General features: G+C 42.3%; 2 protein-coding genes, 1 long non-coding RNA gene and 1 other non-coding gene across 8 annotated transcripts; 1 reads left to right on the top strand and 3 right to left on the bottom strand.

The window, feature by feature from the left end:
* The first annotated feature begins 269 nt into the window (after positions 1–269).
* srrm2 (serine/arginine repetitive matrix 2) lies at positions 270–20,471 on the top strand. Of its 4 annotated transcripts, none has more exons than XM_008117543.3 (15): positions 270–731; positions 6,057–6,332; positions 7,227–7,331; positions 7,453–7,632; positions 8,198–8,275; positions 8,457–8,519; positions 8,869–8,895; positions 9,195–9,245; positions 9,328–9,417; positions 9,528–9,720; positions 9,831–14,737; positions 16,614–16,874; positions 18,884–18,955; positions 19,100–19,216; positions 19,333–20,471. In XM_008117543.3, exons 2-15 carry the CDS (start codon positions 6,094–6,096, stop codon positions 19,340–19,342), a joined length of 6,393 nt encoding a protein of 2,130 aa, XP_008115750.2. In that variant the 5' UTR covers positions 270–731; positions 6,057–6,093; the 3' UTR covers positions 19,343–20,471. The 4 variants fall into 4 exon arrangements, with proteins under 4 accessions (XP_008115750.2, XP_008115749.2, XP_008115748.2 ...); XM_008117542.3 differs by having other exon boundaries at positions 271–804; positions 18,830–18,955; XM_008117541.3 differs by having other exon boundaries at positions 271–731; positions 18,830–18,955.
* Positions 20,472–23,582: 3,111 nt separating this feature from the next.
* Positions 23,583–29,300, bottom strand: LOC103280016 (uncharacterized). Its single transcript, XR_009999804.1, has 2 exons — positions 29,232–29,300; positions 23,583–28,555 (listed from the first exon to the last, which is right to left on the bottom strand). It is a non-coding gene; the product is annotated as an uncharacterized LOC103280016 (long non-coding RNA).
* Positions 24,566–24,655, bottom strand: mir142 (microRNA mir-142). Its single transcript, NR_129862.1, has one exon. It is a non-coding gene; the product is annotated as a microRNA mir-142 (primary transcript).
* Positions 29,301–56,371: 27,071 nt separating the features above from the next.
* elob (elongin B) lies at positions 56,372–63,709 on the bottom strand. Of its 2 annotated transcripts, none has more exons than XM_008117544.3 (4): positions 63,491–63,709; positions 59,640–59,774; positions 58,012–58,120; positions 56,372–56,741 (listed from the first exon to the last, which is right to left on the bottom strand). In XM_008117544.3, exons 1-4 carry the CDS (start codon positions 63,560–63,562, stop codon positions 56,629–56,631), a joined length of 429 nt encoding a protein of 142 aa, XP_008115751.1. In that variant the 5' UTR covers positions 63,563–63,709; the 3' UTR covers positions 56,372–56,628. The 2 variants fall into 2 exon arrangements, with proteins under 2 accessions (XP_008115751.1, XP_003225276.1); XM_003225228.4 differs by lacking the exon at positions 63,491–63,709 and adding an exon at positions 63,290–63,447.
* Between the last annotated feature and the right edge of the window lie 7,495 nt (positions 63,710–71,204).

A 71,204-nucleotide genomic window follows, 5' to 3' on the forward strand; every position in this document is an offset into this window, starting at 1 on the left:
TTCCCCGCTTGTTACTTTGCTGGAGTGAAAGGATAGAGACGAGTCCACCAGCTGCCTGATGGGAATTGTAGTGTTTACAAGTAACCCGAAGCGCTTGTTGCGGTGCAATGGAAGTAGCGGGACTACTATTCCCGGCATGCATCAGGGAAAAGGGCTTCGAGGCGAATTGAGCGACGCACGCCGCAGAGCGTACTTACTTCCCCGAGCAACTGTCGCGAGATCATCCCTTGCGAGTTGCGCGTCCCCCCTCCCACCCCCGACTCTAATTTGGGACCGCGCGGTGGCCGACGGGAGCAAACGTTTCTTTTTGGCAGCCCTTTCGCTCGTGAGGCTTGGCGTATTCTGAATTACACCGCGGATCATTTGGCGTTTGGGTGTGGAGAACGGGACTCGAAGGGAAGAGGAGAGGCGGCGGGGGCGAGAAGCGAGGAAAAGCCATCCCCCCTTGAGGCAACGCTTCCTCGGAGCGCTTTGACAAAATGGCGGACGACCTTCGCGCTGCCCGCGAGGCCTGCCGGGACTCGTAGTCTTTACCGCCCTTCCTGTGAGCGTCCGAGGGCCTGGTTTCCAGACTGAAAGGACTACGTTTCCCATGATCCAACGGAGGCGGAGAAGAGGCAGACGGGAGCGAATTGGACGGCCGTGAGGGGACAGCGCAGGCTATCCCCTCCTTTCTCCGTCACCCTCCTCCGCCTGCGCCGCCGCGGCTTCGTGCTGCCGCGTCGGATGAGGTAGCGCGCGCGAGCCAGTGGCGCAGGCCGCGGCCTCCCTTGGGCGGGCAGCGCGAGGGAGGGAGGCTGGCAGGCAAGCTGGGCGAGAAGGCCTACTCCGCTGAGGAGGCCTTGGGCTTCCGGGCTGCGATTGGTAGTGACCGGGAGGAGGGGGATTGGGGCGAGGGGCGTCGAGTACGTCTAGTGGCGGGCTTTCTTTTTTGCCAGGCCTTGAGGTGGAGGGACCTGCGCCGTGGGGTTGTTTTCACTGAGGGGAGTGGGGTTAAAATGGAGTGGTTGCAGCCAGGCCGGAGAAGGTGTGGGTGGGAGCCTTTTAGGGCCATCAAGGGCCTGCAAGTCAACACCAAGGCATAAAGAATCTTAAGGGGATGGAAGGGGTTTGTAACCAAATATCAAGGCAGGAGGCATATTGCTTCTTAGAATAAAGACAATATCAGGACAGGAGACATCTTCCTTCTAAAAGTAAAGAGACCTAAGGGGAAGGAAAGGTTGCATCCAGACGTCAAGACAAGAGAAATATTCCTTCTAAGAAAAAGGAGGCTTAAGGGAAGGGGAAGATTGCAACCAAACATCAAGGCAATTTTCCTTTTTAGAGTAAAGACAATATCAGGACAAGAGCCATGTTCCTTTGAACAGTAAATACAATATCAAGACAGTGGACATTTTTCTTCTAAGAATAAAAAAGCTTAAGGGAGAAGGCAAGGTTGCAACCAAACATCAAGATGGGAGACATATTCCTTCGAACAATAGATATAATATCAAGACAGTAGATATATTCTTTCCAAGAGTAAGGAGGCTTAAGGGGCAGTGAAGGCTGCATATAAACATCAAGACAGGAGAAATATTCCTTCTAAGAGTAAGGAGACTTAAGGGGAAGGAAAGGTTGCAACCAAATATCAGGCCAATAGATATATCCCATCAAATAATAAAGAGGCTTAAGGAGGGGAAGGTCTCAAGATGGGAGACATGTTCCTTTTTAGAGTAAATACAATATTAAGACAGTGGACGTATTCCTTCTAAGAGTAAGGAGGTTTAAGGGGAGGGGAAGTTTGCAAGCAAATACCAAGATGGAAGACATGTTTTTTCTTAGAGTAAATACAATATCAGAACAGTAGGCATATTCCAGCAAAGAATCAGGAGGCTTCAGGGAAGGGGAAGGTTGCAACTAAACATCAGGCCAATAGATATATCCCTTCAAACAGTAAGGAGGCTTAAATGGAGGGGAAGGTTGCAACCAAAACCCAAGACAATAGATATATTCCTTCTATGAGCAAGGAGACTTTAGGAGAGGGGAAGGTTGCACTCAAACATCAGAACAGTAGACATATTCCTTTTAAGAGTAATGGGATTAAGGGGAGGGGAAGGTTGTAAACAAGCATCAAGACAGGAGATATATTCCTTCTAAGCGTAAGGAAACAAGGGGAGGGGGAGATTGCAACCAAACATCAAGATGGAGGACATGTTCCTTCTTTTAGTAAATACAATGTCAAGACAGGAGACCTATTCCTTCTTAAAGACAATATCAGGACAGGAGTCATGTTCCTTTTAAAAGTAAGGAGATTTAAGGGGAGGAAATGGTGCATCCAACCCAAATGTCAAGACAGGAGAAATATTCCTTCTAAGAGAAAGGAGGCTTAAGGGGAGGGGAAGGTTGCAACCAAATATCAAGACAAATAGACATATTCCTTCTAAGAGTAAGGAGGCTTAAGGGGGAGGAGAAGGTTGCAACCAAACATCAGGCCAGTAGATATATCCTTTCAAAGAATAAGGAGGCTTATTGCTTCCAACTGTCAAGCCAGGAGATATATTACTTCTAAGAGAAAGGAGGCTTAAGACGAGGAGGTTGCAACCAAATATCAAGATGGGAGACATATTCCTTCTTAGAGGAAATACAGTATCAAGACAGTGGACCTATTCCTTCCAAGAGTAAGGACGCTCAAGGGGAGGGGAGGGGAAGGTTGCAACCAAACAACAAGACAAGTGAGATGTTCCTTCTAAGAGTAAGGCACAAGGGAGGAGAAGGTTGCAACCAAACATCAAGATGGGAAACATGTTCCTTCTAAGAGTAAATACAATATAAAGACAGGAAACCTATTCATTCTTAGAGTTAATGTAATATCAGGACAGTAGGCATATTCCTTTAAGGAACCAGGAGGCTTCAGGGGAGGGGAAGGTTGCAGCTAAACATCAGGCCAGTAGATATATTCCTTCAAAGAATATGGAGGCTTAAGGGGGAGGGGAAGGTTGCAACCAAACATCAAGACGATAGACATATTCCTCTAAGAGTAAGGAGGCTTAAAGGGAGGGGAAGGTTGCAACCAAACATCAAGACAATAGACATATTCCTTCGAAGTGTAAGAAGGCTTAAGTGGAGGAGACTGTTGCAGCGAAATATCAAGACAGGAGACATATTCCTTCTAAAAATTAGGAGGCTTAAGGGGGAGGGGAAGGCTGCAATCAAACACCAAGACAGGAGATATATTCCTTCAATGAGTAAGCAAGCTTTTCTGGGGAGGAGGCAATTGTCACCTAGTGTGTTTATAGAGGTGTTGTTCCCTAGGCTTCAAAATGTCTTGGACTAACTCTGGCCTCTAATCTATATTTGAAAGGATCTCTATGTATGTAATCCTATTGTTTGTCTGAAACAAATATGTTATTTTCTGTTTCTCCAGTTCTGAATGGTTTCAGCCATTTATATTACATTTATATTTAAAATATTTTAACATGAGTAAGCCTTAGTGGCAGGCTGCAGTGACCATTTAATGCAGTTTCAGGTTCCTTCCACACTACCCTATATCCCAGGATCTTATACCAGGTTATCTGGTTTAAACTGGATTATATGTTCCATGCAATCATGCCGGCCACATGACCTTGGAGGTGTCTACGGACAACGCCGGCTCTTCGGCTTAGAAATGGAAATGAGCACCAACCCCCAGAGTCAGTCACGACTGGACTTAACGTCAGGGGAAAACCTTTACCTTTATATGTTTCCCAGATAACCTGGGATAAACAGATAGTCTGGGATCAGATCCTGGGATACAGGGGCAGTGTGAAAGGGGCATCGAACTGATATTGAAGAAAGTGGTTTTACTCTGCAGATGATTATATAGGAAATCCTGGGACCACTTTGAGGCCTGGGTGGCATTGATGCACATTAAGGGATTTGCATTCTTTCGTGGGAGTTTTTTGTCTGTCTCCACAGTTGGAAGTTATCTTCAAACTGCATTTAAATGGGATGTGTTAAGTGTAAAAGTATAACAACGTTGCGATTGTAGCCAAAAGGGATGATTTTAGAGATGTTTCTAGAGATGTCATCCTCAGGCTGATAAATGTCTCGGGCTACCTTGGCATCTAGTCTTTATTTAATAGGGTTTACTGTTCATTTGAAATAGCTATGTTTTCTTCCATTTTCCAGTTTTGAATACTGAATCAGTTCTCTCATTACTCATACAGAACCATAGAGTTGAACGAAACCCCAAGAACCATCCAGTCTAACCCCCTTCTGCCAGACAGGAGTACATCATCAAAGCTCCCCCAATAGATGGCCACCCCATCTCTCCTTCAAAATATCCAGATAAGGAGACTTGACCACACTCTGAGGCAGCATATTCCACAGCTAAACAGCTCTTACTATCAGGAAGTTTTTCCTAAAGTTTAGGTGGAATCTCTTTTCCTGTAGTTGGAACCCATTGCTCAGTGTCTTAGCCTCCAGAGCAGCAAAGTACATGTACATTTATAGTTTTTAAAAAGTTGTACTTTTGTGGGCAAGAGTAAGGAAAGTTAAGGTTGTAGCGAAACCAGTGATTTTAGAAGTGTTGTCTTCAGGGTGAGAAGTGTCTTAGGCTAGCTCTAAAATCTAGTCTATATATACATAATTCTTTTTTCATCAGAAACTGATATATTGTCTTCTGTTTCCCAGTTCTGATTATTTCCCCGTTTTGCCATTGTTAATATACATTTATATTTTATATATTTAAAATTGAGCAAATCTTATTTGCACTTTTAAGCATGGAGATGGATAGAGCAGATTTTAGCCAGGTGCAGAGAAAGATTATGCAGGCCGATCTTATATGCATTTATTCAGACAAGTCCCACTGAACTTCTAAGTCATTGTATATAAGAACTGCGACCTTAGTGAACTTGAAATGGCTAATGTGAGAAAAGAGTCCAGATATATGTATTTATGGTGTGTGTGTATGTTAGTGTATGTATATGCACACTAATAGATTTCAGGGCATCCAAAAATGTTTATATCTTTTAAAGATAATAGTAACTGGTAATTACTGAAGATTAAGTAAGTGTATTTATATTGAAGAATGAATGTTATAATGGTTTAAGCAGAGCTACACATTCCATCTTAAATTACAATTTTATGTAAGGTGTTCAGATTGCTATCTCTGTGTAGCACTGCATTACCAAGCAGAGCTGCATGTTCTACTGTGTTCAATCCTGTTAAGGATTCATAAATTTTTTACAGAAAAAGAAAAGTTCAAAATTGTAGACTGTTATGAGTGTATACAATTTTGGGGATATCCTTTATATACAAGGTAGGGTTTAGAAGAATAGAGGCTGAAGTATAAAGCTTCATGGATTTTTTTCTTCAGAGAAGTGCTAGTCAAGGGTCCCTGGAGAGTTTTCAGGGGAAAAAAAGACAGTTAATTGAGACAAATGTCATACTACTCCCAGGCATGCTTGGGATGAGAGTGGGATTGCTGTTCCCTTACGTTAGATACCACAAGCAGTGCTGCTCTAAGGGATTATGATCCTTTTTATTTGGAAAAAAAAGAGAGAACAGGTTTTGAAGTATTTGCCAGCAGAGATAGTAGCTTTGAGCTCAAACCCACATGTCTTTTAGACTGTTTATGGTGCTTGAGTTTAGGGAAAAATAATACTGTTGTAAATTGTGGAGTAGTGGTAAACTAGGAGACTGTGTGAGGTAAAGTTTCCCTAGGAAACATATGTTATAAATGTGGTTATAGGGCGAACCTATCAACACAGTTTGGGGGATAAGATGTGTTTAATGGGAAGGAAAAGCAAAGCAGGATATATGCTGAGACTTCTATCAGAAATAGAGAAGAAAGAAAGGTGTGTGCAGATGTTGGGCTAGATGCAGGCTGGAGCTATATGTTTTTTGTGAGATAGGATGCTTACTGGCTCTCTTAAGTTTTGTTCTTTGTTGTCTGTACATCTTATTTTTTCACGCTTCAGTCTGAGGTGGAGGAAGATTATATTTCCTAATACAAGGAATGCTTGGCAAAAGCTCTCAGTTGCTCTTCCTTTCTCTTCATTCCTGTCTTTTGACACACTCCCTGTATTTTATTTTAGGTATCAGAGGCACCAGTGGTGCTAGCCTGTGGGAGCCATGTACAATGGGATAGGACTCCCCACTCCCCGGGGCAGTGGCACCAACGGTTACGTACAGCGCAACCTGTCAGCTGTGCGACACAAGAAGGATCGCACTGACTACAAGTCAGAAGAAGAGTTGAGGAAGCTGGAGTCGTCCCTAGTTAAAAAACCTAACCAGGACATCCTGGACCACGAGCGCAAGCGGAAAGTTGAGCTGAAATGCTTAGAACTGGCTGAGCTAATGGAAGAGCAAGGGTAGGTGGTTACAGAACAGTAGAGGTGAAGACACTTGTAACATAATCATGGAAATGGATGGAAGGCTCAGTGAGAACAACAACTAGTAACTAGCATTTGAAGGAGACATCAAGCAATTAAAGGAGAAAATAGCTCACCAGGTTTAGGATCTTTGCAGTGGTCTGGGTTACTGAATTATTCAGAACTGTTAGAATGAAGCCTTTGAATATTATAAATTAGACAACCATGATGTTTTGGCACTGGCAATTCAATTGGGACATGCTCAAGAATCTCTGCATAATGGTTAAAATATATTTTAGGATAAAACTACTTAAACCATATCTTCTCTTCCCTTACCTAGCAAGCTTGTAGAGAAGTTTGTTTAGTAGGATGTGGAAAACCCATAGAACCTGCAGCAGTAGTTGAAGTGACAAGTTCTGATGATAGAAATAAAGAATTTTTCTTATTCTGGAGAAAATAATACTGTGTGTAGCAATCTCTTACTATCAGTGCTGAATAATTATGTAGCACAGCCATTCCAGGTCTGTTGCACAATATTCCTAGCCAGCTGGTATAATATTTTAAAATATCTTGTAAAGTCAAATAGCTGTAATCTTAAAACAACTTTGTGAGACAGGCTAGTAATACTCCTGCATTGCAGGTGGAGGAAGTGGAAACTAAAAATGGGGGTTTCCTGAAGGCTTATATTAAGGGAAAGACTTGATGGTTTATCTTTCATTTATGCCTTCTGTGATATTGTATGTAAAATTGTCAATGTGGTGCAAAGTGATTTTTTGTATCATTTGCTATTTATACATTTTTGAAACATTTTGTACTATTTCATGAAAGATGTGATAGGTTATGTGTGGATCTGATCTGCTAAAACTCCTAAATATTCTGATGTACACAATCTAGGTATGGAGCTGGGGAGATCCAGGAGAAAGTAGCCACTTTTCGGATGATGCTTCTTGAGAAGGATGTAGCAGTAGTCAAAGAGGGGGAACAACAGCAGAAGCCAACGTAAGTAAGGCCTCTTGGTTGTGATGTTATAGCAGGATTTGTTGTTCCTTTACTCTTCCCCTCACATGCCTCTCATAGTTGCCCATTTCTCCCTCTAATCATCGCTGTCATTCCTTTCCAGTGTCACTGAGACCCATCAGTTGGCTGAGGCCAATGAGAAGAAGAATGAGAGGCTTCGAGCTGCCTTTGGCATTAGTGATAACTATGTGGACGGCAGCTCTTTTGACCCCAACCGCAGGGCCAAGGAAGCGGCATCAGCTGCTGCAGCTAAGCAACAGCAGGAGCAGCAAAAGCAGTACAGGTAGGAGAGGAAATGAGTGGGTTGGATGTGACCGAGGAAAAGGTTCTAGCAGTTTTATTTTAAAGATGAAATATTTTTATATTTGATTTTTAGTTTCTAAAATTAATGCAGTTTCTCTAAACAGTTTTTAAAATGAATGAAACATATAGAATTCAGCATCTAAAGATGTTGAAGTTATGTCATTTGAGACATGACATATATTCCTCAGTTTATATTAGAAAAACTTTGTTTTAATTCAATTGTTAGTCAGGATTTGTGGGACCTACACAAAATTCTCATTGATCCAGTAGGTTTAGTTGAATTGATGTAGATCACAAAGTGTTTGGTCACCATGCTTGATTAAAAGTTTTTTATTTGGAGGTTGTTTCTGTGAGAGATATACTCAAGATTGATTATGTGGTTTTGTCATAGGCTGGTTCATTTAATTTTCTTGTGAGTTTAAGGTTCAGGAGAATTCTCATCTGGTGGCTTAGCTAATTGTTTGAGGGGAAGAATGAAGGAAGAACCTTTCATATAGAAATTTGTTGGGAACTTGACTCTTCACTTCCTGTCCTTATCTCCCCAGTCTTGTCAAAGAGTCCAGCAGTTCCCGATCACCGTCTCCAAAACAGAAAAAGAAGAAAAAGAAGAAAGACCGAGGCAGGTGTGTGGGAGAGTCAAGACACTCAAGTTCACTCTACAGTTCTGAAGTGGAGTGTAGAGAGTAGAGGGGCTGGGTGTAGGTTTGGCATTAGAGAGGGAGAAAGGCAAAGGAGCTTGGATTTGTGGGCTTACAGCTTTCCCTTTGAAATACGTGATATATTCCTTTTGGTTATTCTTTCAAGGTCTGAGAGCCGGTCACCTTCTCGAAGGGAGAGGAAGAAAAGTTCAAAGAAAAAGAAACACAGGTGAGGACTCCACTGGGAAAAAGTTGATGGACTTGTGGTGATGGTTGAGAATTATTTCAAACTCCTTTGTGGGTATGTGTATAGGGTGTTTTTATTTTTATGAAAATAATTGTGATTGAGGAATAGAATAGTTCAATCAAGTTTGTACTTTCATTATAAATTGTAGTCTCCTTTATTAGAATAGCATTTTGTGTAAGCAACCTGGGCTGGGGTGTTTGGAAGTCTCACTTCTAACTTTAGCAGCATTGTGGGACATGGTTTTGTCAAACCATTATTTCTGGATACGCCTCATATTTGTTTTTTCTATGACCACATGCTGTATGTGGAAAAACTCTTTTTCTTTTTTCAGGTCAGAGTCAAAGAAAAGGAAGCACAGGTAAGCTGTGGTAGTATACTCCTCAATGTAAAGAGTAAATTGCAGCTTTTTCTTTGTTTGCTCAGATTGTTAATCACTGTGTAAGTTAGGAATACCTAAACTGCTTAACTGAAAGGTGACATGGATGTAGTGGACTTCATGACTATATTGTTGATCTCTTGTTTGTGAGTTTGGAGCCAGTTTAGTGGTAAGGTAAGAAAGCTTTATAGCAGACAATGTAGGAACTGAGGGAGGAAACAGCTGGTTGTACATAAAGCTCTATTATTTGTAGAATGGTTCAAAGCAATTTTTTTCCTCAGGTCGCCAACTCCCAAGAGCAAACATAAATCTAAGGACAAGAAACGGAAGAGGTAATGTAGTTGTTTGTCCACTGTAAATCTCCCCTTCTTTCTGAGGCATATGTGCAACCTTTTTAAAAACTCACTTGCTTAGGTCCACTAGTGAATCTGCTTCTCAAAAAGGACGTCGGGATCGTTCTTCTTCAATACATCATTCTTCGTCTTCAGATGGTTCTCGCAGCAGGTATGTGCTGTTATGGGCATCCAAGAGATTGTAACCAGATATCAGGCTTTGGGCAGAGTCTTGAAGATAAGCTTAGTTCTAAATCTCTCTTTATTACCTGTCCTCTGCAGGTCAGGCAGCATCTCTACCCAGAAACGAGCTGCTTTAAGACATCAGAGCAAGTCTCCCTCAACATCTTCACGGAAGCAAGAAGAAAGTGAAGTAATTTCAAAGAGTCTGCCAGGTAGAGAGCGTTCATCTTCTTCTGAACCTGCCCGGCGGGGCAGGAGCACAAGTCCTCGAGAAAGTAGAGAAAAGCGGGAGGTAAGAATTTCTAATCTAATGATTTAGAAAATAACTGGCCTAACTCTATTGAAGTTGTATGTGAGAAACCATGGAGTCTAAGTTGTTATTTTTATATTTTTATTATTTAGAAAACCTCTTCCAAGCATTCTCCAGTACGTGAAACCCGCCAACGATCAGCCAGTCCTTTATCTCCTGTCAAAGAGAAGGAAAAAGATAAGGAGAGAAAGTCTGCTCGGCATGGGGGTCAGAAATCTACTCCTTCATTTGAGCAGGATTCAAGACTCAAACATCGCTCCCCAGGGCCAAATGATCCTCGGGAAAAAGTCTCAGGACACAATCGTCCTTCCTCTAAAGAGAGCAAGTCTCCTACCTATGCCTCTCCACCTCCTAAGAAGCAAGCAGAGGATCAGAATGGTACTCTTCCACTAACCAAGACTAAGATGTCCCCTGACAAGAAGGAGCAGCCAGTGCCGTCCTCATCTTCTCCTTCTAAAACCAAGTCAAGGAAAGTCTCTCATGAAGGTTCTCCATCTCGGCACTCCCGTTCTCCATCAGAGAGTGGTAGCTGCTCTTCTTCCTCCTCTTCTTCCCCATCCCCAGCAAGAAAGCCAGCCCCAGTTTCTCGTAGCTCTTCCCCAGAGGAGCCCCCCAAAAGGCAAGACAAAGAGAAGGCCTCTACCCAGAGACAGCGGTTGAGCTCATCCCCTGAAGTCTCCCACTCTGGGCACAAACAATCTTCCAAGATCACATCTCGACGTGAACTATCAGGCTCACCTCCATCCAAGAGCACCAGGTCAAGGACCAGTCGCAGAGACAAGTCTCTTTCCCCAACTCCCATTGCTCGCAGAGGTAGATCACGGTCTCGCACCCCACCTAAGAGAGGAAGATCACGCACACCTCCAAGGAGGGGAAGATCTCGCTCTCTTCAGAGACGTGCCCGATCCCGTTCACGGACTCCTCTGAGAAGGGCCCGTTCTCGCAGTCCACAATGGCGGGGCCGGTCAAGAACGCCCCATCGTTGGGGGAGGTCACGGTCACGCACTCCTCCCAGATGGGGACGGTCACGTACACCTCAGAGGCGTGGCTGGTCTCGTTCTAGAACTCCTCAAAGGCATGGATGGTCTAGAAGCAGAAACAGTGGGAAATGGGGAAGGTCAAGAACACCACCTAGAAGGGGGAGATCACGCTCACGTACCCCACCAAGAAGAGGCCGGTCTAGATCTAGGACTCCGCCCAGACGAGCACGGTCTCGATCTCGGACTCAGTCTAGAAGAGGCAGATCTAGAACCAGAACCCCTCCCAGAAGAGGAAGGTCAAGCTCTTCACCGAGAAGAGAGAAATCTATGCTTTCAGCAAGACGAAGCAGGTCTGTGTCATCTCCAGGCCGTAAAGCCTCTAGAATTTCTTCAAGGAGAAGTCGCTCTGATTCTTTTTCTAGAACAAGAGACAGAACCAGAAAACCACTAAGACGTAGCCGTTCAGGATCGTCCCCTGCATCAAGAAGCAGATTGCGAGCATCTCCCAGACGCAGTCGATCTGGTTCTGTACCAAAGGCAAAAAAGAAATCTCAGTTGTCTCCTAGAAGAAGTCGTTCTGGTTCCTCTCCAAGATCTAGGAAGAAAAAATCAAGAACACCTCTGAGGCGCAGTCGTTCTAGTTCTTCTCCAAGGTTGAAAAAGAAGTCAAGATTATCTCCAAGGCGGAGTAGGTCTCGTTCTTTTCCAAACCCAAAGCAGAAATCTAGATCACCTGCCCGACGTAGCAGATCCAGGACTCCTCCAGGACTCAAAAATAAACCCAGGCCATCTCCAAGGAGCAGATCTGGTTCATCTCCAAGAGTCACAAAGAAGCCCGATATTTCATCTGTGGTTGAAGAGAAGTCTAAGATACCTTCCAGAAGAAGTCGATCTGGTTCATCTCCAGGACAGAGGAAGCAATCTAAGTCACCTGTGAGAGGCAACAGATCTGGGTCCTCTTCAGATATGGAAGAGAGATTGCCAAGGAGGCGAAACAGGTCTGAGTCTTCTCCAGAAGAAAAAACAAAGTCAGGATCAGGGACATCACCAGGATTGAAGAAAGAGTTGAGTTCACCTCAAAGGCAAAGCCGATCTAGTTCCTCTCAGTCATCAACAAAGGAAAATTCCTTGTCACCCCCAACACGAACAGCCTCACCAGAAACAAAGTCGACATCTCCATTGCAGCCAAGCAGATCAGGGAAGTCTCTAGCAACAAAGGAAAAACTTCAATCTCCACACCTAAGACAGAGTGGATCGCCTCCAGCTTTGAGAGAGAAATCTCTTTCTCCAAGGCGAACTGCATCTGGATCTTCCTTTGAATCGAAGAAGAAACCCACTCCACCACTGGAGAAATGCAAACCTGACTCTTCAGATTTGAAGAAATCCAGATCACCACCAAGACGAAGGAGGTCTGGCTCTTCACCACTGGTAAAAGAACAGTCTAAATCACCTCCCAGGAGCAAGTCCAGATATTCTCCTGATGCAAAGAAATCTAAATCACCTTTGAAGCAGGTCAAATCTAGCATTTCACCTTCACCAGTGAAAGAGAAGTCTAAGTCGCCTACCAGGAGAAGTGGATCAAGATCATCTCCTGAACTCAATGGTAAATCTAAATCTCCCCAAAAGCAAAATAAATTTCAAGAAGCCAAGGCAAAATCCAGGTCACCTCCAAGACACAACAAATCTGGTTCCATGGCAGTAACCGCAAAAGTTACCTCACCATGTAAATCAGCTTCATCTCTCTCTGGAAAAGATAAATCACAGTCTCCCTCAAGGCAAGGCCACCGGGAGTCACCCCCAGGCATGAAGAAGCCAGAGATTTCATTGAGGCGAAGTAGATCTGGTTCATCCTCTTCATCTTCATCTTCCTCTTCCTCCTCATCCTCTTCTTCCTCTTCTTCTTCATCATCATCATCTTCTCCAGAAGATGACAAATCTCAATCACCCCCCAAACTGAGTCGTTCTGCAGCAGTGTCAATCAACAAAAGCAAACCTGCATTATCCCCAGTGCACAGGCAGTCAGATTCCTCCCCAGAAACCAAGAATGGCACATCTGCATCAGTTGCAAAGCACACCAAACTTGCAGCTTCTCCAGAATCAAGAGAGACTTCAGGAAGTCAGCTGATGGGTCCTAGATCGCCTTTAGAGAAGAAAGACATAATGAGGGATGTACCTCGAAGGAGTAGATCAGGGTCATATCCTGGAGTTAAGGAGAAGCCAAGAAGGCAGTCCAGTGACAGCAGTTCAGACTCCTCTCCAGAACGGAAAGAAAAATCTCTTAGCCGATCTGTGTCACCAGTGAGACCTGTAAAATCAAGGACACCCCCAAGATGTCGAACTTCAAGGTCACCAGTTAGACTTAGAGCAAAATCCAGAACTCCACCAAAACGTGGCCGGTCTGGATCACCACCAAGACCCAGAGTAAGATCCAGAACACCCACAAGACGACGTAGGTCTGGGTCATCTCCACGGCCGCGATTGAAATCTAGAACTCCTCCAAGGCGGCGCAGGTCTGGGTCATCTCCAAGGCCCCGAATGAAATCCAGAACTCCACCTCACCGTCGCTATAGATCTGGATCCTCTCCCAGGCCTCGAATGAAATCTAGAACCCCTCCCCGAAGGCGCAGGTCTGGATCATCTCCACGCCCCAGAGAAAAATCTAGAACACCGCTTACAAGACGACGACGGTCTGTATCACCACTGAGCCCCAAACGGAAATCTCAAACACCTCTGAGGCGTGGAAGATCCAGATCACGCTCCAGAGACAAGTCAAACACCAGCAGGAATCTACGTGGGTCTAAGTCATCATCCCACTGTGATAGAAGGAGAAGCTCCTTACGCCGGGGAAGATCTCGCTCCTCCTCACAGAGGAGCCGCTCCCCTTCACTCTCCAGGCGACGAGACAAGTCTAGGGGGTTGCTACGGCGGGAAAGGTCTGTTTCGTCCCCAGGGCGAAGTCAGTCACGTTCCCCATCTCGTCAGGACAAATCTCACTTCAAGCGGAAGGGTGAGCGCTCTATCAGCTCACCACGCAGGGGTAATTCTCGATCACCAGCACGAAGAGAGATGTCAAGGCTGTCCCCTCAGCAGTCTTCTGCCAGCCGAAATGCATCCCGTTCACCTCCAAGGTTAGATGCTTCACGTGTCACAGCAGCCTATAAAAGCACCGGGTCCAGAGCATCTCCTGATTTTCAAACATCCCCTGTGAGGAAGCATTCCAGATCAAGCTCCAGGGAAATTTGCACTTCTCCAGCAAGGAAATCCCGCTCCCCTCCTGTGCTGGAGAGATACCCTAAAGCTGACAGCCAAGAGAAATCAGCAGTCTCTTCCCTCTGGCACATAAAAAGCAACACTGCCGTTCCCCTGACTCCAAGTCCAGCTCATGACTCCCCCAAATCCCAAAAGATCCTTTCTCCTACACCATCCATGTTACGGGAATCCCCTGCAGTTTTGAAGAATGGTAGTTCCAGTACTCTCAGAGACATACCAGGAGATAAGAGTCAGACCATACAGTCTGCCCTGTTTAAGGATGATCCAGCTGCTGGTGCTCCTCTGTTGTCAGGGAGAAGCAGTCCTCATGCAGGTTCCCCTTCTCTATCCAAAGCTAGGTCGCCATCCCCCGCCTCTTCCTCCTCTGCTTCCTCCAGTCCCTTGCCAGCCCTGGTTTCTGTGCTTGGCCCAGTCCCCAAAGAAGAAGAGTTGGTTGCTGAAACCAATGTAGTAGAAAGGCCTGAAGGCCACCTCCCCATGCTTGAGGCTGAGCCACAGTCAGCTTGTGATGCCACAGAAGGGAATTCCAAGGGCAGTTGTACCACAGCCCCACAACTAGCCCCCCCTTGCCCACCACCCTCCATCCCCTCAAAGGCAAAGAGAAGTCCATCAGCTTCATCCACCACTTCCTCATCGTCCTCCTCATCTTCCTCCTCCTCTTCAACGTCTGATTCGGAATCCAGCTCATCTGAATCAAATCCTCAAGATAAAGCAACAAAGGCAATTGTGGCTGAGGTTGAACTGAAAAAGTAAGAAACTAATTTTCTTCCTCTCTCTTAAATAGCCTCTAGTTGTTACCTGCATCCCTTTAGCTCTGGAATTGTGCATCCACTCCCAACTTATACCGTGTTTCCCCGAAAATAAGACAGTGTCTTATATTAATTTTTGCTCCCAAAGATGCTCTAGGTCTTATATTCAGGGGATGTCTTATTTTTCCAAGAAGAAGAATTCACATTTATTGTTGAACAAAAAAATGAACGTTTGTTATATATTGTACAGTAGTTGTCATCATAAACCAGCATAACCAGACAAACTGTGAATCCTATCAAGTATTTCTTGTTACTACCAATATTTCCATGTACAACACTTGTACATTTATGGTATGTACGTTTACCGATCCTGCATGCTCTGGTGTTCTGTTCGTTGGGCATGCTTCCAAACAAAACCTTTGCTAGGTCTTACTTTCGGGGGAGGCCTTATATTTAGCAATTCAGCAAAACCTCTACTAGGTCTTATTTTCTGGGGATGTCTTATTTTAGGGGAAACAGGGTAAGTCAGATTCAACCAGGTGTTCATAAAAAAGGGATGATCCTGATACTTCTTTGCAAGTGGAAAATAAACACATACAATAATTTATCTTTCTAGCATCGTTGTGCAAACACATTCCAAACCAGTATTTTAAACAGAACCATAGAAGTCATTTCCCTCAGTGGCATACAAGTGGGATGACGGCACAGTGACGGTGCATTCTGTCTTTTCTGTTCCCTCTCACATAGAATTTCTTGTTTCTGGCAGCCAGGCAGTCTTTTGACTACAGGGTGCCCTCTACAAGTAAGGCATAATATGGTTAGAGTAGCTGTATATGTTCAGACTTGTAACAACAAAGCGTACAGATAATGCAATGCTCCCTGTGTTTACCTTGTATACTTGACAAGTTGACAGAAGCACTTTCTCCATTTTGTCTATTTATTGTCTACTTCTTGCATTCTCCCTCTCTTATGTAGAAAATCTGCTAAAGGAAAACCACTTTTCATTGTTTTTAAGGTGCCACATGGGGGTCTCTTTACTTCTAATGTGCTTGACATAACTGCTTCTCCAAAATGCTTTTGTCCACAATTTTTTTTCAATTCTGCAATTGTGACATTTGTCCACAAGAGGCCACCCTGCTGTCACTGTACAATTCCTGGCAGGAGTCACACTATAGTATTGCTTTCTGCTTCAAGTACCATAGCAAAGCTTCAGGCAATTCCCTTGTTCCATTGAAGCATCTGTGGTGAGACTGGCTGCAGTATATGTATATTTGTTTTTAACAGTTTGAAATACTTTCCCCAGATCCCAGTTCATTGTATTTAGATAATTTGGTGTGAGCAAGGAGGCAACACCAGAGAAATTGACATAAGTTCAAGTGACAAGAGGCTGACCACTGGAAACCTTGCACAAAATATCCTGATTTTTAGAATTTTCAATAGGTGCTGCAGACTCTGTTAAGACATGGTCTTAGTGACAGGATTACTGCTTCGCCTCAGTTTTTCCTACATTTGTCTAAGAACATCTTAGGTCTCCCACTCACTGGGTTTCCCTTCTGCCCTAGTTATCCATACATGTGACAGTTCCTTTCCCTATTTTGGAGATATCAGCACAGTCCAACAGCAACCCAGGTAGTGGAAAGACTTTAGATGTATTCATAGTGTGAGAGAAGCAACAACAGCTGTGTTGTAAAAGGTGCTTTGAAGTAAGGCTAAGATAGCTAGTTTCCCAGGCTTTCCCCATAACTTTTCTGTCTTAACATTTCTGTATCCTTATTTTTTTAAACTGAATCTTACATTAACGAAACAAAACCCCTTTTTTCATAAATTTGTCCTGCATATGTGAGCTTGATATTACTTCTGTCCTCCCCTGCCCCAGGCTGCCAAGCCCAGTGCTGAAGGAGAGTAACCAGGATGAGCAGCCTCCAGAAGTGGGCAAGCGTAAACGCCATTCCCGAAGCTCCAGCAGTTCCAGCAGTAGCTCATCTTCCTCCTCCTCCTCCTCCTCTTCTTCCTCCTCCTCCTCCTCAGCCTCTTCCTCTTCGTCGTCGTCCTCATCCTCACCATCACCTGCTAAGACTGGATCCCAGGTGTCAGCCAAGGCAGCCCCCAAAAAGAAGCCCTCTCCAGAGAAAAAGAAGTACGTATTTATTTATTGGATAGTAGATATGGTCTGTTGCCAAAAAATGATAACGTTCTCTTCGAGCGACTGCTGGCACTGCGTGCCCAATGCAAATATGTTAAAGACATTGGAGGTTATAGTGGTATCAAACACCCAAGATTGTTAAATGGATGTCAGAAGCTTCATGGGACTTTTTTCTTTTTGAGGGCGATAATACATAAGGAGGCTTTAATAAGATCATAAGATAGATATCACTTGGTAGTTAAAGGGACAGACTAGTTACAGATAAAACTAGGCATGAACATACCGTATTACACCTAAATTAAAGTCACTCCACTGGTTGCCAGCTAGTTTCTGGGGAAAGTACAAATTATTGGTTTTGACTTTTAGAGCTCTTCATGATTTGGGTCCAGGTTACGTAAATGATTACCTTCTCCCATGCAATCTGCCCCTTAGAACACTGATGTTATCTAGGGGCATCTCCTCCAGCTAGTTAGAACCCGACTGGCATCCATTACCCAAGGGACCTTTTCATTGGCTGCCCAGAGTCTGGAATATCCTATCTGAAGAGATTGGACAGCTAAATCGGCTGTCAGAATTTAAGATACTGAAGACTTTTCTCTTTCAGCAGGCCTGCCCAGTCAATTTTTAACTATAAATTTTAAATTCACATTCTATGTCTATTGTATTTTAATCTCTGTTCCATGTTTTTAAATATGTGTATTTTATAGAAATATTTCTATAAAATATGCATGTTACTGAATGTATTTTGTTATAATGATGTATTTTAATTGTGTTGTGCCCCACCTCAAGCCTTGAGGAGAGGTGGGTAATAAATAAAAAATCTTATCAGTGCCGTGATAAGCTGAATCCTTGACCTAGCATTTACTAACATTACTGTTAAGGAAGCTTGTATATGTTTGCCGGCTTATATTCTTCTTTTTCAGCCAGCCATCAGAGGAAGCTGGGTGGTGCTGCGCTCTTGACTTCACTGGATTGTTTTTGCATGGCCTGTACTGAAATCTGCTTTCTGAGATCTTGTATGTGTAAGGGGTCACAGTAGGCATGCCCACCATTCCTTCCCTTCCCTTTTTTTCTCCCTGGGTGTGTGAAGGCATCAGTTCCACAACACTTTTATCTCCCTATACTATTTTACAAGGAGAATTATTTTTAAATCTATGAAGTGAATCTGGGAAGTCAACTTTCTGACATTCACTCATTGTTCCTTTCAGAAAAGTCAGGGAAGTGAGGATTGCTTATGGAAAGAAGTCAACAAATATGAGAAATTTGGAGATGTGAGAACACATGTATGGGCAGCACATTATAAGATTTTGAAAGCATTTATTGATCACCAGTGTTGAAAGTAGCTCAAATTTATGCCCCTGTCTTGACATGCACAAAAAGTAGTTTTGATACTTGTGTAACAAAACTTATATTTTTAATGTAGCAGTACTTTTGAATTTTTAATCTTGGAGCCAATTTTGAATTGATAAGGGAAAGTAAGAAGTGAGCAGTAACATTTGGTTGGCAACTCCATCTAGTTTGACGATATTCTGTGCCAATCCTTGAAAGGCTGATGTGACAAAATTGTTCTTCGCAGCAGGTCTAGAGGTTTTTTTGCCTAGCCCCATAGCCTCAAGGGGGACTTCTTAGAACAGCTTGCTGCTCCTACTGCACTTTCTCCATCACTCTTTCTCAGAGGGGTTGATCAAATGAGTGGCAACAGTGAGAATTATGTGTGGTAATATCTATGCTAACTTCTGTACATGGTCACTATAAAAACAAGATGGAAGGGCAGGTCATTTTAGAGTAGGTTATTCTAGAGGACTCCAAAAACCTGAGCTGACAAAAATATTCTAGACACTTCTGGTTTCTAAACAGGTAATATGTGCCCATCCCAGAGACATGTGGGCTTTGATCTGTTGTCCTTTGCATGTCATTCTAACCACTTGATACTTTCTCTTTGTACCTAGGTCACGCAGCCCCCGAAAGCCTATTGACTCTCTGCGTGATTCTCGTTCCCTCAGCTACTCCCCAGCAGAACGGCGCCGTGCTTCACCTCCAGTGCAGCCACCCCTGACTTCAAGGGACCGACGTAGGTAGGTATCTTAATCCACCCTGGGTTTTTGTTGTGTGGTGGCACAGCAGGCCCTGATGATGGTAGATCTGTTTGAATAGGAGAAAAGTTAACTGGAGGAACTTTTGATATAGGACCTGCTTTCTGCTTTGCCCCCTTTATGCAGGGACAGGTCCAGGGATAGGTCCACACAGAGAAACAGACGAAGCATCAGCAGATCCCCAGGGCGGAAGCGGCGACGCAAATCCCCCAGCCCTCGAGCCCTCCGCCGCAGAACTTCAAGGTAATGTGTGCCTGTGGCTGGTGTATTCATGCTCCTGGGTTTGTCAGTTAGGGGGCCAGCCAGCTGTAGTGGTAAGGCCTGTTCCTAACTATCGTTTCCTCTGTTTACCTCCTCAGGTCCCCCTAAACTTCTTGGGAGAGTCTGGAAAGCCCTTGCCCATGCAACCATAGACTGCGCCATCCAGCCTCCCTCAGTGCTGTCCCAGGTGGGAGCCCCCTGCCTTCTGATGCCCATTGGAAACCAATGTGTTTGCATGGGAGGAGGGAGGGGGCTCTTCATTTGCCATTGGCTTTTTATTCTCATTAGTTCTTTTTCCTTCACTGTCCCCGTCTTTATTGCCCATCATTTGTTGGCAGCTACATTCCCCTCCTCCCTGGACATTTCTGCTCAGCACCCACCAGGATCTGCTGCCTCTGCGCTCCTCCTCCTCCTCCTCCTCCAACAGTTGGTGACGTTTATTTGACTCCCCCCCCCCCTCCTGTGAGCGTTTTTTTTTCTGTGCGTTTTACAGCTTAAAAACCCCTTTACTTCTGTGTTTTGAGAAAGGAGTCTTCTTTTCGTTGATTTAGACATAAAAAGGTTTTTAAAAAGAAAACACAAAAAGGGGTGGGTGGGTGGGTGGGTGGGGAGTAGGGAGATATGTGAGCTTATCTGTTTGATTTAGTGTTTCTCAGGCACCCTTGTCTGAAATGGCAGAGGGTTGTAGGAAATAAAACCCAGAAGGAGTGCATGTTGGTGTTGAAGATCTCCTAAAGTTCAGTGAGGGGCAAGTTTTGGGAAGGGCTCTTCAGTACCCCTCCCTCCGCTGCCTACAGGCGAGCTTTTTTTTGTTTTTGTTTTTGTTTTTTTTTAAGAGAAGGAAAAAGGATTTTTTTTTTTAGTAGCAGCCTGCAGCACTGGGGTTGACTTTTTGATGGTAGCAAAATTAAGGATCAGACCATTCCTATCCCCCAAAACAAACAGATTTTAATATGCTGTGCTCTTTTTTTCCTTTTCATCCCTCCCTCGAAGCAGACTCTTTCATATTGATCAGCTGAGCCAGGTCAGGAGGGGTCAAGAATAGGGACTGGAAACTGGGCAGTCAGTCATTTTATGAGGGGAAGTTGATGGAGATTTTGCTAGAAAGAAGCTGAGAAACCCTAAATCAGGGAGGGGTGGGAACAGAAGTTTCTTCATATTTCTTAAAAGCATTTAATTTTTTTTGATATGTACAGCAAGGAGATTTTTTCTGTCAAATAAAAAATTACGAAATGCACTCGTTGTTGTGTCCCTGAGACTTTTATACTGTATATGCTTTTTCACAGCATGACTTCATCAAAGGAGAATTCCAGTTATATGGGAACAGGTTTTTTTCTCCTTTTTTCTGCCGCGCAATCTTTTGTCTATGAGCATTTACTTTTCCAAATGCTGAGATTTTATTACAGAATGGAATAGAAACTGAGGTCCTCAGTTGCTACATAAGTATTTCCAATGTCACATTACTGTTTCTTCAGGGAAGAGTGAATGTTTTAAACTACACTGCCCCTTCCAGAGGTTAAGAATAAATGTATTATCTTAAAATTTAAAATATATACATAATTCACACCTCCCTCTACCTCAGCTTAGTCCAGCCAACTAACAAAATATAAACACCCCAGTAAGGATCCATTCTGTTCCTTTCAGTTGGCAGACCCGAGGAAGCAAACCTTGATTGAAATGGTATGATTAATGTGAACAGGGAAGGCCCAATAGTTCTAAAATGGCAGGGGACAAATTACAACCCTTTGATGTTGTACTGCATCCCAGCAGCCATAGTTCTTCAAAGCTTTGAGCCATTTCTTTAGGGGCAACAAGTATAAATCTCAGTAACAAGATCTCAGATGTGAATGAACAAAGTAGGACTGTTCATATTCCTGCTTAGTAAGGTATTGCTTTGGTTCTGATGTGGGGAAAAATCAGAATATTCTCTTCCCTCTGTTATTTCAAACACTCCTGTCTTACTGACTAAATATAATGCAAACTTACTATAATAATGCTTCTGAAAGGAAAATTATAAATTTACTTTCTTTGCAGCTAGATCACATTTGATTTGAGTTCCCCTTGTTACCAGATATTTCTGTCTCTGACATTGTTGTTTACAAGCTATTTCCTGGAATATTTTCTAGTTTGCTTTCTCTGGCGAGTCTCCCCTCATCCCTTCTCTTCTTCCGTCTTCTTCAGTTGAAGGGAGTGACTGCTTCAGGATTTTTGAGTGGATTCATTTGAGAGGTTTGGAGAAGAGAACAAAAAAAATCCTCTGTTTTTTATTTTGGAAGTTTCCTTTTGTTTTGTAAAAGTTCATGCATTTCTTGTAAGCAGAACTCCCCAGATTGAGCACACACTTTTTGTTTTATTTTGTCACTAAGACTATTTCAGTTGTTCTTTTCTGCATTGTTTTTAACTTGGCTTTTGGTATTCTCCATCTTGTCCACAACTTAGTTTCTTTGCTGAAGTACTTGGGTTTTAGGAAGTTATCCCTACACAATGCTTCTAAGTTTGATTGTACTTTGAACTTTGTTTATTCTGTTGCTCTTTGGTAATTATTCTGTGTCTGGAATACCTTGGGCAATGCTAAAAATGCTAGACCCTTCTCTTTTGCCATGTGAAAAGTATCTATTTTCTGTTGATTTTCTTCTCCAGCGTGGGCTAGACATAAAAGAATTTATTCACCCTTTCTGGTAAGCTCTACCTTCTGATGTTTTTATCCCACTTTATGGCCACATACATTCTAAAGGGCTGTTTTGTGTCACAAAGGAATTTTTTTTTACCTTTGCTCACTGCTCAAACGGGATTTTTGGAAACTCAAAATGAAGTTGCAAAGCTACTTTTTCTGACATGTATGTTGGCTTCCATAGAGTTGAACCCATGTAGTAAGTTGTGTAGGTTCATGAGTACTAGGAAAGTTTCTTTGCTCTTCTGCTGTCCTTCCTCCTGTCACCTCCATGCCCACACTCATTTTGTGTGCTCTTTGGTTTTTTATGTTGCCCCCCCTTTCCCATTGCACAGCAATGAAACTTCAAAGCAGTTGTGTGTTTTTAATGTGAAACAAAACTAGACAGCTTCACCAGGTTGGAATTACAGGGTTAGAAAACAGTTAATGTGTGGGCTCTCAGTAGGAAGGTGGAATTAATTCTGGACTGTTTTCTTTTTATTATAGTGAGCATATATCAATCTGTTAGTCTTTAAAATCTAATATAGAGAATTTGTAAGCATATTGATATGTCTAGGAATATTGTGTGGAAATAAGAGAATTGAAGCCTTTAAATAATATATTTATTTCCCTTGTTTAGATTTTTAAAATGATAAAATGTTTCAAGAATTCTCTTCACTTTCTTGGTAGTCCCTTTGACAGTCACCACCAGGTTTCTGCCTTGGGTAGCTTGGCCATTGCCTTTTCTCAAGGTGTACACATCTTATATTAGGGTGGATATTATGGGATTCTCCAAGCTGCAACTGCCATCAGATCTAGCCAGTATTTTAAATGACAAGGGATAAGCAAAGCTCCTACATATCAACTTCACCAAACTGTTGGGGACACAGATGGGAAATATAAAAGGCCTCAATGTTGTTGTGGTAGGAACATTGCCTCTCCAAGTGTTCTTAAGACTATAACTTCCATTAGTCTCACCAGAATACCATATAGTGAAGTTTGACAGGAGTTCAAGAACAACTGGAGAAAACACATTCTTCTTCCCTGCTTAACACAGTGAACCGGAATGCCTATTTTTTCTTTGTACTTAGTGTTCATAGTGAAGGGTTGAGTCAAGAGTAAGTCAGGAATTCAAAATTGTGTGGAATGTAGTATTTACCCCTTCTGTTCAAAATATAGCTTTGCTTTTGTTATTTAGGGTTTTGCTATTAGCTTCCAACTCTTCTCTGATGATTGATACTCAGTAGACTCCCCTTTTAAACAGAATATTAAAATTTATGTATTATAAAGATGCAGGCCAAGAAGGCCATAATGAGCAACCCCCCCCCCCCCCCACACACACACACACACAAAACCCTCCGGTTTGGTTTCATGGCACTTTACTTGCCAGCATTTATCAGGCCAGGTGTAGTGACAGTGTAGTTATGCGATGTGAGTGTGTGGAGGTTACATGGGTTGAACTATAAGTAATGGATTAGATCCCAAGGAGCTTAGTTGAACTTAGTGCCTGCTCTATTTAGTTCTAGTTGATAGTTTGTTTATTTCAGTAGGATCAAAGTGCAGCAGTCTCTGAATCCAACCCACTGTCTTTACATCAGGGCCCTAAATAATTGTAGTGCGGTATTTTAAAAATTAGCTATATTGGTGAAATCCTGGCCAATATCTCTCTACCCCTATGAATGAATACAACAATGTCACTGTGTTTGGATTTGCTTTTAATCATGGTTGTGGACATTAAATACAAATGTAACAGCAGTATCAACTCCCCCTATTTTCAGAAGCATATGCACAACTAATCCACATAAACAGTGATGGTAACCAGTCCCTCCAGTTAGGCTTGTCAAATTCAGAACTGGAGATGGTTCCTGTACCTTTAATATCTATATAGGAGACAAAATATTATCAGGTGCTGCTTGCTACATGGTTGTGTGATAAGAACAACCATGCAACCTTTAAGGCAGTGGTTTTCAACCTGTGAGTCCCCATGTGCTTTGACCTACAACTCCCAGAAATCCCAGCCATTTTACCAGCTGTTAGGATTTCTGGGAGTTGAAGGCCAAAACATCTGGGGACCCACAGGTTGAGAACCACTGCTTTAAGGCATCTCCAGTTTCACTGTGACAGACCACCCAGTCAACTCCCTGTTCTTTAAAAGTGTGTTGTTTGCATGGCTGTAAATGGAGGTTATTTAATGAAGGAAGTAAATATGACAAAATCCTGATTTTGGGCTCTCTTTCTGACTAAGCAAATGCAACAGACACCCTAGTTCCTTCCGCTTATTAAATGTAGATATATAGCAGGTTGGTCAGTGTCACTCATTGTTATGCTATGTGTGGAAGAGGTAATAGCAAATTGAGGTGAGGGAAAAAAGCAGAGGCAGAATAATTTTCAGACATATTTTTTGTGCCAGTAAATTGTATCTGTCTTGGAGTCTTGTCCCTCCTGCTCCATTTTATTTGAGTTCAGTGTTACACATTGCAAGCATAACCTATATCTGGGAACATCACTCGCACTATTTGAGGAGAATGTGATGTGACAACTGTGTAACAAAGGGCATGTGTATTTTAAACAAGATGTGATGCATGACATGGACAAACCTGTAAATTTTCCACTTTGTGTTCCCGACTTTCATTTTCCATTCTTGTGCTGGATTCTGCTTCTCTTGTGTTGCCTCCGTTGCTCACAGTACACTCATCCATAAAGTAGGAAACACTACACTTGGGCACAGGCGTTTAGTAGTGCTTTCTACTTTATGGATGAGTCCACTGTCCTTAAAAATACAGCTTCAGGTTCTCTTCTTGGCTCTTGTCATTGTCTATATTCATTTCTGATGGTTTCTGAGCTGGTTTTCCCCTATTCATCTCCCCTACCCCATCCCATTGGCAGCTCCCAACATAGGAAACAACAGGGAGCTGCTAGAAGGAAGGGAGGTTTGATGTGCTTTTTTTTTTGTGTGGGGTTTACAACATTCAAAATATCCATCATTACCCATGTAGGCTAACAGTCTACATTGGGTTTACGTTACCTTGGGGAATGCAGAACAAGTATTTACAACATACACAATATATACACAAAATAGTACAAGTTATGATGGGACCCAGTTTCCATCCACTAATACTTACTTGCCTTTCCTTCTTCCTCCCACACTTACTTTGCATAGACCTTGCTCTCCCTTCTGTAATAAAGTTAAAAGTTCCTTTATTGATTAAATTAGCATTAAATTGGCATGTATGCATTAACAAAAGAATATATGAAAAATGAAAGTATGTGTCATCCTACTTCTCAAATGGCTGTTTCTGCTGTTGGAGAAGCAGTGAATCTTAATTTGAGTGTCAATGAAATAAAATATGACTTTAACCTTTCTGCTTAGAGCAGAGTAGACTCCAAGTTTAATGGAATAGTTCACTTTAAATCCCCATGTTTTAACCTCACAGTTTAAGTTTTCTTTGGAGCCACTCACACAACATCTTTAACATTTTCACATATCTAAAACTAACCCACTGATGTGTTTGTTCAGCTCTCTTCTCCAGCTCTGCCCCTCTTGTCTTATCTACCTCCTGTAGTTGATAGAACAAATTCAAGACGTTTTAGTTCTTACAACACATTTCAGTTCTCGGGAGCTGGGATGAAAACCCAGGTATTTTAATTGGGAGGCTTGCACAAGCTGTGCTGATGGGGGATATTGGGAATTTAGCCATTAGCCTCCGCCAAAAAAAACTTGAAGTGCTCCTGAAAAATATCAAACCCTCCCATGCTTTGGGTTCCCAAAGCATGGGGGGGGGGGGGTTGGCCCAGGGACCCCACAGAATATTGTGGAAATACATCCAAAGACATTTTGAAGCATTTTAGGGTGAAAAAAATCCAAAAGTATTGATCCTAGAGGACCCCAAAATGTCCCTAAATTCATGGCACATCCATTGAACTATGACTCCAGAGACCGATAATCAAATTACAGTTTGGCCACGGGAACCCACTGCGCAAGTCACGTTCTCGGCCTCAGAGAAAGGCAATGGCAAAACTTATCTGAATTAATCTACCCAATTAATCTACCTGTGACAGGTTCACCTTTAGGTTCCAATAAGAACAACAAAATACTGCAGACTATTATATTAAGTCTTGGATCCCAAAACCTGTGAATCTAAGGGATCGTAACTAGTTCTGAGACTTAAGCATTATAATATTCTGTTGCAGTGTTATGCTTGCTTCAAATATGTATCACTGCATTTTGGTTTAATATAGGGAAAGAAGTCTGTGGCCTTCTGCATGTTGTTGGACTCCAGCTCCCATCAGCTCCACAATTCTGATAATGGCAGGGACAATGGGAGTTGGATTCTAACATTTGGAAAGTTTGCTGCCTTTGGTTTAAGTGGCAAGAGATCCAACCTCTCCTTACACAGTTTAAGGAAAGTACATCACAAATCCAGTTAATGCAGTCACTGAATTTCCTAACAAAGTATCATCATAACCTGATCATGTACTGTTTCTCTCACTAACATATAGTGTATTTCTGGTATATCTCTGGAGGGAATTCCCCAAAATATGCATGGTAATGGAGAAGTTCCTGCTTTTCCTAACACTCAGAGTGCAGTAAGTTAAAATGCGAGGATTAAGAAAAATAGTTACATATATGGGAAAGCAGCACAATAAAATCAGTATGTCCCACAATGTGTAATGCAACATATCAAATCCAGTGGCTGATCAAAACTAAAGTAGACCCACTGAATCAATGAAACTTAAGTTTATCTACTGGCAATTGATTTGAGCAAGTTCTAGCATAGAGAAGCAACTGGATTTCACTCACATGTATTTTTGAGTATTGATAATAGTGCAGGAGTTGGCTCCTGTCTGGATTTAATAAAGTACTTTGGTTTCATGGGTCACAATTCTGGAACTCATCTAATATGTGATAATAACCTGCAGCTCCCCAGTTTTGCAGACTGAGGCAGGCAGTAAGCCTGAGAGCTTTGCTACGAACCACCAAGTCATTTGCAACCATATTGGAACAGTCCCATCTTAACAATGCATTGGAATTTGGAAGGCAAAAAGAATACATAAGATTTTAGAGGGAATACTTGATTCTGCTTGCTGTTTTAGTGTCAAAAATGTGTACATTTACAGGCAGCTAAAAATGCCTTACCTAATATAATATAATTGTTTATATACAGCACAGTTGTTTCCTTTTAAAATAACTTTGTGCCAAACCGGTGCTTTCCAGAAGTATTGGATTAAAGCTTCCATCATCCCCAGCAGTCATGACTAATTGGAGAAGAATGATGTCCTACATTTTAAGAAAAGTTTCTGTTCCCATAAAATGTCAGGATAATTAGAGGCCCTACTAACAACAAATACAAAAATGATTCATATATTAGAAAACAAAGAGAATAAATGAGTAAGAAATTTAGTCGTAATTATATTCATCTGGAAGTACATTTCATAGCTTTAAATGCCACTTATTCCTGAGTGAGCACATGCTATTGTTCATTTCAGAGAACAGCGGTACAAAATGGTGGCGCATGTAGCTTGCTTACTATCCAATTTAGCTTCAGTCCTATCCACATGTCACTTGTGTGTTAAACCAAAGTAAAGGGTGGAACTTTTTAGGATACAATCTGATATCCATTTATTTGGGAGTAAATGCCACTGAGCATAATGCAACTTATTTCTAAGTAGACATGTGGAGGATTGCAGAGTGAGGAAGTTTTTTTTCTGTAACAAAGTTGAAACGTGTTCTACAAAGCAGTTTGTAAATTGGGTTGTGAGTTTTCCGGGCTGTATGGCCATGTTCCAGAAGCATTCTCTCCTGATGTTTTGCCCACATCTGTGGCCAGCATCCTCAGAGGTTGTGAGGTATATTGTGTATGTATCAATATACTTCACAACCTCTGAGGATGCCAGTATAGATGTGGGCGAAACGTGAGGAGAGAATGCTTCTGGAACATGGCCATACAGCCTGAAAACTCGCAAGAACCCAGTGATTCCAGCCATGAAGGCCTTCGACAACAGTTTGTACACTGCATTGCAATATTAATATGATTGTGCATTTGTTAACAACAGAGAAAAGGAAAGAAACATGGAGGGAAATCACTAATTTCTGTTAAAGAAATTACAGAATTTTTAAAAGCCTGCTGTTTTGAAGAACATTGAGCGTTTTCAAAGCCTATATGTAACTATTTCCCCACATGGATCTGCAGTTAATATTTTTATTTGCTTCCTGTTACAATCTTGTATTTTTCCTTCTCCCCCTTCTCCTTATAGAATTCATAACTGCTGGATTTTTCCTGCATTATTCATGTTCCTTTTACCAGTCTCCCATGATTTTACCAAGAAGGCCCTCTGCTTTTCTCTTGTTGAATTCTCTTTGGAATTAATTTTCAGGTACAGCAACAAGACTGCTGTTCCTACAGTGAGTATTCTGTAGATCTAGAGTTGTAAAAAAAGCCTTCTATTTTTTTTCTCCCATTCCACCCAGTTAGCTCCTACTTGAATTCCAGATATGGAGAAGGGATTTTCATGCCTTACCTATTGCCTTGGTCTGTATGTTTGTCTTAGAACAGGGTTCATGAAGGCAGAGAAATCGGGTTTCCTGGTATGGGATCCTAAGTCACCCACATTTCTTCAAGGGCCAAGTGTAAGTTTCATTGGTTTTCCATCTCCTGAAAAGCTGTACACTTCTGCATAGAGAGGAGGAGCAAGTGAAAGGTAGATCTGAAATTGGGAACCCTCAACCACATTTGCCGCCAGAAAGAACAATCCGTTTTTTTTCCAAACGCTAGAGGGTGCGCGCGCTATATTTCCCAGAACTCTCTTCTCGCCAGCCGAGTGCTTGAAGAGTCATGATTGTTCACCCACTGGCTGTTGCAGCCGCCATATTTCTTCATGCGTGAGCTGCGCGGCGGTTTGACTGACGCAACTTCCCCATTCTTGCTTCCCATTTTAAGTGTGCTTAAGACACAGTATGCAGCATTGGGATTGATGTCCATCTGCTGCCGCCCACCCCTTCCCCCAGTTCCTTTTGCATCCTTTGAAAGATGCAAATGAATTTCCCCCAAAAAGCAATTTTAGAGAACGTTAGAGTTTCTCCAGCTCTTCGCCCTGTCTTGAAAGCACCGAAGTCTCTTAAAGATCCTCCCAGATACAGGAATAGATCTCTAAAAATTTTTGACCCTGTAACATTCCTGAAATATGCCAGTGTGTGCTGCTCTTAAATAATCTAAGAGGTCTGGCCCCGTATCATTGCTAAACACCCCTACCCTAGTTCTCCATTCACAACTAATGTTGCAAGCCAAAATGTAGGCCCACTGTTCCCGACCCTTACTCAACAGCCCATAAGGATTACAGAAAATCTACCTTTTGGTTGGTTGTAATCTATCAGGCCAGCTCAGGAGACAGGTCGCCAGCTGCAGTAGAGAGATGGAAGCAATGGGGTTTGGCCCATTTATAGACGCCTTGCCCAACCCTGCCTACCGTGCGTCTCCTCCCACTCCGGGAGATCATCACATGACACTTGCTATCTTTCTCCTCCTTGCCCCAAACCACAGGAAATGTCAAGAGGCCTCTTCTCTAACTGGGGCAGGAAGTTGCAGCTACCCTACCCCCTGAACTTAGTTTTGTGTCTCCCCTCCACCCAAAGTTCGAAGGAGCTGTGGTTAAGCCTGTTTGGGAATGGGGGTTGGGGTCGCTTTTAGCTATGTTAGGGTCCAGTGAAAGGCATGGGGTAAGAGGGTCCCATGGGGGTGACTCAGACACCTGCATCCTCTTGTTAACAGCAGGCTTCACTTTCAAATGTGCATCTGTAGCAAAGGCCGGGCTATGGAAGCCTTTTCGCAGAACTGAAACAAAATCCTTTCTTGACGTTTTTAGGGTGGTGGCAACAGTGGCGAGGAGCGAGGCATGTCGATCTGTGGTTTTGGTCATGGCCATGGAGCTTGTGATATGAACCAACATAGATCAACATTCAGGCCCACATTTCTCTAGAAGTTTTGCACTTTTCTGAGGCCCTCTGAATCTCAATCCTCTTTGCTACATGGCTTATACATTGTCCTGGGCTGGGCTAATCCTGCTCGAAGTCATTTTTAAATGTCTCCCATTCCCTTGCCAAGATCTATGTTCTGTGTTCACATAAGGGCATTAGTATTCACATAAGAGCATTGGCTAGTCTCTCTTGTCTTTACTGTATTTCAGTGACTTGCTTACTTGTGCGAGCCATCTCCTGTAGCTGGCCAAAGCAAAATTAACCGTGGGAAATTAAAGATGGCAGATGAGGGCAAAGATTAGTTATTGATGCTTTCACTGATACAGTGGAAGAAGCTAGAAGGTTACATGATCTAAGAAGTGGGCTCTCTCTCTTCTTTGTGCGTGTGTGTTTGAGAGAGAGAGAACTGAAAATTATTTGATTGGAGACAGTGCAGCAAACCTTACCCAGAAATTTTGGATTTCCCAATGCTTTCCCCTGTTAGCATCCCTCAATTTTGAATCACTCTTCATAGTTGTCTAGAAGATCAATATCAGAAGCTGAGTAACCTCACTAGCCTTTGGCTAACCTCAGCAAATCCTCTGACCTTTATTTTGGGGGACCCTGAATACAAAGTTGTGATCACGTCAAAAACATCGCTTCTCATTTACAGGGTGGATGTGTGCTAACTCATGCACTGTACACACTCAGGCTTTATATGTATTTTCTAGTTAAAAGAGTATGCACATATGCCTTTTCTACATTGCGGAACCCTCTTCCTCAAAATGTTTACATGGGTCTCCTCTTTGGTCATTCTTCACTGATTCTTTAGGTGATAATGTTTAGCTGCTGGCTGCTGGCTTTTTAGATAGTGGTTTTTAAAGTTGTAAATCTTCCTGTTGTAATATGGCTTTATCTCATTTGTTTTGCAGTTGGGATGCACACTTGGTGATTTGGGGATATTGGGTTTCTCAACATTTTGTATCTTGCCTTGCATGTGTATGCAAATAAAACTCACATGCTGAAATATGCATCTTGAGTCTGGTAAGCAAAAAAGGAGCAAATCTTCAAAATCCAGACCCATATTTCCTTAGAACCGTGTGCACTGTTCTGAGGCTCTGTAAGTCTCAATCCTCTTTGCTACATGGCTCATGCATTGTCCTGGGTTGAGCTTGATGGTCTTTTGGTCTCATCCTGATTGATGCCGTTTTTAAATGTTGCCCTTCTTCTCACTAAGACTTATTTTCTGTGTTCAAATAAAGGGATTGGTAAAGCTTAAATCCTGGATTCAATTTCCAGGTAGCTTACTGAGGCAGATGATTAATTTGGCTAGACTTCAGTTTCTGCTAGAAGATGAACTTCATGAATCATCTGGTCTTGGGCAATCCTGTATCCTGTCTTCTTTTTCGTCCTTTCTGTCCTAGGTTTACCTCTCTTTCTGCTCTGCCTGGAGTTTAGTTATAACTTTTGGTGGTATTTTCTTATGGTGGTGCAGCAGGTTAAACCAGTGAGCTGCTAAACGTGCAGACCAAAAATTGGCGGTTCAGATTTGGGGAGCAGAGTGAGCTCCCGCTGTTGGCCCCAGCTTCTGCCAACCTTGCAGTTTGAAAAAATGCAAATGTGAGTAGTTCTATAGGTACTGCTGCGGTGGAAAGATAACGGCACTCTATGGTCATGAAGAGTTGGAAACGACTATGTGACTGAGAGAGATGGAGTCATGCCAGCCACATGATCTTGGAGGTGTCTATGCACAATGCCGGCTCTTCCACTTAGAAATGGAGATGAGTACCAACCCCCAGTCCGACATGACTAGACTTGCCAACACGACACTCACATACAATGCAAACACCTTTAAACTGCCTTTGAGTTCTACAGAATGTGCTGACAACACCTTGATTTTTAGTTTCCTGCAATCACAATGTCTAGAAAAATCTCTACTTCAAATGGATATTGTTCTGAAAATGGTGTAACTTCAGCCTTACTACCAATATATTTCCGGGAGTGTGTAAGTCTAATTAGAGATCCAGCGTGGTTTGAGCATTGGGAGTACGACTCTGGAGACCATGAACTGAATCCCCACTTGGCCATGAAACTCATTGGATGACCTTAGGCAAGTAATAGCCTGGGATGAAAGCAATAGCAAACTTCTGAGCAAACCTTGCTAGCCAAACTCTGTGACAGGTTTGTCTTATGTTGGAAACAACATGAAAGCACACAACAACAGTAACAACAACAAGCCTAATTCAGGGAGTACTCAATGTTTATTCTATAATATTTACTATTTGTAAACGGGAAACTTACTGGTCTGCTACAAGTTATCCAGGTGGTCTGTTGTCTGCCCATTCCTGAAGCAGTTGGACCAATCATTGGTAGGCCATGAGTCAGCAGGTTTGTATAATCATATTATTGGGCTTTTGCTTTAGTCTTTTGGCTTCTGCCTTCTGTTTTGTGGCCAATAGTGCTCAAGAATGTCTGTATTTTAGGTATCAAGGGTTCATATGTGCTATGCTGGGTCCTTTTCTAGGATAGAAACATAAAACATTGTCCTTTCAGGTGTGTGCTCCCTCCGAAAGAAGCAGTAAGAACTGCAGATTTAGGAGTCCTCCCTGAGTACATCCAGACAGATTGAAAGGGCCAGAAAGTCCCAAAATGTGTCTTTCCAGTTTTAATTTGTTAATCCATATAAATTATTAGTATTTTCTGTTAATTTCAGTTAGATTTCAATCAACCACTTTTTATACCATTTCTGAGTACGCATGCCCAGTGTGGAACACATCTCGCCACGTTAAAACAGTGATGAGACATGCCGCATTATCACAGGATGTCAACACCCCACACCACTGGAAAAATTATACTGTTTGGCCAGTATTGCACCATCTGACATCCGCCGAGAAGTAGCAGCCACAATGAAAGGACCAAGGCATTGACATCTCCAGCCCGTCCCCTGTTTGGGTATCAGTCAGCATGCCTTAACTCAATAAATAGTTTTTAAAGATCTACAGAGATACTCACAGGAACACCTCAGCAAGCTAGAGTCCAAAAGAGGCAGGCTAAAACCTGGAACCTCACCCTATGGTTGATACCGAATGAGAGACTCACCCCTGGGCACACAGAAGACTGGGCAACTTGGAAGGTGCTGAACAGACTGCGCTCTGGCACCACGAAATGCAGAGCTAACCTTAAGAAATGGAGCTAACCTTAAGAAATGTGGAGAAGAGTAAACCACAGATTACCTATTACAATGCAACCTGAGCCCTGCCACATGCACAATGGGGGACCTTCTTATAGCAACACCAGAGGCACTCCAAGTGGCCAGCTTCTTGTCAAAGGACATTTAGTAGAATGCCAAGTTCTTAACTTTGTGTTTTAAAATACATTACAACTGTATCCTCAGTTCACTTCTGATACGATAAATAAATATACCATTTCCACACATTGGTTTATTTTAACTTTGTATAAAGTCTAAAAGAACAGGAACAACTCTGAGACTTTTCTGTCTTTTTCTCAAAATGTGCCTTTTGTAAAGTGGCTTCAGCCGAGGAACATTGGGAAGTGTCTCATGCATAAGTTCATCGAACAGCCTTGAACTCAGATCTTTCAAAATGCCTTTGCAGATCATCTGAATACTTAGCGGGTCAGTTTCTACTCACAAAGAAGGGAGCTTGTTGTTGTTTAGTTTTCCTTCTAGAGTCTCTTTGAAAATCTGCAAAGCTGTCTTGGGTACTTGCTGCAAGGTATTTTCCCTTTAGGAAAGTTATATACTGTGCAAAAAGTGTTCAAAAAGTGGCAAACAGCAGCACAAAATGAACAGTGCTTTAGAATCACTAACAGTGAAACCATGCTAACAGAAGTTACTGGATCTTCAGTTTATTTATTAGTTAGATTTATATCCTGTCCCTATCTGAGAGAGCTCAAGGCCAGTGGATCTCACCCACAGTTTGTCCTTACACAATAATTCTGATAGGTAGGTTAAATCCGAAATATGTTTGGCTTCAAAAGTAAACGGGGTTTGAAACTGAATAATGTTATGTTACCTAAGAAATTTGGTTGGAGAAAGAGAGGAGCAGATCCAAAAAGTCTACTTAGGTTTCACTAATCAACATCCAAAGGATCCTCTATGCCCTCGGGTACACCGTAATGTATAACATTAATCTCTTTCCTAAAGGTCCTATTTAACTCAGTATCTTTTATGCACACTGCTCAGAAAAGACAAAAGTGAAAAATATACAAGGTCCAAACGATAATTCCTATAGCTCAGGCATAGCCAACTGTGTCTCTCCAGAGGTTTGGCCCTAAAATTCCCCCAGTCTGAGCCAGTATAAGCAATGTATGAGAACCTGACTTGAAAAAGCATCTGGAGGCCATGTTTACCTCCTCCTGCTTTAGGTAACATCCCCTAACTACAGTTCTGCTTTAATTCATGAAGCAAGTTAAAACGTGATGTGAACAGGAACCCAGGCTTCTTCACTCCAGGGTTCATGTGAACATTCCTGTGGACAATCTGTCCCAATCTTTTTTTGCATGCCGTGTTTACCACAGAGAAGACAGTTCCTCTCCCAACAGCAGATGAAAGGAGAACCTGCAATGGTATAACATGATCTCATTGAAAATGGGAGCAAAGCCAGAAGGGATGTACTTCTGCAAAAAGGAACAGAAGGCAACCCAAATGAGAAGTTGGAAATTCAAGATTAGAACTCCCATTGTGCTTAATTCTCCCATCCCCTGAAAATTGGTCTTAAACTGTACTGTGACTGGTATTATATTTTCTTTTTGCTCAAGGTTTCTGAGTCCTAATGTTGTGGTTAAAGAATATTGGACTAATACTTGGGAGCCTTGGTTTTCTCTCAACTGGGACTTTTCAGTGCTTACCAAAGTCTTGCTTGATGGGATGAGAATCCTTTTTTCCATTCACCAAAGAAGGCAGGAAGCGTACACATGTTGTCATAACTGGAGTTCTGCCTCCATGACAAGTCAGATTTTTCTATTACTGCTTTCTGCATTAAGAGTTGGTGTGCAGATACATGTGTGCACCATATGACTAAGTTTCTGTGAATACAAAAAATACACTATTCTGACTAGGTGTTTGAAACGACAGAGGCTGGAGATCTGGTGGACACAACATACAATTGCTCCTTACAGCTTCTTAGAGGTCCAAGAAGAAGCTTAGGCCAAGTCAAGCTATTTCTTCATTTAGCCTAGTGTTGTCAATTCTGAAGTTTGGATTGCAGACTCCTAGAAGGCCCCTGCCAGCTTGTCCAGTAACTATGCTAACCAGGAGATTATTGGATTTGTAGTTCAACATGCTCTTGTCCACTCCAGCCTTGCTCAAGTGGATGTCTTCTAGATGTTTTGGGCAAGAGTTCCTGCAACTCAGGGTCAGGGAGCTAGAGTTAAGGATATTTAACAGGCATTGAAATGGGGAGAGTTGATCTGTTCTGACTGGGAGCATCTCTACAAGCTGTTAGGGAAAGATCCTTTTCCATTATCTGTGCCTTTCCCTTTTAAACAGGAGGTGCCTGAACCTGAGCCCAGGCCATCTGCATGCAAAGCATGTGCTCTCCCAATAGACCGATGCTTTCTCATTAATTTTAGACAAACTAATGGTGACAAAGCTTGTGGATCTGACTTTCAGGTGAGCTAATTAGAGGGTCTTTGGAGCGCAAATGCTTTCAACTTCTGGTCTACCAATTTGTATAGATTTCTCAGCTAGGAGAGGTGTACTTTGAACATCTTCTGGATAACCATCACTCGGCTATTTCATCTTTCATGAATTTGAGAGAGGATGAGCCATTACTCTCATCCTGTGGTAGTGTCATAGTTGTAAGCAAGGTGCTGGCTAGGAGATTTGATAGACGAATATTTCCTCTTTGGACTTTGAGACTAATTTGCCTTAGATCGTTATGGAGTAAATCCTTCTTCTTGTATTCTCCAACTTCTTATGCACTCGGGTCATGTTCCAGTATTTCATCTCTGACACTTAGTAATGTCTTTATCAGGAAGTATTTTATGAACTTTTTAAAAGGAAGAGGGGTATTTTTCACTCTGCCAGTCTTTTCTATTGAAGTAGGAGTTGCTTTGTTACATAAAAATGGAGGACTGATAAGAGAAGTTTTGAAGGATGATGAGTCAGAAGATCAAGCTCCATAGGCTAAAACTAGAACATGGAAAATGGAAAAATTACTTTATTGACTACTACTGACATCTTACCCCACCCCCCTTTCTCTCAAATGCTGAATGGAGAGTTTTGTGGGCTGTAGTCTAAAAAAAGCCTTTTCCAGATCAACTTGAATTAACTCATTTAAAATTGAAAGCCACCTTAGTAACAGGCTTTGTATTCTCCACAACACGCATAGTAGAAACAACAATTTCTGCTATGAATTTGAACCACTCTCTTTAACTGCACATGAAACCCCTTGTTTCTGTGTAAGGAGTATGAGGAAGTTACAGCTTGGCAAATAATGAAGAGAGAGCCAGGACAGCTGCAGACATTTCCCGAACATTTCCAGGCATGATCATCAAGTTTGTAGAAGGCACCAAATTGGGAGGGATGCTAATACTCCAGAAGACAGGAGCAGAATTCAAAACAATCTTAGCAGATTAGAGAGATGGGCCGAAACTAACAAAATGAAGTTCAACAGGGACAAATGCAAGATAGGCAGAAAAAAATGAAATGCAAAGATACAGAATGGGGGACGCCTGGATCCACAGCAGTACATGTGAGAAAGATCTTGGAGTCCTTGTGGACAACAAGTTAAACATGAGCCAACAATGTCATGTGGGGGCCAAAAAAGCCAATGGGATTTAGGCCTACATATATAGGAGTCTAGTGTCTAGATCCTGGGAAGTCGTGCTACCCCTCTTTTCTGGCTTGGTCAAAACACACCTGGAATACTGTGCCCAATTCTGGGCACTGCCATTGAAGGGAGATGTTAACAAGCTGGAATGTGTCCAGAGGAGGGCGAATAAAATGATCAAGGGTCTGGAAAACAAGCCCTATGAGGAGCGGCTTAAAGAACTGAGCATGTTTAGCCTGCAGAAGAGAAGGCTGAGAGGAGACATGATGGCCATGTATAAATATGTGAGGGGAAGTCATAGGGAGGAGGGAGCAAGCTTGTTTTCTGCTGCCCTGGAGACTAGGATGCGGAACAACAGCTTCAAACTACAGGAAAGAAGATTCCACCTGAACATTAGGAAGAACTTCCTCACAGTGAGGGCTGTTTGGCAGTGGAAGTCTGTCCCAGAGGCTCCTCCTTTGGAGGCTTTTAAGCAGAGACTGAATGGCCATCTGTTGGGAGTGCTTTGAATGCGATTTTCCTGCTTCTTGGCAGGGGATTGAACTGGATTTCACATGAGGTCTCTTCCAACTCTATGATTCTATGAGTCTAACTGCTTCAATTAGTAGAGCATGTTACAGCAAATGGTATCTTGGCTCACTGCTCTTGTGTGTGCATGCAAAGAGCCCTGAATTTAATGTGGACCAGAGACCTTCAGGGGAAAAAAAACTTGGCTCTAACTTTGTTGTTGTTTATTGGTTCAGTCGCTTCCAACTCTTCATGACCTCATGGACCAGCCCACGCCAGAGCTCCCTGTCAGCCGTGGTTACTCCCAGCTCCTTCAAGGTCAAGCCAGGCACTTCAAGGATACCATCCATCTTGCCCTTAGCTCTAACTAGTGGAGGTTTAACATAAAAATAGACAGAGAAGGAATTTTGGGGCAGGTGGGCTGGAGATAACAACTCTTGGGTTTTCAAATGTTTTCTGATAATCATAAGGGGAGTGGAAAAAGTTCTCTTAGCAATCGTGTAATCTGGATTTTGACCATGGGGAAGATAACAGAGTGATGCTAATGCTGTTGGAGGAGAAAGCAACCTTGCCTGTTGACTTCTGGTGACCCATGAATTTCATAGGGTTTCTTTGGAAATAAATACCCAGAAGTGGTTTTGCCTTCAGCACCTGGCATTTGTTGGCAGTCTCCAAGCATAGGGCTGACTTTTTAGCTTCCAAAAACAGACAAAACTTGGAGATTTTAGGGGGGGGGGAACAATCAAGGGAAACCTGTTGAGCAAATATGATTATGTGGATTTAATGGGAACCAAGATGAAGACTGAGGTCTCAAAAAGTTGGATGGGGAGAACATTTTGTGCGGAGGAGGAGGTGATGTGTGCTTCTTGTGCTATCTGATGTGGGTCACTGGCTTTGGCTAAGGCTTTTTTCCCCACCAGTATGTCTGTTAACAACAAGTGTTTCTTTCTTGGAGACTTACTACAGACCAGAAGTCAGGAGCTCCTCAACCAGACCACAGCTTTGAATAACTGTGTTAGGTATACCTCTCCTCATCTCTATCCAGTGTGGTCAAACTGGGGACCACTTCCCTATATCATGTGAATGCACACATGCTGAATCACATTTCGTTTTGGGGGGGAAAGACTTTTATCTATGAGAAATCATATGTGAGTGATCCTTCCCATTAAACAGAAACCACTATGTAGTCTGCCCTTATTTTGTTCGTTCAGCAGTGGTAGAGTTGGGTAATTTTTAACCTGAAGTGAGTGGTTTCTAAATAACATTTTAGTAAAGGAAAAGGTTTCCCCTGACGTTAAGTCCAGTCATGTCTGACTCTGGGGTTGGTGCTCATCTCCATTTCTAAGCCGAAGAGCCGACATTGTCCATACACCTCCAAGGTCATGTGGCCAGCATGACTGTATGGAGCGCCGTTACCTTCCCGCTGGAGCAGTACCTATTGATCTACTCACATTGGCATATTTTCGAACTGCTAGGTTGGCAGAAGCTGGAGCAACAGCGGGCGCTCACTTTGCTTCTGGGATTTGAACCTGGGACCTAACATTTTAGATGACATAATAGTATTAGTTCATCATCTGGTAAGCCACCTGGACACAGAAAGGCTTATTCCTATGAGTGGGTCTCTTCAAATGTGCCCAAAAGTCTTGTCTTCGTTACCATTGGTGTCAAGCTCCATGAGGCTTTTCTTGGGAGCGGGGAGCAGTGCTCGGGCTGTGGCGCAGGCTGGAGAGAAGCTGCAATGAATCACTGCAATGAATCACCCTGACCAGGAGGTCATGAGTTCGAGGCCCACTCGGAGCCTATGTTTGTTTGTCTTTCTTCTATGTTAAAAGGCATTGAATGTTTGCCTTTATGTGTAATGTGATCCGCCCTGAGTCCCCTTCGGGGTGAGAAGGGCGGAATATAAATGCTGTAAAATAAATAAATAAATAAATATCTTTGCCCAAGATATTCACTGTAGTTTCCCCCTTCCCACCATGGCCACAGTGTGCCTTTTACCAAATCTAGTGCCCCACAATGAAGGAAAGGCAAAGCAAATGAATCCAACCCCTTCTTTTCCTTGCGTTTCTCATGGATGGCACATTGTGGGCAAGTACGCAAGCAAAAGAAACAACCACATCCTGCCTAGAGCAGTAAGGTAGGCTAGGGTTTAGTTGTTGGTTAGCTGCAGGGCCCATAGAGCTAGCTATTAGATGGAAAAAACGGGGCTTCCGTGCTAAGTGGGGATGATGAGACTTGTAGTCCAAATCATTTTGAGGACACCAGGTTGGGGAAATCTAGCCCCTGCCACCCCATTTATGATGGTTTTCTTTCAAGCTACCATTGCTGAGAAACCTCAGAGGGGGAGCTGCAGACACCCAGAAAACGTGTGAGAAGAGAGACGGGGCAACCACATCCTGCCCAGAGCATGAGCGAGAAAGCCATCGGCGCTTGTGCGTCAGTCTGGGCCTCTTTCTCTCTCTTGAGCTGACATTCTGCTGCGTGTGCATCACTGTGGCCCATCCCCGCCCTCAAATTTATAGTTTTCCCTCGTTCAAGATGGGCTGACTGTACCCACACTGCAAAAACCCAAAGCCACAAACTTGTCATGAAACCACTTACAGGTTTTAATTTTTGGAGTCAGGAGGCATGGGCAAGCTTCGGCCCTCCAGGTGTTTTGGACTTCAACTCCCACAATTCCTAACAGCCGGTAGGCTGTTAGGAATTGTGGGAGTTGAAGTCCAAAACACCTGGAGGGCCAAAGCTTGCCCATGCCTCAGGTATAAGAATAAACGGGATATGGATGCAGTTCTAGTTTTCTTTTAACATGGTGAAAATTTGCAGCCCAAGGAATAAGTGGAGTAGCAAACAAACTGAAACTTGTATAATAGGGAAAAATGGTTTAAGAAAGGCCTTGTCTATTTTTAACTCCACTTTCTTAACCGACAGCCTTCAAAGGTGGCGAGAAAAAAAACCTTACCATGCTAGTGGGGGGATATTATGGCCTGGAGAGGCATTTTACAAATTATCTGGAACTTACTACGAGATACTTGCCCTTTCTTCCATCTCACTTCCTTTTTGCATTAGGAGTCAAGTTGCTGTTTGACATAGCTGATCGAGGCAAAGATTAATGTGTTGTGCACTTCTTTTTTAATTTTGTGTAAAGCATATGCGTGTGTGTACCATACTGCCTGGAAAAAACCAACTCCCTTCCTTGTGTGCATGGAAAATATTTTTTCGAATTGTAATTTCAGAGCAGGAGTGGGGAAAGTGTATCTGTCCCATAGGCTGCCAATGACTCCCATAGACTTCTTTTTGTGACCTCCAGCACCTTTAAAATATATATTTACATACTCTCAAAATGTTCCTAAACACCATGGAGGAATTTGGGAGGAAATTTTTCTATGCCCATCCCACATCACCCCAGTCATTTTTTCCTAGACGTTGTTGTTGTTGTTGTTGTTGTTGTTGTTGTTGTTGTTGTTGTTGTTGTTGTGATATTGATGTAACCGATAGGTTGATTTTAGTATCACCTAGATAAAGGTAAAGGTTTTCCCCTGACATTAAATCTAGTAGTGTCTGACTCTGGGGGTTGGTGCTCATCTCCTTTTCTAAGCTGAAGAGCCGGAATTGTCCGTAGACACCTCCAAGGTCATGTGGCCAGCATGACTGCATCACCTACTGTTGGAAGACACCTTGATAGAATTGTCACAAGGCTCAAAATGAATTGCAAACACCATCTTGAGGGCAGATTTTTAAAAAATTGGAAGCAAATATGGGCATCCACAGTCTCTCGGGTGCCCTTAACCCCCAACTGTGAATTTCTAATTTTGGTTTAGGTCAGTTTAAAACTGTGTCTAGAAATAGTAAGGTCACAGCCAGGATCTCTCTCAAGTTGACCCTTCTGCAACCATAAGAACTTAAAGGAAACCAGAAGACAAGGATGCCTGCTACACATTAACTAGCCCTTAGTCTCTATCCTTTGAGAAGATAGTAGGTAAAGGTAAAGGTTTTTCCCTTACATTAAGTCTAGTGTCCGACTCTGGGGGTTGGTGCTCATTTTCATTTCTAAGCTGAAGAGCTGGCGTCCGTAGACACCTCCAAGGTCATGTGGCCGGCATGACTGCATGGAGCGCCGTTACCTTCCCTCCAGAGCGGTACCTATTGATCTACTCACATTTGCATGTTTTCCAACTGCTAGGCTGGACCTAACAGCGGGTGCTCTCTCCGCTCCCTGGCCTTTAGGTCTACAAGTTCAGCAGCTCAGCACTTTAGTAGAAGATAGTAGTAGAAGATAGTAGAAGAGATATTTTATGTATTGAAGGTCTATGGTTTAATACCTTAGTTGTCCTCTTTGCAATTATTGAATTCCGACATTATATTTTGGGCAATGATGGGGAAATAGGTCTAGCTTTCATTTCAGTTTACCATAATGCCCCATAGCTATCTTAAGGGAAGGCATTGTGGGCAATTGAAACAGTGGCTTGACTCAGAACTGCTCATGAACCCATTTAGGATCCTCCAGTAGACGAAGGGCCAAATCAGGGATCTGCCCAATGAGGCACATCACTGTGTTGAGGAGGAATGTAGTGCTATGGTAGGGTGCTATGATATTATTAACTTCCTTTATTCTTGTAAGGGAGCTTTGTGTGAAGGTAGGGAGACAGATCCCATCTTCTGACATAGGTTGCCAGCTAGCCTGGTTGCCATAGTTATACCTTCCTCCACACACCTTTTTCTTGGCAACACGGAGGTGGCAAGCCATTCGCTGCAGAGCAAAGACTCCTAATTTTTAAAAAAATCCTCTGTCTTTTTAGAGGACCCAAGTGGGCTGACAAGAGTGTTGATTATCTCACTTTGCTGCCTGGGTGAATAAAGATGCCTCCTTGGGTGCATCTACACTGTAGAATGAATGCAGTTCAATGCCACTTTAGCTACTGTGGCCCAATGCTATGGAATTATTTGAGCTTTTAGTTTTGCAAGGTCTTTGCTGCCAGTGATTTCTGGTGACTCACCAAACTACAAATCTCATGCTTCTATAGCATTGTGCCATAGCCATTAAAGTGGTGTCAAACTGCATTCATTCCATGATGTAGATGTCGCCCTTGACAGCCTTGTGCAATTTTACCAAATGAGGACAATCAAAGGATATAAAATGCTAATGTACAATGTCAGTCTGTGAAGTATTGGGCATTTGCATATTGCTTTCTTGTGAAGTAAATTGAAGTAGCTGTATAGGATGTATCTACATCAGGCATGGGCAAACTTGGGCCTTCCAGGTGTTTTGGACGTCAACTCCCACAATTCCTAACAGCCTACCGGCTGTTAGGAATTGTGGGAATTGAAGTCCAAAACACCTGGAGGGCCCAGGTTTGCTTATGCCTGATCTTCACTGTGGTATTAATGCAGTTTGGTAATATTTTAGGTGCCATGGCTCAATGCTGTGAATTCCTAGTATTTGTCATTGGTGAGGCCTGAACCCTCTTTGGCATTGAGCCATCGCAGTTAAAGTGGTGCCAAACTGCATTCTTTCTACAATGTAAATGGACCCTAAATGACTTGACTAAAGCTCAGATAGTTTAAGTGATTCAGTCTGCATCCCTTTGCATATTTTGTTATAGATGAGACTCAATTTTGATATATGCAATGCAACAGCAAGATGCATTGGGGTCCCGTAAGCATTTCCATGTCTGCAGAGAAAGAGATACAGATTGTGAAGTAGGAAGAAGGAATTTTATATAAACAATGAACGTTTGCAAAAGGCGTTCTGCTGCCTGACTGATATGGGGCAATTTTTAAAACCAAAGAAAGGCTACCAATTGCTCAAAGAGCCCGAGATGAAGTCCTGCCCACCCCCTGCTCCCAGGTGGACGATATCATCTGTGCCCAAACCCCAAGATCTTCAATTTCTGCTTTACTGCCGGCCTAAAAAAAGGCCCAGCCACCAGCTTCCCCTTCCTGCCCACCCTTCAACAACCCACCTGCTTCCTCGCTAGTTGTACCGTTTCCTTCACTTCCCCATTCTCTCTTTATTGGGGGCAGGGTGGGTGCGGTGAACACAGTCCCATTTTAGAACTTGAAACCTGTGAAAGTAAGTCGGTGCTTCTGGGAAGGAGAAATTAGTGACATTTCATGACGTCTATATCTTTATATTTAGGAGGAGGACAAACTGCCCTCTTTTTTTTGTTAAGGTGTGTATTTGAAGGAGGGGTAAGACTACAGAGACATAGTGATCTTTTGAACCCATTGGTAAGCAACAAGTGACCTCGAAATGCCGTTGACTGCCTTAGCCAGCATGGGTTGATGAGGAATGCCATTAGTTGCAATGCAGAGACATCTGGGAGGACCATAAGATCTTCACCCTGGCCCTAGATGGAGCATCAATTCGGATTGCATTATTCATCAACATTACAGCGGATGTGCTGAAATTATGACTAATTTATAAACCTACTAAATTCTACTGATTTCAGCAAGCATATTCAAAAGATGACTACAGGTGCAGCCACATTATATTTAACACAGTTCGACACCACTTTAACTTCCATGGCTCAATGCTATGGAATGGTGGGAATTATAGTTTGGTGAGGCACCAGCACTCTTTGGCAGAGAAGGCAAAAGACCTCGTAAAACTACAACTCCATATCGTCAAGCCATGGCAGTTAAAGTGATATCACACTACATTAATTTTGCATTGTAGATCACTGTGGGTCCCCAGATGTTTTGGCCTTCAACTCCCAGAAATCCCAACAGCTGGTAAACTGGCTGGGATTTCTGGGAGTTGTAGGCCAAAACGCCTGGGGACACACATGTTGAGAACCACTGTTGTAGATGCACCATTTATCTGGATCTCCTGGCATCCAGGTTTCTCCTGGATTACAGGTTCATACTGCACCCTTGGAGCCCCAGGTGACGCAGTGGACTAAACTGCTGAGCTGTTGAACTTGCTGTCAATAGGTTGGTGGTTTTAATCTGGGGAGCGAGGTGAGCTCCTGCTGTTAGCCCCAGCTTCTACCAACCTAGCAGTTTGAAAACATGCAAAATGTGAGAAGATCAATAGGTCCAGCAGGGAGGTAACGGTGCTCCATGCAGTCATGCTGGCCACATGACCTTGAAGGCATTGATGGACACTGCCGGCTCTTTGGCTTAGAAATGGAGATGAGCACCAACCCCCAGTCGGACACGAGTGGACTTGATGTCAGGAGGAAACCTTTACCTTTACCTTACTGCAGCCTTAGGCAACTTACTATTCTCATCAGCTCACTTCTCATCTGTAAAATGAGTCTAACAATAAAATAAAATAAAATAAGTCGGCTTTTTAAAAAGCTATGCTGTAAAAGGTTGAAAATACATGGATTAAGCAGTGGCTGTTTGCCACGATCCATATATTGAACTTCCCATTAAAGTGGGAAGCTGACTTTCCAGGCTTTGAGGGCAAGTCACATTCACTCCTTCTCTGTTTGTTACCATTGGAAGAAAAATATTGGATTAGGTAAAAGCTTAGAAAAGGTGATTTTAGTGTGCGTTCTTAAGGAGTAGATAACAATTGAGCAGTGTAGCTGATGGAGAGGAGATGGGGAGGAAAATATTCAGGCTCTTCTGTATCTGAATTTCATGTTCCAAAAATGGGAGGAGGAAAATATTTGCAAGCACTCTTTCTCTCCCAGTTGCCAGCTTTTTTACTGACTATAATATTTTAGATAGTAATAATAAATAATAATAATAAAACTTTATTTATACCCCGCCACCATCTCCCCAATGGGGACTCGGGGCGGCTTACATGGGGCCATGCCCAAGACAATACAATAAACCATAACATAATACAATTAAATAATACATTACATAAAATAAACAGTACAACATAAGATCAAAACAGCAATATTTTGATCAGCAAAACAAGAGCGGGCCGCATGAACACTACATTTAAAAACTAGATTAAAATTTAAAACTCTGGGTGAGAAAGGGATCAGAATAAAACCTCGAGGGACGGGACATCAGATAGTGAACCAGTCTAGAGGATAAATATTGGGGGGGAGTAGCATAGAACATTTACTCTCCGAAAGCACACCGGAAGAGCCATGTTTTTAAATCTTTCCTGAAGGCTAAAAGGGTGGGGGCTTGCCTGATTTCAATGGGCAGCGAGTTCCACAAGCGAGGGGCCACCGCAGAAAAGGATAGTAACTGCTACAGAATAAACAACTTTGCTGGCATAATTGCAATATGTTGTTGGGGAGTGGGTTGCCTTGTTTCCGCCTTGTGGCAGATGGAACGGGAAGGACCCACCCTCCTTCAGCCACTAGAACTGATCTTTTCAAAGTGATAAGGAACCTCTGGGTCCGAGGAGACAAGAGAAAGAGGCCGGTTTTGAAATGAGCAGGGCTTGACTTAATTCTGGATAGAAAGCTGCTGAAGGAAATGGGCCTTCTGAGTCACTTTCCCCTCCAACCCACCCATTCTGTGATCCTTTGGACTCTCTAAACTCATGGAAAAAGAAGCAAGAGCCATTGTTCCTAAGGTTATAACATGAAGTTTTCTTCTTTCCTTCTCCGTCTTCTCCTTCCTCACCCTGGTTATCTCTCTCAGTTCAGAGAACTTCTGTCCTCCAACTTCCCTTCCTTGGTGACCGTTCTCCCGTTGAAGCTTCCCTATCCTGATGTCCTACCACCCCAGTTTTCTCCCTCTGCTCCATTTCTTCCTTGCTCAGACCTACTAGATCCCTTGTCTCAAGCTCCCTTCCCCCCAAGCCTTGCTGAGCTTTGGCTTCCCATGGTGGGGTCATGGCAGTGGTTGGACGGGAAGGAGGGGGCGAAGTTCTCGAGCCGCGCCAATGACCTTATATGGGCCGAAAAAACAGCGAGGCAGCGGGGAGGGAAGGAGACGCCTATGGCGCCATTTTTCGGAGGCAGGATGTGGTTGCCTTGTGGCTTCGGCTCCTTGCAGAAAAGACGTTTTGCTTCTCTACTTTGAGGAGGGGGAAAGGAGGGGCGAATGTCACCTGTGGCTGCTGTCGACCCGGTGGCCCGTTCTGAAACTTTGCTGTTGTTCCGCCCCACTGTACATTTCCATCACCTTCCTCTCATATCCCCCTACCCTACCCCACCCCGTGCCATCTTCTTCTGGCCACCATCGTTGGATCATGGACGCAAGCGGAAAATGGTGACACAAAACCAGGAATGGGACGTGGCACGAATCGAGACCTTAAAATTTGCATCAGGAGTTGTGTCTTAAGCAGTTGCCGACTGATCCAAAGCTTGTTGGTTCTCAGATTAAACCAGCCTTTCTCAGCCTCTTTACCCTGGAGAAGCTCTTGAAATATTTTCCAGGTTTCCAAGGATCACTGTGTATTAATTATTATATGTACAACCCTAAAAATGTCTATTTCCCTCAGCCGTGATCTCTTGTGGAACCCTTAGCGACCTCTCATGGATTCCTATGGTACCAGGAAACTCTGGTTGAGAAATTCTGGATTAAGCAAACAAACAATTGTGTGTGAGTATCAAACTTAAACCACGTTAGCTTCCTTGGACACACAACAACTGTGAGGCTTACACATAACAGACAATAGCCCCATAAAAAAAATAACACTCAAGGATCTTTAAATGAAAAAAAACAGCTATGGTATCATACTCAGAAATTTCACTGACACAACAGTCATTACATGCACATTACATGTAAGTTTATATCGTCTCTCTAGTATTAAAAAGTGTGTACATGACAGCTTAAGGGAAAGAGAAAACAATTTCCTGCCCTTATCTTGATGGATAGATTGGAGGGGCCTAAATTCTATATATTTCTTAGAAGCATCAGATATTTTGGGACCTTACAGCCCTGTACAAAGGATCCTTGAGAGACTTCTGTTCCCTTCTGTGTGCCATTTAGTGTGTAAAGGCTCTTCTATTTTGCTTTGGTCAGATCTCACCTGGAATACTGTGTCCAGTTTTGGGGACCACGGTTCAGGAAAGATACTGACCAGGCCAGAGGAACGCAACTAAAATGATCCAAGTTCTGGAGGTCAAGCCCTTTGTATACCTGCTTTGGGAACTATATATGCTTAGCCTAGAGAAGAGAAGGTTAACAGAGTACACATTAAAGTAAAGGTTTTCCCCCGACATTAAGTCTAGTTGTGTCCAACTCTGGCAGTTGGTGCTCATCTCCATTTCTAAGTCGAATAGCCGGCATTGTCCATAGACACCTCCAAGGTCATGTGGCAGGTATGATTGCATGGAGTGCCGTTACCTTCCCGCCAGAGTGGTACCTATTGATCTCAAGTCTGCATATTTTTGAACTGCTAGGTTGGCAGAAGCTGGGGCTAACAGCAGGAGCTCACCCCACTCCCCGGATTTGAACCACCGACCTTTTGGTCAGCTAGTTCAGTAGCTGAGCCGTTTAATCTGCTGTGCCACAGGGGTACACATTAGCTATATTTAAATATTTGAAATGAGATCATATTGAAGATAGCATCAGCTTGTTTTCTGCTACTCCAGACATGAAGCAATAGATTCCAACTGCAGGAAAAAACTTTCCACCTAAACTCCTGACAGTAAGAGCTCTTCGACAGTGGAATATGCTGACTCAGGGTGGTGGAATCTCCTTCCCTGGAGGTCTTTAAACAGGCTGGATGGCTATCTATCAGGAGTGCTTTGATTGTGTTTCCTGCATGGCAGATGGTTGGACTGGATGGCCCTTAGGGTGTTTTCCAACTCAATGATTTTATGAAAGATTCATAATGTGATACTGCTTTCAGAGATCTGTTGTAGCAAGATGGCTATGCACTTTAAGAGTGAAATTAGTCATATATGCTCTGAACTTGATGTTTTCACTGATATGGTTCCAATGGATATGTTCAGATTGCCAACTAGGAATTTCAATTCCCCTGAGAGTCTGAACAAAATGCTCTGGGGTGCAGCTGGTCTGCTTGGTTCCTTATCATTGCTCATTTCTTCCAATGGCAAATAACTAGGGAAATGCAGGTGCAATAGGCAGATAATAGCCCTTTAGGAAAAGCTTGGCTCTGGTTGCTTTGAAAGGGGTGGGGACTGGGATCCCATTTATTAAACAGGGCCCTTTTATCTGAAATGACTGGTTCATTTTACCTAGTAGTTAATATTTCCTTGAGAAGGTTCTGCCCGCATAGGTGGCAGAAACATAATTTTGGATGAAGCCGATTTCATAGAACAATGATTGAGGAATCACTAGATATAGTATTTTGGATTGCAATCCCCACAAACCCCTCTTGCTACTGCTTGGAACTGATGGGAATTGTAAACCTATACATCAGAGTCATGGCACTGTAACTTCAGGGGTGGTTTTAGCTTTTGAAATTGCTTTGCTCATGGAGATGGATCATCTCTGTTGGGTTAGAGAGACTCAGAGTGTGAGTCTCAGTTGCTTTTGATGGCAATGATCATATTTTGCTGGACCAGTTCCACCAGTTGGAAGCAGAATGAATTATGGTGTAATCTTTTAAGACCATTCGGAGGAAACTCTTCACCAGACGTTCTCAGTAAAATGTTTGTGACACCAAAAGAAAGAGTTGTATATGATATGTCGTGGCCCCACTCCAGTGCCAAGATTATAATTAACTTTGTGCCAAGTCAAAACCTTTTTTCTAGGCTGGTTGGTTCAAAAGTATGGACTTCATTGCACCCTTTTATTATCTCATTGCAATCATGTTCTTTGAGGAAAAAGAAACCTGCAATTATTGGAACAATCGCTTTTACACCTCATTGCAACAAAACCAACAATACTGTTCTTCCTTGGGCAACCCTGTGAAAAGGGCTAGATGTTTTGCCAATTTGCTCCAGTTTTCATAATGGTCAAAATACAGCTACAGCTGTTAAAAGGTAACACATTTCCAAACTCTTCTGGATTTTCTGTGAAACTTGGTAGTTTCCCACCCAGATATGAGTTCAAGGAAGGAGGGAGTATAGATAAAGAGCAGGATTGTGCAAGAATACAGAAGTTTCCCTGTGGTCAGTGACAACCATGATGCTGATAACCAGCTAGCCTACCAACGAATGTACTTTGGTATTTATGTTATTTGTGTCCCATTTCTTAGATCCGTTGTCTCCTAAAGTGGTCCAAGTGACCCTGTTTTTCTTTTGCCTTTCATGCACTCATTTGTGTTTAACGGCAGCCAGAATAATCCAATTCCTGCTCCTTCTTTTGAAAGGTCTCAAGAGCTTTAGCCTTACAATCCATTTCCTTTTCAGAGGCAGCATGATATATTGGCTTGAGCATTGAACTGACTGGAGACCAGGGTTTCTAATCCCCACTCAGCCATAGTTATCCAATGGGTGACCTTGGGCAAGGCACACGCACTCATCCTCAAGAAACTCCTTCAGAGCAACTCTTGTCAAGAAAACCTATGATAGAGTCACTATTAATTGGAAAAGTTTGAAGGTACATAACAGTCCAATGCAATGCAGATGTTCAGGAATACATCTGGATCTGCTGTTCAGCAATCGAACCGGATACGATTGCATTGGTTGGGTTTTTTCTGCAACTCTTGGCTGTTACTGGGTTGTTAAAAGTTTTCTGGGCTGTCTGGCCATGTTCCAGAAGCATTATATCCTCTGAGGATGCCTGCCATAGATGTGGGCAAAACGTCAAGAGAGAATGCTTCTGGAACATGGCCATACAGCCTGGAAAACTCACAACAACCCAATGATTCCAGCTATGAAAGCCTCTGACAACACATTGAACATCTCTTGAATGAATCTGATTATTTGTCAGATTCAATGAAATCCTGTCCCATAACAACTAGAAATTCTTCTGGCTTAAACATTTTAGTCAGCCAGACCTCTAATCTTTTACATTTTGCTTTGTTGCCTATAGACTAAAAACATGTTGTTGTTATTTTTTTTAAAAAACAAACAAAAACAAAACCTCGCATCCAAATAGAGATTTTTGGTTCTGGGATTTGCATCTAAAAGTGAGACTTTCACCATGCAATTTAAGAATGAACTCATGCTTAAGTAGTAGTACAATTTATGTTGCCATTTATTTGGATCATGCTACTATCCCCCTACAGTAAACCCATTGAATCAGGAGCTCAGTGGTAAGTCAACAAATAACATGCCTACCTGTATTTTATAATGTGTTTTATGAATACTGATGTAAGTTAATAATAATTTTTAACTGATTTATATTGCACTGTATAATTTTTATATATGCCTTTTATTGTAAGCTGCCCTGAGTCCCCTGTTGGGTGAGAAGGGCAGGATATAAATATTGTAATAAATAAATAAATAAATAAATAAATAAATAAATAAGTAAGTAAATTCCAATGAGTCATTTAGTCTACTCTAGTTGGGCCCAATAGTGGCATTGTGGTTATAGGCCCACACATAGAAGTATGGAAATAAATATATTGGCTGTATTTAGTCCAGGGGTGGATAAACCGTGGGCTTCATGCAGCCTCCCAGTGCTGTTTTTGTGGCCTCCAGAGTGTCATTTTTTAAAAAAAATTGTTCCAAAGTGTCCCATAATGACCTCTGAAGATGTGAAAGGCATTTCTACTTGGGAGACTCCCTGCACCTCTAGGGATTGAACAGGTTTTCTGGGAGGAAAATAATTTTTTGTCTCCAAATTTTTTCTAGGGTGTTTGAGGAACAAGAAAATAAAATAAAATGAAACACAGAAACCTTCTTTGATCCCATGGAGATGGTCAGGAGCTGATGTTAAACCAAGTGATGTCTTTTTAGAACAGGAAGTTCTCCAAAAAGAAAGTTATTTCATATTATTAAAAAAGAATTCTCCTGGATCTGAAATGGCCCAGGAAGACTCATCAATATATTGAAAAGACTCCCTAAGGCTTTTGGGATGTATCTACACCGTGGAATCAATGCTTTTTGACACCACTATAGCTGTTGTGGCTCAGTGTTATGGAACCACGGGAGATGTAGCTTTACAAAGTCTTCACCTTCTCTTTTCAATGTCTCAAAAGCAATGGTTCAATCTTAAAACTGTTCTCTTTTAAATATTACATTTGTAATAAACGTAATGAGGTTTTTGGGACTACAACTTCTGGAAATCTTCCGGCTACCATAGGTTTACTACAAAGTAAGCCTTAGGGCAGTGGTTCTTAACCTGTGGGTCCCCAGGTGTTTTGACCTACAACTCCCAGCCATTTTGCCAGCTGTTAGGATTTCTGGGAATTGAAGGCCAAAACATCTGGGGACCCACAAGTTGAGAACCACAGCCTTAGGGGCAGCTACTGCTTTTCGGAGAACAAGTGATTCAAAGCTGTGACAATGCTGCTATGCCTTTAAACTATGGACACCCAAAGCCAAGGATCCTGTGAATCTATTTGACCAGGCTTCTCGTTTCATGCAAAGCTCATAGCAAAAATTGTGGCCACCCAACGAGAACACAGCTTTCTTGTTTCAGTTTTTCCATGACACAGTGGATTCGAAACTAAACCAACGTCTTCTGCCGATACGGCTGGTTCGCTTGAAGACGGCCACATGGTCTTCCCAACTGGCGGTAGCGCCACAGAGGGAGAACTTGTCAATGCCACAAAGAACCCAATGCTGGAGACACTGCAATGGGAACTCAACAGTAAAAGTGACCATGCTGCTTAAAGGGAGTACAATTGTGTAGGACCACATTCTTATTAATCCATCAGAGCAAATTGCAACCTTACCATTCTGTTCTTTTTTGTTGTTGTTGCAAAAGTCCAAACGGAAAAAAAAATCACAAACCACAAAAGAAAAGATAAAAACCACTCCTTTGCTACCGTAGATCCTGGGAGTTGTAGTTCAAAAAACATTTCTCCAAGCTGTGTTGTAGAAGCTGCTATAGGTTCCTGGGGAAGGGTAATATTAAGGATGCATCTACACTGTAAAATTAATGAATTTTATATCATTTTAACTTCCATAGTTCAAGGCTGTGGAATGCTGGGAGTTGTAGTTTGGTAAGGCACCAGCACTCCTGGGCAGAGAAGCCTTAAGTCCTTGTAAAACTATAACTCCCATAATTCCATTGCATTGAGCCATAGCAGTTGAAGTGATGTCACACTGCATTCATTCTACAGTGTAGATACACTCTTAATAGATAATTCAGATGCCCCGAGGCTGGTATCTATCGCTGGATCTATACTGCCATATAATCCAGTTTCAGAATGCAGATTAACTGCACTGAACTGGGTTATATGAATCCACACTACTATATAATCCAGTTCAATGCAGATAATCCGTATTCTGAAATGGAACTATATGGCAATGTAGATTCCCAACAAATCTGGGATGGCTAGGGAGTGATAAAGTTGAAGAAAACTGGGGTATACAAATTACACTGGAATTTTGATCTGTTAGATTTTTTCAAGCATTGAGAGTCAGAATGGTCTGTTTGTGACTTTCGGATGCTGGCTTGCAAGTGCCACCACACTTTGACAGCAGAGTCTAATGCTGAAAGGTAATAGGACTTGTAGTTTAACTACAGTTGGAAAATTGGAAGTATTCACGCTGCTTTTGTGGGTAGAACACAAATTGGGAGCCTTTGGCTCTCCAGATATTTCAGACAACATCAATTTGACCAGATGGGCAGGAGTGATGAAAGGGATTGTTGGTCTAGACAGGTGAGAAGCCAAAGGGTTTCCCATTGTTTTGTGAGTGTGTTAGATTTATAGCTGACAGTCAATTTCACATTCTTGCTGAATGCTGAAATTTAGTTGAGATAGCAGGTCAGTGATAATTTATCAGTTTAACCTATCTCAAAGAGGTGATTAAACAGCTGGCTGTAAGTGAAGGATCCCTGGAGGAAGAATGGATTAAAAAAAAATTGGTGTCCGCTGTAAAGGCACTTTGCCTGAATGATGACATATTTTAAAATATATATTATTTAAAAGCATATCTTGAAAGAAGCATTGGTTCCTTCTCCTTCAAAAGATAGCAGGGAATTGTATTTAAAACTACAACTATAGGGCTTTGGTTCCAAACTTTTTGAGCTACAATAATCTTAGAAGATTTTGGGATTTGTAGTGTCAACGTAATGTTTCCAATTGGAATGCTACAGTATACTCATATTTTATCTGAAAGCAAATTATGTTTACATCTGTCCCCTCCCCACTTTTGTTTTGATCAGCCGTGCCCCTTCTTTCTCTCAGCTCCTCTAATTTTAATGCAGGCAATGACAGCACAACATAAATGAGGTTATCCCATTTTACCACAAGCAAGTTCTAAGGATAAAGTAGATCAGTTGCCTTCTTGATCTGCAAAATAGGAACATGCATAAGGTTACATTTCCTAGCTAAGCTATTGTTTGAACCTAGTTCCTGGTGTAGTACTTCTGACATTCTGGAGAACGCAAGTGTGTCCTTGGAAATGTTAATGGACTACAACTCCCATCATACCTAGCCAAAAACAGAATATGGTGGCTGCAATCCAACATCTGAAGGGCTACAGTTGACTACCCTGGCTTATGTGATGGTTAGTGGGAGACCACCAACAAATGCCATGTAGGTACATGCTAGGAAAACCACTGCTGACTATTTCTTGCCTATGAAACCCCTATGGAATAAATGAGTCCGCCATCAGTCTAGGCGACTGAAAATAGTTATCCAACTTCAATTTGTTAGAAAATATTTAGTGCCCTCTGGTGGCTAGCTTATTACAAACTATTCAACCAATCTGAAGTCTAAAAAAACACTGACATATCTAGTTCTTTACTCCTTCTTTTCAGCTGTATGAGCAACCATGGCTATCCAGATGTTTGCGGTAAATTTCCAATTGGGAAGTGCTATTAGAACTACTATCCAGAAATATCTGGAGGACCACTGTTGCCAATCTTGATTTACATCTTCAGTTCAAAAAGAGTAGGGCATATATAATGTAATTGAGATTGAAATGGATAAGCCTTCCCTGTCATGTCACAAATAAGCATTGGAAGCTCCCAAAACTCATGGCTTCCAGTTCGTCTCCCCTAGTTCTCAGAGCGAGCAAGATGAATCTCTAAATGAGAGCCTTGCCTTGAAAATTACGCACATCTCTGTATTCTTGGCTTTCTGTTGCTGCAGGATGCTTTGGCGTGGTAAAGTCTTCAAAGCAGTGTGGAAAACTTCAACTCCCATGTCCCTTCGTAAAAGTTCAGGGAACTGGTGGTATGAGATGCAGTATTTCAAACCTGCAATTTCAGGCATTAGAAACCAGCCAGTTATTCGAATCCTATTTACAAAACCACAACTCCCAACTTACTGAAGAATGATGGAGCCATGACAATTCGATCAAAAGGCATGCTTTTTAATGCTGTCTGTCTACTTCAAACAAATGCCTTCCGATGTTCATCTAGGGAATTTCACTACTGGAAGTGCCTCGATGCCTTAAGGGAGTGATCAGTGTTCTAACAGCCCCCATTGCCTCCTCAAGTTGATATCTAGTAATGTATAATTTAGTGGAGGAGACTGGGACTGGTAGGATAAATCATGTGATGAATAGAACATCCATTTTAGAGTGGATGTGATGACAAGTAACGATGGAGAGGTATATCAAGGGGCTTACCCAGTTCCTTGTCCCAACTCAGCTCAACAAGCCTGCAATCTAAAAATCAAGGACATTTTGATCCCATCTTTTCTCTGCATAGCTCAGGGATGAACAGTGTTGTTTGCAAGTCTCAACACTGCTCATCATTTGCAGTTCACCAGTGTTGGAACACTGCAATACATGCACTCTTGTAGAAGCCTGGCTTCTTCTATTATTTATACCCTGCTTTTTCTCTCCAAAAAGATTCAAAGCAGGTTACAATAAAACCGATACAATAAAATTTAAAATCCAAAACACATACAAACATTAAAATAGAATTAAATATTAACAGTATTAAAAGTAGTTAAAAGCCTTAAAAACAGATTTAAAACCTATTGATAGCTGAAACCACAACACCCCCTAATTTGATCTTACAACCCCCTTTAAAAGCTCACCTAAATAAAAAGGTTTTAGTCAACCACCAGAAGGAAAGCAAAGAGAGGGCTATTATGGCTTCCTTGGGCAGAGAGTTCCAGAGTTGAGGGGCAGGCACCACTGAGCTTACAATAGAGGGGGGACCGAGAGAAGGGGTCTTGAAGATCTCAGGGCAGGCTTATATGAGTCAGCCAAATACCCTGGATCTGAGCTATATAGGGCTTTAAAAGTCATAACCAGCACTTTGCATTGTGCCCTGCAACAAACAGGTAGCCAGTGAAGCTGATGCAATAAGGGGGTTGTCTGTTTCCCGTAGCCAACCCGTCAGCAGCTCTTTGGACCAGATGAAGTTTCCAAGCACTCTTCACAGGTAGCCCCACAGAGAGCATTACAGTAATCCATATGGGATGAAACTGTGCCACCGTGGCCCAATCTGGCTTCTCAAGTAATGGGCACAGTTGGCACACAAGTTTTAATTGTGCAAAGGTCCTCCTGGCCACTGCAGATATCTGGGCCTCTACATTCAATACTGAAGAACCCCAAACTGTCGACCTGTCTCTTCAGGGAGAGTAGCTTCATCCAGCACAGACTGGATTTTACCCCCTTATCTGCCTTCTGATTGACCAGGAGCACCTCTGTCTTGTCTGGATTAAGTTTCAATTTGTTTACCCTCATCCAGTCCATTACTGACGATAAGCCACTGACTTAGGGTCAGAATAGCTTCCTTCACTTTAGGTGGAAATGAGTAATAGTTGGGTGTCATCTGCATATAGATGGCACCACTCCAAAACTTTGGATGACCTGTTAGTTAAACAAATGTAACATACTCTAGAGAAGCGGCCTGTGTTAGCCTTTTAGGTAATGATAGCGAAAAGTGTGGTCCTCCAGATGCTATTGAACTGAAACTTCAATCATGCCTCACAATTGCTTGTATTGATAGCAGGCACTACTCATCATGACCTAGCATGATGTAATGGTTTGAATGGTGAGCTATGGACACTAGGAAATCAGGATTCAAATTTTTCTTGGCTATGGAAACCCAGTGGGTGATATTTAGCAAGTTATTCTCTCTCAGTTTCAGAGGCTGGCAATGTTAAGCTACCTCTGAACAATCTTGTCAAGAAACATTCTTAATAGGTTCCCCTTATGGCAATCATAATTCCAAAATGATTTTGAGGGCACACAACAAAAGTCCAATAATATCAGGAAGGCCATACATTGCCCCATCCCTTCAAGGGGACAGCAAATTGTGAGCAGTCTTAAGATTTGAATACCATACAACAGTTCTTGAACTAATTGTCACATCACAATAATTCAAAACAGGCCCCCTTCATGTTTTACAGCAGAGGTCCACAACACGACAGAAAAGGGGGAAAAAAACAGCTGAACCTTTATTGTTTTCAAAACCAAAGTGAAAACAGAGCTCTGTGTGATGAGTGGGGAGGGACTTGGGTGTGTGTGTGGTCTTGCTTAGAGAGGGAAGGAGGAGAATGGGAAGCTGAACTGGTGGCAAGGAATAGTGCCATGTCTCTCTCCGCACTGGAGGATAGAAGAAGGGTGCGTGGGGGAAGGAGGAGAGGGCCGACGCAGGTTGTGCTGCTCACTCTGCTGCCCTCGGGGTCTCACTGCACTGCCTGCTCATTTGCACTGCTGCCCGAGTCCTGGGGCTTCATCACATCTGGGAGCTCTGGGGGGCTGGAGAAGGGATCGATGCGGAGGGGCTCAAAGGCATCTTCTAGAAGAGAAAGAGAAGAGACAACAAGGTCAGCTCCTATAATAATAATAATAATAATAATAATAATAACAACTTTATTTTTATACCCCGCCCCATCTCCCCGAAGGGACTCGGGGCGACTTACATGGGGCCTTGCCCGATAAAACAATCAAATATCAAAACACAGCAATAAAACAGTTATCCAATAAAAACTGCTGTATAACTGGTTATTATAAGTCCGAAACCACAAATCACATTTGATTCAAGATTACTGCAAGCCCACTGTGATTCTAATCATATAGGCCTAAACCAATTTACACATCTTTCTTAAAAATAATAGAAATTTTGTCCACATTGTTCTCACAACTTAACATTATTCACAAAGATTGGGGCAGAGAACCCAACTGAAAAGTTCTCCACCTCAATTTGGTATTATCTCCTTGTACTGTCTTATTTGACTAGATGGCAATGGAACCACACCAGCTAATATCAGCCAGTCCCAGAACTTGCAAATATTTGGCTTCCTTGGAGAATAGCTGGATATGGCAAAACCAGTACTCCAACCACCGTGGCCACATGGCTTCTCATTTTGCAGAGGAAGCAAGCTAGACATGCTTACTACTGACTGGAGATCCCTCTCCTTGCTAATTTCCAGATGTGATGCTTAGTAGGAAAGCTTTGTGAAATATGCGAGGAACCTATCTGGGCTGAATAAGGCCCTCAAGCCAGAGACTGCTGGGTCCTGACATCAGACAGTTGGATGCAGGTGAAATTATTAGAGCATCTCTTTGTTTAACCTCTCCCAGGCTGTTGGAGACTATTCTATTTTTATTTGTACTGTGATACAGCAGATGCGGAGATGCAGCAGAAAAGAAGAAGCAGGGGTGTTTCATCACACCTGCTCAGAAACCTGTTTTCTTTGGCTAACTCAGTGTCACCTAGTAGCAGCCATTCCATTAGATTCCCTGGTTTCCACTCCAGCTGCTTGTTTGACAAGAGCGCTGCTTGAATGTCATCCCCTTACCTTTTCCTCCCTATGTGTGACTTTTTTTCTTTTTGTGCTGTGCTTGAAATCCCAAACTACCTGTTTTTGTATGAATTTTTCCAATGAAAAGCATGGTCATTCTCCCATAACTCTTCCATCCTCAGAGCTCCTCCTGTCCTTTCAAGTGCAGTTGAGGAATGAACATAGGCAAGGCTCTCTTCAGCGGAGGTACCCCAGTGATGGACTTTTTAAAGATAGGCCAGACTTCTGTGAAAGCACTCTATCCTGTCACACGATGCCACTTACCACTGATTCTGAAGGCCAAGCCAACTGTCGCGGGGGCCTGGGGTCGTGCTGTCTGACTGGTGAAACCGCAATCTCCGAGAGTTTTGGTGTCATCCAACAGCTGGTCCTCCTGGACAATGAGGCCATTCACACAAGGAAGAAAAAAGAACTCTTAGCAACACATAGAGATTTTACTCGTCTGGTCATCAAAGGTAAGTTACCCCTAGGATGCATTGGTCAGAAGCAACACATACAGAGAAATCAGGATTCTGTTGTATCTGCTTGTGTGTGCAGCCAGGAAGTAGAACAGAGGAATGAAGAATACTGAGCAGAATGAGGCCCTGAGGCTAGCAAAGCTAATTCCTGATTGACTAGCAGATTAGCAGATGCAGCATTGAATATAAAGTCACCATGTTTGTTGATCCAAGACATTATGCTCTAGAGGGGTGATAGGAGAGGAAACCTGCCTGTACATGGGCAGTGACATCACTTTGAGAACTAATGATGAATGAAGTTTTCCTGATGCAACCAACATCATAGCTGATAAGTCAAACAATACTTAGCCCCCAAAAGAACAATACCAAGAGGAGAGTAGGGTGACAGATGCCCAGGTGGCCTTGGTTCTGTGGTGATTATCCCATAGGTTGAGTGGTTCTCAACCTGGGCCACCCAGATGTTTTTGGCTTTCAACTCCCTGAAATCCCAACAGCTGGTAAACTGGCTGGGACTTCTGGGAGTTGTAAGCCAAAACATCTGGGGACCCCAGCTTGAGAACCACTGCCATAGATAGAAAGGGCAGAGATCTGCACACATAGGATTACAGCAGGCCTGCACTACCTGTGGCCCTCCAGGTGTTTTGGAAGCTAGAAGCTAGAGCTTCTAGGAGCTGGAGTTCCAAACATCTGGAGGGCCACAGGTAATGCAGGCCTGCACTACAGCATTAAGGAAGGGCTACAAAGGCTCCTTGGGTACTCACTGGGGATTTTGATATCCTTCCCACCATGGACACCAAAATCTTTGAAAGCTCAAATTTCATTATAAGCAATACCACTGAAAAGCAGTGTTCTTTATATAAAATGGCAAAAAATCAAGGTTTGTTTTTAATCGCTAGTACGAGATTAAAAAGAAAGGATTTCTGAACACAAAGATCTAGTCAGACTAAATCACCATTTCGTCTAAAAGGAGGAAGTGGCATGGAGATGCAGAACATGTATGAATTATTAGAAGGTTGTCTGAGTTTAAAAGGAATCTCCCAGCCCTAGTGAACGTTTCATGTTGCATATGTTGAAAAGAAAGGGGGCTAGACAGGTCAGTTTCATTTGCAGGCCACTTCTAGCCTCAAAGACTTCTAATTTCCAACCACTGTTTTATAGAAACACTTGTTTAGATGGCTGCATACATCTTTTGATAAGTAGGTGCACACTTGTTCCACTGCTGGAACACATACATAATAAATATACAGCATTTAGTTTTTATGATGTTTAAGAAGTGAAGTCTGAACTTATCTTAATACACATACAAGAGCAAATATGGAAAGTTTTCTAAATTACACTTAAAGACAAGCCAACCCCAATGTTACACAACAATCCAAGGGAGATGGCTTTGGGCTATTCTTGCCATTGTAGATTTGGGGCAACTTTCTGTCATACCTTATACAACCTCTGTTCTTCTGGAGGTCTCTTAAGAATCCCCTCAACAATTCTTTTCAGCTCATACACTGTACTGGATTCCTTGGCGTCTGTGAAGATGGTTGTCTTGTTATGTCGGATCATTAGAAAGACGTCCTGTGAGGGGGAGCAAAGACCAGCAATAGGTGGTTATTCTTAACAGTACACCGTGTTTAATAGCTAAACACACTTTAGTAGTACATCATCTTCATCATAGCCTGTCACTCATGGCCAAGGATGACTGCCTTCCAAGTGTAGAGTCTTGGCGGTGGGTACATAGGCGATTGTAGATACCTATTCTTGATTCCCATGTTCTTTAGCAGTGAGGACATCAGATGCAAGCTATTTGTGGCTTACAATATAGAGGTGTGTGCATCTAACATTCAACCCTTCAGGAGAATCCCTATCTGCTTTCTTGAAAGCAATTTTTACCTGTCACAAGTTCCCCAGTAAATTGCTATTTAAAAAACTGAGTAAAATGTCTTAGTTATAAGAAAAAAACCTAACAGCAGACCCAACTTATTTGTTGATATAAACCCTGTATTGTCTGCTGTAGCAGGAAGAAGTCTCTTTACCCTCCATCAGAGGCACCAAGAATTCACCATGAATCTTTCTGCATGCAAAGCAAGTTCATTACTACTGAGCCATGAGCTTGAGACCTTGGGGTCATACAATTGACTCAGGTATCTGTAAGATGCCAGCACAATCCTACAGAGAAAGACAAGCAAAGCATTAGAGAGACAATTCCCAAAACAAGGGGAACTGCTTGTACACATTATCTTGCTCACAGATAAGACTGAAATGATTACATTCAGCCCCAGAGATCTTTGGCTGGATCTGTACATGCAGCAGAAGATGGTGGAATAAATGGAACCATCAAGAATGCAGGTGGAGAAATTTCTTTATACTGTATTTATTTTTACTTCATCCTTTGGCTTCAGAGGCTCCCAGCGCAACTTTCAACAATTAGCAGAATGTGGGATCTTGTCTGCAGGCATCTAATCTAAATTTAAGCTATGTCACACAAATGATATGAGGAGGGAGAAGAAAGTTCAGGTGACTGTTCTTAGAATATCAATCTGGATAGAAATAGCTGAGATAGCCTGCTAGAATGACTGTCACTGGTTGAAAAAAAGAAAGAAAAGAAAACCGATATGTTTGCAGCCTCATATCCCTCATTCTTTAAGTGGCAGAGCCCAACATAAATCATGGGTCCTTCAGATGTGTTTGATGACAACTACAATCATCCAGTGATCATGCTAGATGGGGTGCCAGTTCAGGACACCCATAGGGCCCTGGGCTAGAAAAAGGCCACCTGAAAGCTTGGGCAGGCAAACTTTAGTCCTACAAATATTTTGGTTAAAAATGCTCATAGCCCCTTGTAATTGGATATACAGGGAAAGACTGATGGCATCTAAAGGTCAACACATCTGTAAAGCACATGTAGTCCCATTTCTGAAGGATGAGGAAAAAATTAGAACAACTTTTTTCTTGTCAAGCTTAGGTGCTGTAAGTAGCATCTTGTTTTAAGAAACTACTTATATCCCCATTATGTGCAAATAGCTAAATGCACCTGATTTTCTTCAGCATCCTCTGTTACCTGAAATATACTCTAATGTAATTTCCACTGGCATCCCACAAATATTCTTACTGTTTTTGTCAAAATGCAGAATCAGACATGAGAAATGCTTATCAATTCATTTTAACCTGACCAGTGAATTGGAATACAAAATCCTATTCCTTTCCTACTTATCAATATTACCTTCAGCATAAGCTGCCATACAAAATTTCTGAACATAGACCCAGAGCTTAGAATTTTTTCCTGGCTACATTACCCTAAAAGATTGTAGGATTGAAATTAAAGTCCCTCAATCCTCATTGTGTGTTCATCTAGTTAATATTTTCCCTTATATAATATCAAACTATTAGAACAAGACAGCAGGAGTTGACATTAAGAACAGCCACAAGGCCTTCAACCAAACTGGGCCGAGACAGCATAAACAAACTGACCTGGATGTGGCTCTCTAAATATTTTGGACTTCAGCTCCCAGAAGTCCCATCAGCATGGCTTATTGTAAAGGACTGTGTGAAGTGTCATCCAAAACAATGGTTTAAAATCTATAATCCCTGAATTCAAGTATCAAACATAATAATAATAACTTTATTTATATCTCACCCTATCTCCCCGAGGGGACTCAGTATGGCTTATAAGAGATACTGACAAACATTCAATTGTGTGAGAAGCTGAACAAAGAGAAAAATAACCAATCCCCTAAATCCCAAAAGCGAATCCACTTTGCCTTTGTAAGGTCTCCTTGAGTCCTCTTTGGGGTTGAGAAAGGCAGGATACAAGTATGGCAAATTAATAAACAATATATTATATTACAACATTATTAATATGACATACAATATACCAGCACTATTACATTACAATGTTATTATTTCTATATATTATTATATTGTATATATTGAGAGGCTCCCAAGTGATGTTGCAGGAGACATGATGGAATTGTGTCTTCCTGGCTGCCCCTTTATAATAAATAAGCATTTAAACATTTTGTAAGCTGCCCCGAGTCCCTTTGGGGAGAGGGGGCGGGATATAAATGAATGTGTTGTCGAAGGCTTTCATGGCCGGAATCACTGGGTTGCTGTTTCCGGGCTGTATGTCCATGTTCCAGAAGCATTCTCTCCTGATGTTTCTCAGAATGTTGCAACTGACCACCTTGATTAGCATTGAATATCTTTGCAGCTTCAAAGCTTGGCTGCTTCCTGCCTGAGGGAATCCCCATTTTTGAGTGTTTTTCTTTATTTACTATCCTGATTTTAGAGTTTTTTAATTCTCATTCTTTAATAATAAAGAAAAGGGGAATTCCAGACACGAAACAATCAGGGCCAGCTAACATCTCCCAACAAAGGGTTCCCCCAGGCAGGAAGCACCAAGCTATGAAACTGCAAGGCTATTCAATGCTAATCAGGGTGGTCAACTGCAACATTCACACTTGCCTCAAACAGTCAAGAGTTCTTCCTCCCACCCTGGGCACTACACAGATATATAAACTCCACTTGCTTAGTTTCCAACAGACCTCACAGCCTCTGAGGATGCCTCCAAATAGATGTGTGTGAAATATGAGAGAAAGCTTCTGGACCATGGTCATACAGGCCAGAAAACTCACAGCAACTCAGATATAAATAAAGTGTTATTATTATAAAGGAGGGAAAGAGCACTCAAGTGTTTGTCTTCCAAAAAAGGAAACAGCATTGAGCCCCCCCCCCCCCAAATGTGGGTGAGTACAGGCATGCCTGTGTTGAAGGAGGGGGAGAAAATGGTTGCCTCTAACAATATATGAGTCAAAGAAAGAAACTGGAAACTGATTGTCTTAAATGGGCGCTGGGGAAGAGGCTGAAGGTATGTGTTTGTGAGTTCAGAAGGAGAGAGGCAGGAGGAGAGAGGAAAAAGGAAGGCCTCACCTGAGTGGAGAGACCCAGGTGAAAGCAAGGGAGGAGGAAGTGGATGCAAGGAGCCCAGCATAACAGCTCTGTTGGTATTCTTCTTCCTCTTAGAAGGGCATTGCATTGCTAATGACAGCCTCCTCGTCCCTCCCTATGGAAGCTCCCCCTTCCTTTTTACTCACCATTTCTGCAGCAGCAACCTCTCAGCCCAGAGCCCCCCAGAGAGGAAGAAAAACCAGCCAAAAAAACCCCCTGTATCCCAACATGCACCGCAGCCCCGGTTTTACAGGGAAAGCAGCTATTGCGCACGCGCACTCGTACCCGGAAGGCCGAGGCGCCCTTTCATGGCGGAAGGAGAGGGTTAGAAACCGAAAGGGACTCACAGGAGGCACCAGAGAAACCATCGAGATTGGGAGAGGCGGGGCCGGCGCCGGCCCGATAGGGCTCCCCGCCATCTTGGAAAGGGCCCGCTATAACACTGCCACCACCTAGAGAAGGTCTCCTCCTTCTTGGGAACCCGGCGTCCTCTAACGTTTTTCCAACGGTCTCCGGTTTTTATAGCTGCCGCGCGCTATTCGGTCTCCATGGCAACGAAGGAAAGAATGTTCCCGCCATTTTGGGGAGGTCAAGTATGCACCCTGTTGTCCCACTACTAGGGCGAATGAGAACGACATTGCCTCGGAGACATGTTGGGAAGGTCGCTTCCGGTCTGCTCCAGATGACGTAACAGCTTCACCCGAATGCCTGCAGGAGAGTAAAGACTTCCCTTGTGATGCAAGGGCAAGCTGAAGCTGCTGTCGCCATCTTGAAATGGGCGTTAAAGGCGGGGAAGAGCCGCCATTTTGTAGTTCTGCTTTAAAAAAAAAACTATGAAGAGTTTGGCTCTTGTATAAGCACTTTAGTAACAATATATAATAATAATAACAACATAAACAACAACAATAATAATTAACAACAAGAACTCACAGCACTAATGAAAATGAGTACACTTCTTTTCAGCATTAGTTAGTCTTCCATCCTGACCCTGATTAGCTTCTAATATTAGACAAGATCTGGTGCCTTTTGAGCAGGCGTGGGCAAACTTCGTCTCTCCGGGTGTTTTGGACTTCAACTGCCCTAATTCCTAACAGCCTCAGGCCTTTTTTTTTCCCTCTCAGCTGCTCAAGTTATAAGATAACCAATCAACCGCTGCATAGCTAATATTAAAACACGACAGAAATTTAAACGCTAAGATTCAGGTCGTTAGGAAATTTGGGCGTTGACGTTCAAAACACCTGGAGGAAGGCCAAAGTTTGCCCATGTCTGCTATAGACAGTGGTTACTGGTTCTATAGATAGTGGAAACTGATTTCTTCCTTCTTATATTATCCCATCTTTTGAATGTTATTTTGCTTTTTAGTGTAAGTCCCATTTCCCTATGAATTTTTATCCAAAACCATTTAGCTCTTGAGCAGGTCCACCACATGTGGTAGAAAGTTCTTGTTTTTATTTATTTATTTACGTCATTTCTGTCTAGCCTTTCTCACCCAAGGGGACTCAAGGCAACTTACAGACCTGGCAAAAATTCAGTGTGAACAAAAACAACAGTACAATACAGTAAAACATAAAGCAGTTAAAAACAATTTACATTAGGCATTAAAACACATGAGACAATCTACAAAACTTAAAACATAAAGTGCATAAATCCATTAGTCCAAAAACTTTGCACATAATCCTTGATCCAGGCCACGTTGAAGCCGTAAAAACGTATTGGTTAAATGCTTGTGTGCATAGCCAAGTCTTTATCTTCTTTCTAAAGCCCAGAAGGGATGGAGCCTGCCGGATGTCGCTGAGGAGGGAGTTCCACAGTCGAGAAGCCACCATTGAGAAGGCCCTATCTCTTGTCCCCACAGCCGTGCTTGCGAGGCAGGTGGGACCGAGAGCAGGGCCTCCACAGACGATCTTAAAGTTCTAATAGGCTCATAGGAGGATATATGTTTGGACAGATAAGTTGGATCAGAACTGTTTAGGGCTTTATAGGTCAAGACCAGCACTTTGAATTGGGCTCAGAAGCATATTGGCAGCCAGTGGAGTTGACACAACAGGAGCGTAGTTTGTTCCCTGTACGCCATTCCAGTTATAAGTCTTGCTGCCGCCTGTTGTACTAGCTGGAGCTTTCGAGCCATCTTCAAAGGCAACCCCATGTAGATCATGTTGTGGTAATCCAAGCGGGATGTAACAAGAAATGTTTTTGTATACATTTCCATCATAAACACCATATTTTGCATATCTAATATAAAATCGAATAAACTGTAATTTGTTGATTTGAAGTGTCAGTCCGTTTAATGATCCGCCCCTGAGAGGGCATAATTGGAAGAAATGCGGTGTGGCAGTAGGTCAAAGAATCCTTGATGGGCTTAATGATTTAGCCAGAGTGAACACAATGGGGCAAGTCCATTGTAGATAATATGCAGTTGTAAGTGATAAGTCAATAGGAAAGGCTAGCCTGAACCCCAAGCGCTGAGCCCCAAATGCATATAGTCTGGATTTTATCAATGGGAGGAGGAAAACATCTTAGTGAAAGCAGAAAATGTATCAATGGGATGGGGGTTTTAACAGTGGTAGTAAGTGATTTCTCAATCGAGATCTGGAGATTTGTCAATGGGCTCAGGGAGCGATCCAATGTATATTTGCTGAATTGCTTCATCCCCTTTTTCCTGATCTACGTTATTGCCCAGATTTTGTACGGCACCGCAGTTTGGGGATGGAACAATTCACAGATACTGAAATTGGAGGCCCTCCAGAATATATTCCTTTATTTTTTTATTTATTTTTTTATTACAATATTTATATCCCGCCCTTCTCACCCAACAGGGGACTCAGGGCGGCTGCTGAGACTCCCACCAGGCACTCCAACAATCTTGGTCAGAGCAGAGGTTGGTCTACCCTCTGTAAGATCCTGCATTCACTTTTCCCTTTACAACTACTGGAGAATCTTAAAGGATTCCTCAGCTAGGGTTTTCCCAAAGCAATTCTTTGAACATCTATCAGAATGCGACGTCTGGAGCTCAAAACATTAGAAATTGCTGGAAGTATATCCCTCCCTAATGACATCTGGCAGGCTCCACCCCTTTTGAGTTTTAGAAAGAAAGTGAAGACCTGGCTATGTGAGCAAGCATTCAAAGAATAAGTTTTGGCTTCGACTCGGTCTGGATTAAGGTTTATGTACAAGGTTTTTGTGGATGAATGGCTCAAGTATTTTGTATTGTTTTAAATCTATATTGAATTGCTTATATTTTTATTCTTTTGTATTGTGTATTGGCATCAAATTCTGCCAGTTTTGTAAGCCACCCTGAGTCCCTTCGGGTGAGAAGGGTGGGATAGAAATGATGGAAATAAATAAATAAATAAATAAGCTTTCAATCTTGAACTCAAGAGAGAAGCTTCCATCATAATTTTGTAATCAAGGCATTCAAATGGACAGGCAGGCTCTTAACAGCTCCAAATTCTCAACATGGTTCAAGTTGTACAAATTTGACCATGAAAGGGCTATGTACCTAACCAACCTTATGTTCCCTTAACTCAGACAAGCTTTTACAGCCCTACGATTCCAAAGCATGCCCTCAGCAGTGTTGGGTGGTAGATACTCGGGCACTCCTTTGGCTTGTCAGTTATGCTTTTGTGGGGACTTAGAAATTGAAGATCTGCCCCACTACTTGTTCAGCTGCTCCTTACACTCTGCACCAAAAAATACATTCGTACGGCCTATTCTATGGTACCTACAATTGAACACGATTGCAGAAAAGATCTTCTACATCTTATCTGATTCCAACTCCGCAATCACTTATAAGGTTTCTCTCTTTACCCTGGTAGCAAACAAAATCAGGTCAAGACTGATTGTGGACATCGTAGTCGACCATGCCGGGGATGCTTTTATCTAGCCTGAGTGGGGTTGATTACCCCTAAGAGAGTCTTGCTTAAGTTTTTAACCTGATTGATCTTTTATACTGGCTTCTTACTAGTGAATGTGCAGTTCCTAGTGCACGTCGCACTTGCATCACTGCATTTCACGAAGTATATTTTGCACGCTCTGTTTTATCCTGCTTGCATCCTGCTTTTAACTGTTGGATTTTACAGTTTGTATAGATGCTTGTTAGATATTGTTTCTGTTGGTGTAAATGCATATGACCATTGGTCAAAGCATTAATACATTTATTGATTGATCTGTTGTGACGGGATTATGTAGGGTCCATTTCATATAACTCAATTTGGGTGTCATATAATTCATGATTCGGGGAGTCCAATTTCCCAATAACATTCTCACACAACACAGACTTTATCATATGAAGCCACTACTCCACATTCAAACAAACAAACAAACAAAAACTTGCTTCTGTAGTGCAGTGTAACACAGCCCAGCAAAAGCGGCATCACAAAACTGCTGCAGGATGCTAATAGAAATATGTCTGAGCATCTGGTATTTAAATTTCTATTATTAAAGCCAATATTTAACACACGAGAAGAAAGGAGAGTCAGATGTGTAACTTGTTACAAGATAATGGCAGACAGATGTGACTGCATTTATATTATCTGCCAGCAAGTGGCAGCAAGGGCAATACTGTTTTATATTTATATATTGTTTTATATTGTCTAGTTTGCCTTCCATTAATTTGGCTTGCTATGTATAACTTCTTCTGAAACTTTGGGTCCTGATCATGAATGGGGTCTCCATTGACTTACCTTGAACAAGACACACTCTCTCAGCCTCAGAGGAAGGCAAAGGCAATGCCCTTTGAACAAATCTTGCCAAGAAAACCCTAAAATCAAATTGCCTAGGGTGACCCTAATTTAGAATGAACTAACTCACAACCACAAATATGTGATAATAGGATAAATGGTTTAGATACACGCTCAGTTTTGCAATGTATTTGTACTGCTCATCTTCAGCTCATAAACAAACAGAAATAGCAGATAAATGAAAATCATACAATCCTTGAACTGTTGTTGGACTACAGTTCAAGTAGCCCCCAATAGTAATTAACTGACCAGGACTTGCAGTAAAACATCATCTGGGATTGCAGTTATCCCAGGATCTTTGCTTATAAGCTTCTTTCAGTAGAATAGTTTGGTCATTTTTCTTAAATTACCTGACATGCATGATCAAATGTACCATTGTTAAATAAGAAGCATCTTGACCAGAATCTACCATGTTGTAACAGAACTGCAGAAGTTGGTTTATGCAGAACACAAAATGAATATGATGGATTAGTACATACTCAGATTTTAAATTCTGAATATTTTCTGTTGTTTGAAATTGTGATAGTGCATGCACTCTTTGTGTTGCTCTCAGAGTTTGCATATTAAAGTTTCTAAATCATATCACTGATCATAAATACCAGTTGAAATTCTTCACCAGTTGCAACTCAGTGTTTGCCTTATTATGTATTCATGCTTTAAAATCTGCATGGGACAGGTACCAGGGGGCTTTACTAAATTTCATTTTATTGATTTCTGTAGAACTTTCTACTTTAAGTCCTTTTGGATTCTGTTCCCATCTTCCAGTGCACTCTCCCAGTTTTGTGTCATTATCAAATTTGATAAGGAGAGTAAAGAGACACCCTTCTAGTCTGAAGTGTATCTATTGGTGATAACTCTTTGAGCAAGGTTTTCTAATAAATGTATTTATTTCATGTCAAAAGCATTGCATAATAAATACATTTAAAAAGTGATGAAATAAAGGAAATCACAAGTAGCTAAATAGTTTTAGACCAAAAGCGGGCAACGGTGACCGCATTGTCCATAGCTTTAAACAACTTCTCCTCCGTACATGAGGCAGGACATTGTGGGCAAGCATACTGTTGGGAAAATAACTGTGCTCCATGCCTTACATTTTATTCATTCATTCATTCATTCATTTATTATATTTATTTATACCTCACTTTATCTTTCCCAAAGGAGACTCAAAGCAGCTCAACAAAAAAGTATTTGCATATAATTTAAAATATACAAATATACAAACATTAAAACAGAATTAAATATGAACAGTATTAAAATTTACAAATTTTAAAATTATTAAAACAGATTCAAAGTTAAAAGCCACATCACTCTGCAAAATTGACCGTAAAAACCTTCATCTTTAATTAAAAGCCTATCTGAGTAAAAAAGATTTAAGTTTGCTGTCAGAAGGACAGCAGGGAGGGGGCCATTTTGGCTTCCTTGGGCAGGGAGTTCCAGAGCCACAGAGAAGCCACCAAGAAGGCCCGACTTCTCGTTCCCACCAACTTAGCTTGAGATAGAGATGGGACGAAGACAAGGGCCTCTCCTGAAGATCTCAGGGCCCGGGCAGGTTCGTACAAGGGGATACGGTCAGCCAAATAGCCTGGACCTTACACAATCTTTTTGAACAGCATTCATCTCTCCAGGTGTATGTGTGTGTGAAGGAGAGATAGATAGAGGGAGAAAGAAAGAGAGAGATTAATTTTTCCAGAATAGTTATTTAATTTTGCTGTTGTTATTGCAAAGATAGTCAAGTGGAATGAGGTTGATTCAAATGTGTCTATGGTGGTTATTCCTTTAAAACCTCTATAATTTCTTGAGAGTTTTTCCCCCCTAATGCATTGTTTCAAATCACTCCAGCCAGCCATGTATGGAAAGCTTTCCAAAGCTTTTCCAGTGCATAACTCTTTCCTCTGTGAATCGAATTCTAGAAAGGGCAGAGAGAACCTGGCTCAGCAGGTATTCAAAGGAAATCCTTATACTACTGGTACTTAGAGCTAGGGCTATGAGTGGGCAAGCATACATATGCGGAGTTGTTTGTTCAGGTCCACAGTCACACAAGGTGGAGGATTCCTCCAGGTAGTGCCACCTTGCCAAGTTGTCTTTTGATCTGCCCACTCCGCTTCTGAGTCTTTCTAATAAATTATTAATCTGCCTGACATTGTTCCCATCTCCTGCACATTTAGACAAAACATTTGGGGGGCTTTTATCAATTACTTTGCCGAAATCCAGGTAAACGAAGTCTACATGTCTATCATTGTTGTCAGAACTGAAAAGGTCCATTATTTTCCTGCAAAAGCATATCACGCCTTGTTGGTATGAAGTACAATGCTATTGTGCACATTACAAAGGTCACAATATAATGCACCATTGACAACAAAATTCTTTCTGTCAATTTGAAATGCCAGTTTCTGGTGTTTTGTTTCTAGATAAATGGAGTGTTCAGTGTTCACAGGCCCACACCTTGGGCATGAGTTCAGCTTGCCATACAGTGTTATTATTCTGAACGACCAACACACAATCTGTATTCAAAAGATCAGTGTGTTTCCTATGCTGCTGGGGATGTTTAGAGATGTTGTCCAACCCATCTGGAAAACATCAGAATAGGGGAAAGTTAGTTTTGGGAAGTAATTTGGCTCAGAAGGTATGATTCCCAAACTGGATGAAGCCCTATTACTTGTTATTTTACAAAAATGTAATGTAGGGATAACATTGGACTACCCCACAGGGTTGTAAAGAGTACTGAGCTTTCCTAGAGGAAATCAAGGACCTATTGATTGGTCTTTTTGGGAGTCTTGAAATCTGTAGAACTCTTCAGCTCTGCAAATGAGTTGCTCTTATCCTATCAAGTTTCTTTACTATCTAGCTTTCACAATGGTATGGACAAGCCTGACTTTAGATTCAATAATGCTATATTTACTTGAGCAATGTGTCATCGAATCTAGTGAGCACCGCAACGTTCAAAACCCTGAAACCAAAAATAAATAAATAATAATAATTGCTCCTCTTTGTAATTTGGCCAAAAAAGGTGTGCATTACAATGTATGCTTGTTTAGAATTCCTTTGTTATAAACCATTGTGTTAGAGCACCAAAGCTTCCAGTGAAGGAAAAGAAAACCTTGGGGTGCAGCTATACTATAGAAAGAATTAACTTAGTTCAATGCTATGGAATTCTGAGGGCTGTATTTTACAAGGCTTTGAGCCTTCTCTGCCAAAAATACTGGTGCCTCACCAAACTACAGATCCCAGGATTGCATAGCATTGAGCCCTGGTCATTTAATTATCGATGACGTCCCTCAAAGAGGAACTGTAGGTGCACCTCCTGAAGCAACTTTTGCTTTGG

This window comes from Anolis carolinensis, chromosome 6 (assembly GCF_035594765.1).
Source record: "Anolis carolinensis isolate JA03-04 chromosome 6, rAnoCar3.1.pri, whole genome shotgun sequence".
In the NCBI taxonomy this organism is placed as follows: Eukaryota; Metazoa; Chordata; class Lepidosauria; order Squamata; family Dactyloidae; genus Anolis; species Anolis carolinensis.

Excerpts from the sequence above, each read along its gene's own strand:
- srrm2 (XM_008117542.3), top strand. The coding sequence starts at position 6,094 with ATGTACAATGGGATAGGACTCCCCACTCCCCGGGGCAGTGGCACCAAC. Across the intron at positions 6,333-7,226 it reads GAGCTAATGGAAGAGCAAGG|GTATGGAGCTGGGGAGATCC; the intron begins GTAGGTGGTTAC and ends TACACAATCTAG. Across the intron at positions 8,896-9,194 it reads TCAAAGAAAAGGAAGCACAG|GTCGCCAACTCCCAAGAGCA; the intron begins GTAAGCTGTGGT and ends TTTTTTCCTCAG.
- elob (XM_008117544.3), bottom strand. The coding sequence starts at position 63,562 with ATGGCGGGGAGCCCTATCGGGCCGGCGCCGGCCCCGCCTCTCCCAATC. Across the intron at positions 59,775-63,490 it reads TGGTTTCTCTGGTGCCTCCT|GACGTCTTTCTAATGATCCG; the intron begins GTGAGTCCCTTT and ends TCCCCCTCACAG. Across the intron at positions 58,121-59,639 it reads AAGAACAGAGGTTGTATAAG|GAGGACCAGCTGTTGGATGA; the intron begins GTATGACAGAAA and ends CTCATTGTCCAG.